The sequence below is a fragment of the Camponotus floridanus genome, unplaced genomic scaffold (genome assembly GCF_003227725.1).
Source record: "Camponotus floridanus strain SB8 unplaced genomic scaffold, Cflo_v7.5 scaffold21, whole genome shotgun sequence".
In the NCBI taxonomy this organism is placed as follows: Eukaryota; Metazoa; Arthropoda; class Insecta; order Hymenoptera; family Formicidae; genus Camponotus; species Camponotus floridanus.
Genome location: NW_020229337.1, coordinates 43,039 through 115,127, shown reverse-complemented (window position 1 = coordinate 115,127; position 72,089 = coordinate 43,039). Strand labels below are relative to the sequence as shown.

The 72,089-nt window shown below is 35.2% G+C and overlaps 1 protein-coding gene and 1 pseudogene across 1 annotated transcript; both read left to right on the top strand.

The window, feature by feature from the left end:
• Positions 1 to 503: 503 nt before the first annotated feature.
• On the top strand, positions 504 to 1,112 carry LOC105253077 (annotated as a pseudogene).
• A 17,304-nt stretch (positions 1,113 to 18,416) lies between these two features.
• On the top strand, positions 18,417 to 55,166 carry LOC105253078. The gene is made up of 5 exons (XM_011260871.3): positions 18,417 to 19,018; positions 25,600 to 26,186; positions 47,218 to 47,336; positions 51,209 to 51,302; positions 54,148 to 55,166. Exons 2-5 carry the CDS (start codon positions 25,959 to 25,961, stop codon positions 54,313 to 54,315), a joined length of 609 nt encoding a protein of 202 aa, XP_011259173.1. The 5' UTR covers positions 18,417 to 19,018; positions 25,600 to 25,958; the 3' UTR covers positions 54,316 to 55,166.
• The last annotated feature ends 16,923 nt before the right edge of the window (positions 55,167 to 72,089 follow it).

Sequence of the window (72,089 nt, the reverse complement as noted above, 5' to 3'; positions counted from 1 at the left end):
TAAATAAACAAAAAATTACAAAAGTAAAAGAAAATGAATTGTAAAAATAATAAAACACATATTATAATATTTCTCTTTAGATTTATCTTTAAAAGTTCGTCACAATTTTTCGTCACGATGAATTTTTTCGGCACATTTCTCGTCGTTAAAATCGAGAAAGTCACCCTCTTCCGAAACAATGAACAAAAATTTTAGATTGGAGGCGGAAATATGCTGGTGAATCGGGGATGATGTTGCAACGACAAAGGCCGTCGCGTCGGTTCGGTAATAAAGACGGCGAATTAAGGTTCCCGGCATGTAAATTGTCGTTGATATGATTTACCGGCAATTTGAATGAAAAGCGCGCACGGGCCATGATGTCGGTTAGCATAGATTTGAATAAATTGTGAGTTACTACGATGTCATTAAACTCGGCGAATCTTTTTGTAAGCTACTTGTTCGAGCGAATACTCCGTAGTTATTATCGAGCTATATTTTCCTCCCTTTCTTTTCGCCAAAACTTACCAGTCTCATCGAATTGGTATTTTTAACAACAAGCTTTTAAAATGTCATCCGTCAAGTTGTTAGAAGACAGAATTGCTAATTTAGAGAAACAAGTATATGGGCTTGGTAAAGCAGTTAGTAAATGATCCTGTACCACCAAACATTATCATCAAATATCTCCTTGATATCAACTCCTCACTATCTTCTTCATTGTCAAGTAGAGAAAAGCCAAATGCACTTATCAAGCGTCTGTCAGAATTAAATGGCTACTTAGAACCTGTTTCTAAGAGTTTTAATATACCTGCAAGTGCTAAAGCACACTTGTTAACAATGGAGCCAGAAATTATAGAAAATAATAAACTCTTAACCAAAGTGCAGGAGCTAATGCCTATAAAGTCAGAACGTATAAAAAATGCTTCTAAATTAAATAATACATACATTAATAAGATTTCATTGTCGTACCTCAAAGTTTACGAGAATTCTAAGGAATTAAGCGCTCATATATACATGATCTTTTATTTAATTATAATGCAGCCATAAGTAATATATCAGAATCATTAATTACTTTAAATGCTGCGGTTACAGCTGTTGAAATAGCAGCTAAATCAAAGAAACAGATAAATGATTGAAAAACAATTGTTTTGTCTAATTAATTGTATTATTGTTAATTTATATTGTGCAAGTCATGTTTAATTTCTATGTCATAGTGCGAATTCAGTTTTATCATTAATGTTTTAATTTATTTAGTAACATTTTATAGCCTGAAGAGAGCATTCACACAGTTTTCAGCCCAATCAATAATTAGCTAGAAAACAATATTCGTGGATTAGAAAAATGTGTGAGATGTTTGTTCATTATTTGGTTAGAAACAAAATAAAGATTACATTCCAAATAAACACGCAATATTTTATTATTATTATTATTATTCATACAAACTTTGATGCTTTATCGATGAATTCGTGAGAAGAACCGATAGACTCGATAAAATCTGTTATCGTATGAATTATGTGTAACGTGTGTTCTATTTATATCACATACGTATATGTTTATATTGCACGTAATCCGGAAAATAATAATAATCGACATATTGCAAATATCAAAAAATTTTATTTGTGATAAAATTATATCAGGAGCTTTTACTATTTTAATCATCTTTTCTTGGAACATTTATTTATTAATAAATTCTAAAATTTTTAATTTCTGTATTGTTTAATTTTTCATACGTAATATATTTCTATATATAATTATAATTATATATATTTCTCCATTTATATGTATATATTCTACATATAATTCTTAATATACTCAAGTTTTTAATTTTGCACAGCAACACTTTTTTTTTTAATGTCTCGGTTAGCAAGATAAATGTGGAGTAATCCGAGTTTCGCGGTCTAAAAAAGTATGATAAAATCACACATTCGCGGGCTTTTGGAAATCTAGTGCTGTTAATATCGCTAGAGAGTTAAATGCCATCACGGTTACATAGCGCGCGTTACTTCCGACGTAGGATTGGACTGGACAGACGGATGAAGGCTGAAGTTAGCCGTCATTCCGAGGTAGAATTGTGCGTGGATCAATAAATCGCGCGGACGAGAACGTTCGAATGGTGAATAAAGAGAGTCCTCGCGGTGGTCATTTCGACGGTTTCGACGGCCAAGACGATATCGGCGATGATTGGCGATTTGCGCAATGGCCTGTTTAAACTCGAAGCCCAGTTTAATCCTTCTTACGACTCGTTCCGTAAATCGATTAACTCGCGAGCGCCATTACGAGACTTGGGATTGGAATTCTTCTATGGTAATACCAATTATCGTTCGATAAGCTTTCTCTCTCTCTTCCGCGCGTGCGCGCGTAACAATCGGATTAAATTAAGGGTCTATCGTATCGATCGACGGAATATCGAAGCGAGAAATAAGGATTTTATTCGCGCCGGGATCTATCCATATAAATGTGTAGATAAATTAAAAAGAGACGATAAAAAACCAGAGATAAAAAAGAAATTATTTTCATTTCTATATAAAAGCTCGATATGATTAATAAAAATATGAGACACGATTGCAGAAAATTACTTTGGTTCACCAGCAGTGACAAAGGAGTTTGTTGTTGGGCAGAAATTAAATTGTATAAAAAAGAGCGCTGTGCAGGTCAAATATTTATATGGAGATAAAATTGCCTTCAAATTTTGATAACTGAGATTCACATTTCTCTGTAACGGTCATGTTTTGTTAATTTTATGCAAATGGCTTCTCGAATATCTGCGAGATGGCAATTTTCCCATAGTAATGGAGCGCTTTGAGGAGAAATACCGCTGTAATTTTCATACCCCTGTACGTTATACGATGGTTATGAAACGCTGCAAACAATTTCACCTGCGATTGTCCTGCAAAAATCTCAACAAGAGTACTCGTAATCATTTTACGGAGTTTAGAAATCAATTAACTGAGATCTCGGTATTTTTAAAACAATTCAGCGCCGCATAAAAAGTTCGCCTTAATAAGAGAAGTACATATTCGCGTTCTAAGAGATCTTTAGAAATATAGAACTTTGTGCGGTGTTTTTTAAACATCATATATCAATGCATCACTCGAAGTGAAAAAAATTTCTCCGAAAAATGCGAATTTTGGTGGCATTTTTTGTAATAGGATACAATGCGCGAAATCTTCTCTAAATTATCTCTTTCTCTCCCTTTTTCTCCCCTTTTTATTAAATGTATATATAAAAATATTGAAAGAAGGAAAGATTGGAATATATGAGATAATTATTTACAATTGATGAAAATAAATATATGCACATGTCACGAATATATATAACTCTGCGACAAATATGTGAAAGTTGTGTGTTATATTTACCCTACATCATCTTTCACGTGAACTCCCTTCTATTGCGGTTTCCGCTTGTATCCTCGACGGATTCCCGCGGAACAGTGTGTGCGAAATTGCATCACGTTGCATTATTACGCGGATTCGCTTTTGCAGTCAACAGTCCCCCTTCTCTTCTCGGCTTCGTTAGATTCAACTTCGCCGACGTACGGCGTGTCCCGACCCTCATCAGAAACGTTATGTACTCGTGTCTGTATTCGTTGTATTCCGATGGGAAGCTGTAACTCTTGCTTCGACGAATTTACAGTGACACATGACAATATACACAGCAATGTATAAACTATATACCTACATTTAACTCTTGACAGTATACGATAGAATCCTGCGAAAACGTTACTGTTTTAACAATAAAATTGATATACGAGCGATGATGAAGTGTCACAGTTAAGTGGACACAATGATGTAATATTTCTTATTCGGCAATTCTCCAATCGAGATGTATGAATAAAATTATTTTTACGAACAAAAACTAGAATCTCTTTCCATCTCTTTCACAGTAATATGTAGATTATCAAATTAAATTTTGAATTTTAATTTGAATTTCTGATATTCGTATCGCATTTAAATTTGATTTTGTGTTTATAGAAGATAAACGAATAAGTATACGAGACGGATAGATCGGGATTAATCCTAAGAGACGAGGAGCAACGAGAATAGGCCGTGGATCGACAAAATATTACAATCGATGCGAATAATAATAAGATGAGAAAGCGAGCGTATAGATGATGAGACGGGACGAGAAGATGGAGGAACACGAGCTTCATCCGCATCTCCACTTCATTTGCATGGGAAAGGGGTAGGATTTGGCAAGGTATCTCTCCCTCGCCTGACCCAATAATACGCAACTAGCCAACCAAATGGTCGGAATTCAATTACGCGAATGTAGTCGAACGCAACCGCTAACTCAAGCTCGGAGACAAGCGAAACGTAATAACCAAACAATAGAGATCCTATTGCACGCGGATCCTCAAGATTCTCTGGGAGATTGATAAATATATCTTTATTAGGCTCACACGTAATGTAAAAGATATTTTATAATTTTAATTAATAATATGGTTATTAATAAAAGTTATTAATAATATACTTATAAGATCATAGATTGCATGTGTATTATTTTAATCTTATATATTTAAAAATTAAGATTTTTATAATATCCTACTCTCTAGGAATATATATAATTATCCTTCATATTCTCTTCCTCTTCATAAGGATCTTTTTATAGTGCTAAAAAATAAGAATTGATTTTTTGAACCGTATTGTTTTTCGCGCAAGATTAACAAAATACAGAACAAAAAAACTTCGCGGATGAAGCTCAAATCCGGATTCTGGAGCTATTTCAATCGCAGCTATAGACAAGCCACGAACGAATGGAAGTACTCAATTAATCCGACGTAGGCATTGCGAACTGGCCTAGGCTATTATGGAGAAATGGAGGGAGGAAGGGAGTTAAATTGCTTTCGTACGCGGTGCGCTTATGTGGGAAATTGAAACAAAGTTCGAAATTGTGCGGCCCGTTATTATGGTGTCCGCTTAACTATTAACGCGCTCTGATGGACTAAGCGCTCGCGAAAAATCCGGATGTGAAGGGAAGAAAAATGGCAGAACAAGGATAGAGAGAAAGAGAGAGAAAGGAAAAAAAGAGAACAGAAAAATAGCAATGAGAGAGTACGCTTCAATTATCGCGCGGGAAAAAATCTATTTTTATCCTCTACAAAATCGAATATGGACCATCGCGTTACACCGTTGACTTCATATACAGACAGCGGCCGAGCTTGCGGGATTTTCGGAAAATCTGGAACACAGCCAACGGTGCAGCTTAACGTTGTCGTTGTGCCTACAACGGGGGAAGAACGGAATAATATTCCGCCGGGCATCCGCTATTGCGAGTTTTTCTATCTCGCTTTTCTCGGCGAAAAATTAACTACGATGACTGTTTGTTGAGGATTACCTCGTTATCTACGAATGTAATTCGTCCGCCAGAAAATTACAATATTACAGTTTAGATACATGTATGTATACAATATCATATTTTACATTTTTAACGATTAATTTTGGAAACAATTTATTAATTTTTGTGAAACAATTTATTATTCAAATTTAAAAAATATCAAAAACTTTATAAAGTATTAATAAATAAAATATTTTATATTAATCTCAAAATGATAAAAAACAGATTTTTGTTTTCTAAATTTTTTTTTTTCAAAAATTTTACTGCTCGAAATATTTGAAGAATGAAAAATCTTCACATTTATTCTTAAACAAATTCTTATTATTTTATCATATTTTATAAATCATCATGTATATTAGAGATGTGATCATATTTGTCACGTATTTGCTATCGACGAATATTTTCCATGGTGGTTCAATCGTATTTTGCTATCATAAGTCGTGAGTGATGTTTTCCTTGCGATATGAATGTTATTTCGTCAGCGAGAGCGCAAAAGTCGCGAAAAATTGAAAATATCTGGGAAACACGAGTTATATTATTCGGAAAAAATATCACAGAAAGAGTGGACCATGGTGATATTGGTGCAAGCACTATATCGAGTCGTCCTACTTTCGGACGAATCGCGGCAACGAATCCGATACGCGAGTTTCGGTCCGAGTGACGTTTACATTACAGCGGTGTTATCGGATTTCTCGCCGCCGATGTAATCGTCGCTGTAATCTCTGTCTCATACTCTCTTCGCATTTGCATATGGTTTAAGACATGTACATATACATGTGTATATTTATTTTACATCGCCATGCATCTTTTTCTATTTAATGAAATTTTTATTGAAATTTTTCATGAATCTGTGAAGATATTTATGACTGAGAATAAAATCTTATATATTCGTTAATTCACTTAATTGTTAATATATATCGATAATATATATTGATATTATAAAACAAAAAAATAGCAAACGGGTAACAAAATAAGGCAAAAATTTGAAATACTAAAATATGATTTTAATTTTTAAATTTTAGAAATAAATTTAATATGATTTTAATTTTTTAACTAAAAATGATTGAAAAATTATTTTCAAAATATAATATATCATTTTTTTAAAATAACGTAAAACATGATCTAAAATTCAAGTATCTATACTATTAATTTATTATCATACATCGAAAATGTAATAAGAACTTAATATTCTTATTTTTTTCATATCTTTTTTGTGATCTCCAAAGATTTTTATTTCAAATCTTTATCTTTGATTACCGAGAAATTTTATTTCTCTGGGATTAATTTATTAATTTATTTTTATAGAGATAATGCCTTTTAAAAATAAGTTTCTAAATAATTCGCATTTAGTTTTGTAATGTGAAAGAGAGCCGGTCCGCTGTAAAACAATGACGAGCCGTCGGCATTAAAGTTGTATTATTAATCGGAGGGGTGGATAAAAGTAAAGCCTTTTGGTGCGAATATGCACGCTTGCTCGGTCGGTCGTTCGTTTCATTATTGAATGCAAATAGGTTCGTTAGGGCCGGTCGTTTTTAAGTGCTCGTCGAGTCTCGACCCTCTGTCTAGTCGAGCCTCCAGAAACAATACTCTATTCCTACTCTCGAGAGAACGAAGAAAATTACTCTGCGGAAAGTTTAGCGTGTCGTATCGTGACAGCCAACTGTCGGAATCGGCCAAAACTCCTTAAATATATACAGGATGTCCTAAATCTAGCGAGTTACTTTCCACATCTCTTATATAACTTATTATATATCTCAGAAACCGTGCACGGATTTGAACAACATTGAATAATGAATTATTAAAAATACAAATCGATAAATAACATTATAAATTTAAATTGAAAAATACAAAAGATTTTAAAAAGCTATTACAAAATATTATTTTAAATTTAAATATTTAATATATAAATATATTTTTATCAAGTAAATATTTTAGAACAAGATATTACTTTTTTTAGAAAGATTTATTAAAGTTTGAAAATTTGGCTTTCGAATGTGGAAATTGCGGAAGTAAAATCGACGCGCATTATATTCTAGTGGTGTTAGAATTTAGAGATGTCGAATGCATCGTCCGCGTTATCCGAATTACGATTAGAAACGTGCTAGTCGCGTCCGAAACAATTGTCCCGTAACACCTCGATCGCACAAATGGGATCTCCATTGGCGTTTCTCGTCCTTTGCTATCTATACACGACACCAAAATGCTGCTGGTTGACCAATTGAACGTGGAAACACGAACGTGATCGGCGCAAACAGAAATCAAATATGCAAAATGCACACAACAAGAAATGATAAGGGAAAACTGAATATAAAAGTATTCAGTTTTCCCTAATCATATTTTGTTGTATGCATTTGTTATGTGTAAAGAATAAAATCTCGGAAACATCTTTTATATATACATATAATAGTTATTAATTGAATAAAAAATACGGGAAAATATTCTTTCAAAAAAATTTAAGAGACAAAATTATTGAACTTAAAAACAAAAATTAAGAATTAGAAAATATAACAAATATAAAAAATATAAAAATATCTAATAAAGTAAATAAAGTCAACAAATTATATATGATAGTATGTTTGTAAGTTTACCTAGAATCCGAAAAAGGCAAATTCGATATTGATAGTATAATAATCGACGCTCATCACTATGTAAGACATTATGTTGCAAACAATTATCATAAAATCAGCAGGAATAACTGGAATAACGAGCGTCTCCAAAAATTGCTGATGTCGCGACGAATTTTATAACCTAACGCTATTCACTGTCGTCGTGCAACTTGTCGCTCGTATGTATTGTAATTGATCGAGCGCGGCAACAGGTGATTTACGATGATAATTTGGTAAATATGACGACCATTCGTTGCGTCATTTGCCGATATCGTGATAAATACGTTGTATTACCGCCGCTAATAAATTTAGTTATAAATTCGACTATTTAGGCCAAAAATTTTCATTCGAGATTAAAAATGTAGTACCATATAAATCGAGTAAAAAAAATATAAAAAAAAATATAAAAAAAATATATCAATATTTTAAGTAGTTAGAGTTATATATATGCTAATATTGTAATCAAATTTATTTTAAAATTAAACGTAACGCGCATTTTAAATAGCAATATATGAAACAATGTTTAATTTAAAAAATATATATATATATTTTTTATTTCATATATTAATATTTAAAACGCGCGTTATGTTTAACGCCAAATATGAGAATGCAAGGAAGGATGGAAGATATTCTTTTTGAAAAGAATTTTCCTGACATTTGTCCCATTCATTAGCTTCATTCTCAAAGAACGCGACGTAAACGCAAGATAAACGGTATTTGAAATAGGTGACAATGGCGAGACGAGTTAGTAGGTTCATTTCAATTAGGAGTAAGAGCGACAATGGATAGACGGATAGTGACAGCTTTAACGATGGAACAATGGGGAGGCCGACTATTTGTCATTGACAACGGATCGGATTGTTGCGGGGTGAAATTCAATCGAGCATGGTGAATGTACAACGCTTACAATAGCGTATTTAGGGAGTTTGAGGTTTCTACTATTCAATCATTAAGCTATGCTAAACTCTCTATAATTGTACTAAAATTATTACACAAATAAAATATATAGTAAATCAGGAATAAAGAAAATAACGTGAAGAATCCATTGAAACATAGTTTCGTCTCTTTGACAAAACACAAAGATAGAAAATTATTATTTCTCCTATACATGTGTTGAATTTCAAATTAATAAATTTAATAAATCAATTTTTCTAAATAGCAAAAATAGAATTTGATATTTGCCTCACAGAGGGAAAATCACAGAATCTCCTATCTACTGTGGCAAGATACGTTACAGACCATTCAACGATCTCGTCGAACGCTGCACGGTATGCCGTTTCAAATAATCAAGGGAGAGCATATATCCGAGGCACCCTCCTTCCTGTACGTACTGCCGGACGATCGAGATGATAGCAATTTGCACTGTTCGACCGTGCAAGGACCCGGATCGCGTCGGAAGGCCCACATGAATGGGAGTGGGCGATGGACGTGCCCGAGGTGCTTGTATGCGTGCCGAAGGGAGAATGGATCCCCCTCTCTCTCCCTCCTTTCTAATGTCCCTTACACCGGCGGCATAGTATCCGCTGTTAATGGCTACGAAAGCATGATTCGTAGTGTGGTTCCGTGTTTACGAGGTTCGTTGGTTACAAGAGGCTCGAAAGTTCGCTGGGATGGGGAAGAGATATGCATGTCTGTCCGTCAAAAACGAAAAATCACCCGGAATAAAGAAAAACCTGGCAGAAATGCATAGTTTTAACTATGATGATTTATACAGATTTAATGTATACGTGTATTATTATTAATAACTGCTAGTGCGTGAAAAAAAAACTTTTTTAGTTGAGAAAAATCAACGAGATGAAGTTGAATTTATATTATATTATATATTATATATATATATATATATATATATGTATATATATATATATAAATCATGGAGAATAAAAAAATATCTAATAAAAAGTATTAAAAGTGTTAATTATAAATATATATCAATTAAATATATTATTCAAATATATTATCAATTAAGTATATTTTATATATATATATATATATATATATATATAATATATTTTACTCGAGAGAGAGAGAGAGAGAGAGAAACAGTATATATATAAATCTAATTAGCTAAAAAATATTCTCGCTATAATGCAAGTATAAATTTCAATGCGCTATATATCAAGAAGTCTTAAGAAAGTTCAGGTCCCTTAATATAATCCGTAAAATAACATAATTACGCCAAGATTAATGATGGTTTCAGCAAGACATAGTTTGTGAAAGTTAATACCATCGGTGATTAGATAGATACATTATTATGAGACGGAATATTTAGTATCATCCGCGTGTTTGTTCATTCGAAATCGGAGCGAATTCTTCACATAAATACGTGAAAGCACTTTTGTCGTGAAATGTGTGTTTTACAGGACATATTTTTCCTTCCTCAGTAAAATCCGAGCGACGGCGATGCAGGAACGAAAACGTCGAGATAAACAAGCTTTTGCGTCGACATCGGTCTTGACGTATTGTACGAAAGCCATCTGGTTTCCCGGTTTCGACGGGTGATCTTTCAATGAAAGGAGGGTAAGAGCACCCCTTAAAGGAACTAACCCAAGCAAGCCTACTAGAGAAAATAATAGCTCGGTTGAGACGCAGACGTTTGCGATCATAAATAACGTATACTGTACACACAGTCAATGTGTAAATGGCTTATTTACAACTACGTATATGTATATATATATACGCGTAAATATAAACAGACGTCAGGAGAGAAAAGAAACTGCAGACGGAATAAGAGAAAAACGCGAGAGATTTTGCTGCTTTCGATAATCTGAACTCTTCTCATCCCGTTTCCTATCCTTCCTTCTTTCCTTTTGTCCTCTTTTTTAACTTCACTTCTGATGCACTTTCAATCATCTTCGATGCTGGAACTGACTATTTCGCACACTGCCACGAAATTCTCATGAAGTTACTTTCAATTTCACTAATCTCTTCTAATTAAATTCTGCTTAGTCACGAAAATCAAGATAATGAAATGAGATAAAAAATTAGTATAACTGTCATTTGAAAAGAACCAAAGAAGCTCTTTACAAATTATTTTGTCTTTAATATAGTTATACATTTTTAATCTTTTGTTTTTCAATGTTTCACAAACGCGATAAGACATTTAAATTGAACAAAGAACTATTCATAAAATGCTGCTGTATTTTTTTACATAAATACATACACGACACTATATTGTTCTAAAAATAATTACTACTATTACTTAAATTCAATTCTAATAGACTATTGTCTTGATGATAATGTAATTTATTCTGATATTATGGGGATTAATTAAATTCTATTATTGTAGAATTAAAGCAATTTAAAAACAGTTGGCAATTTTTTTTTGTTCGCGAAAAAATAGTTTCTGAATTATTACGATAACAATCTTGATATTGTTACGTCCATCATCGTTCTCTGCATCGTTCTCATAGTTTTCCGCAGGAGACTGCAAATGGACGAATCATGTCGATAGCGATGCGTTAGCGATTTCGATATTGGTGTATCGAGAAAAATGTCAGATGTCTAGGGATAATCGGACGCGCGAAAATCGAGAGTGCGCGAGAAACGTACTTTCGTAAAGATATTTTGCGCGAAAACTGAAGGAGCGTCACGACTACGAGAAGACCGATGACGACTGTGGCCTCTGGACAAGGAGAACGCTAAACTCTACGTACCGTGGGAAATATCGTGAGAGCTACATGTTCCTAGCATTGAATTCGCATCGATCAAACGCGACAACTTTCCCTCTGTGGTCGTCGAAGATTGAGGTGGTTAAGATGACAGAGTCTCCTCTCTTCCCTCCTTTCCCCCGACTTTAATCCATAAAGCGTACGCTCTAATGGAAGTTCCAATTAAACTGATCAATGCGCCGAGCACACGTAGATAGAATGTCGGATCAATTTAAACTCATTATGCGAGAATTCGATTTTCTTTTCAAAGGATACAGATGTTTTTCAATTTTTCAATCACTAGTTACTTAATTTTCTTAAAATTAAAATATATGTTAAATAATAAAAAGTTAGAAATCGATAAAAATATAGAAAGATATATAATATTTAAGAAATATCCAAAAATGTTATTTTTTCTTTCTTTTATAAAAATGTATATTTTCTTTTTAAAACAAAATGTATAGATGACTTGTACAATAAAGTAATTTTTTTTCGTTTCGAAACTAATCTCGAAGTTCTAATCTTTACTACGAATTGCTCGAAGCTAGAAATTAAATAGTTCTTTGTTAACAGACTTCAATTGAACATGATTATCTAGTAAGATTCGTAAATTGATTGCACAAAATCGCTAAAAGAGAGAAAAAGCTCAATAAAACTTAAAATACTAGCAGGTTTCCAATTGTGCGCATTGATAAAAAGTCCGATGCTTTCGTCGTATATTTGTGTAACAAGCCATCGAAACTTTGCAACAGTACATTTTTTTAATCAGTATCCAAGTTAAAAGAAACGGAAGATTGAGAACTTGTTCACCGGGGTTTCGTTGGAAAATAATTAAGGAGAGAAAGAGGGAAGGAAGAGAGAGAGAAAGAGAGCAGTAACGACGAATTCGAGTGAGTTGGCTAAAGTGCACGAAATCACTTTCATAAATCAAAGGGAGCAATGTTGATCTCTCCATCGAGAAAGGCTTCACGAGTGTTGCAAACCATCTTGCTTTGAGAGCGTGATGCTCTTCGCAATTAACCTTCCTCAGTGGTTGCAGTATTTCGCGCGAATGCTTTGGCACACAAAGCTCATCGAGATATGTCTTTTGAAAAAATATAATTACCTCCCCTCTTAATTCTCATATAATTAAAATTCTCTCGCTTTTCCAAATAGTATTTTTTAAATTTCCTAAGTGAAAATATATCTTACGGTTGAATAGAATTTTAAAAAATAAAGAAAAATGTTCGTAAATGAAAATTGTAAATCGATGAATTTCTTCGTTAAAATTCGCATATATATGTATGCGATTATTGGAAGATTACTTTTATTCTTTTCCAATATCGTATATCTTTAAGCGAACGACTGACGTTTTAACTGGCACGTGAGAAATTTTTGTGCGACGTTGATATGCATCGTTTTTCTTTCCTAATGAAGGCACCTACATACATTGCAACTACGCATCCACTTAACGCAAGTGGCATCGCACATTATACATTCAGGGCATGATGCAACGTGTGTTGCACGAATCACTTTGATTCTTGTTTTCGCGCAGTCACGCGTGCCTGTTTTCACGTCGGGAATAACTGCGTTTATGAATCCCGTCTTTGCCTTTTTATCGCGATTATATTTTTTATCAGTAGTTTCTCTGTACAATTTTTTTACAAAAAAAATCAGTTTAAATATATAAGCTCATTTACTAATAAAAAAAATTCAATAGCAGGATAAACAGTATTCTTCTTATAAATTTTACTTCTTATAAATTTTACTTTACAATCTCATTTAATTTAATTTTTTTAAAGAGCATCACATCTAGTATAAAGAGTATCATCGAAATCTTGTACCTGTTAATTAACTACAGCTAATTAACTACAGTTACTTAAGTTTTTCATCACAACGAAAATGTTAAATAAAAATATAATCTGTATCAAAGAAATATTCTTATTTTATTAAGCTACGACTACAGACTCTCTCGCTTTGAAGGCTTCTTTTGAGAGCTTTGCTTTTAGGAGACAGTTCGTTCCCGAATGTACTGAGACGTAAACGAATCTTCTCATTCGCGAGCGGATTGAGACACAAGTATGCGACGTCGTTAATCGCGAGTATGCGACACATTCGTATGCAAACGTGGCTGTGCACGCGCGAGTCCGATGTCCCCGAGGATTCTAAAGTTAGAAACACATGCGACGAGAATACACTCGCTCGCAGGGCCGTCTAAACCCTTAGATCGCGAATGGTGTAATTCCGCTTACTTTATGCTAATTTCAACATGCATCCACGTTGTATAAGTATCACTTTAATAGAGATATACTTTCATTGAGCAAATTTCGTTCAGTAGAATAAGCAGTGAGAAAGATTATGTCCAGTTTCAAAACTACCTAGCAGATATGAGTCTTCGAAAAAGTACAAAGATTACCAGTATTGTATAAAAAAAGGAGAGAAAAAATTAATTATTAATTAAAATAAAGAATAAATTAATTATTAATTAATTATTTATTAAAATAAATATAGATATAAACTTTTTGATAGTTAATAATTACGTTTTATGAAAAATAGGATTATTTGAACAAAACAAATCTTCTTTTACCGAGAAGAATTTTTTGCGTGAAAAAAGTCAATTTGAAAACTCTTTTGAAAAAGTCGATGTCGAATGGCTCTAGGCCATTTAGTTTGAAATGGTTGAAGCCAACCCTGTGTATTCGCTCGGCCATTGTACCTCGCCAACTTGAAACGCGCTAATAACGTTAACGGAAAAAAATCTTGCGTACGACAGTGGAACCCTGCTCACAGGCAGCGCAAAAAGTCGGACGGTCTCTGTGTCTGGCGAATACAGATATAAGAAATTACCAGAAACAGATGTACTAAAAATGACATACGATGCATGCGGTATGCATAAACGCGCGAACTGAGTCGAGTGCTTAAAAACGACAAACATTGGGAATCTATTGCTCTCTGCCGCTATTTATTTCGTCAAATAATATTTACTTCGTCAAATAAATTATAACTTTTTCATAATATTGATACTCATATAGCAGTTTTGAGACAAGAGTTAAAGCAAGTTAATTAATCGTTTGGTTCTAATTATTGACTAAGCTGATTAAACTCATTAAAATGATTAAATACATATGAGTATGTAGGGACGATTGTCTCCTATTCTGCCTCTGTTATACATACACATATGTACATATTTACTCACGTATATTATATTATATTATATAAATTCTAATCCCTGCATGCATGCATTCGACATCCGGTTTCACTTCTGTAAAATTTACAACTTGCATGTTACGCAACCTTTCATCGATCCTTTAGATCGCCAATTAACATATGGCAAACACACGGCTTTTCCTTACGCAACTCGTCCCTTCGAGAATTTTTCCGATCATAAAACTTCCTCTTGGATCATGCATGCTGAATCCTAGTTTTCCAGAATTCGGTATCCCGCTTTCGTAGAGTTAATATCGTGTCTTCGGAGAGTTCTATCTCGCGCCTACATAAATAAATTCTGAGTTATTCAATTAACACGAGCGTCGATTATTTATCCTGAGATCACCTACAAGTATATATTTGTATATATGAGTCCGTTCCTATCAAAATAAAGCATGTATTTATTCCATTGACTTTACACAAATTCTTATATAAATTATTATTCTTTCTTTCTATGATAATTGTTTTTATAATAATAACAACACTTATGATTGCGAATAATCAGAGTAATTAATTATCAGAACTGAAAATCTAGATAATAAATAAATAAATAAATAAATAAATATATATATATATATATATATATATATATATATACGTCCAATATTGATTATTAACCTTGCATCATTCATTAAAATTATGAGGTGTTAGTAATTCCGATATAGCGTGTTACTCTTTTGTATTATAGATGTAATAATAGAAGCCATTGTAAATAATGTTTACACCAATAACTAACGATCAATATTACATTCTGCTCTATTTGCTTCTGCGCACTGGCTGTATTTCTACCTGATTATTATACGTATATGAAATCATATCAATATTAACTGATAAACAAATATCGCGTTGGTAGGATTATAATAAGCGTTTATTAACTCGTATCAGAGTTATTTATGTTTCTCTCCTTCAAAAAGAAAAGTAACTATAAATATATGAAAAGATCAAGTAGAGAATGATACATTTCTTTTCACTCTTAAAATAAGAACTGTATCAGAAATAACGCGCGTTAAAATTCAATTTATTGTAAAAAAAAACAAAGAAATTAGGTTCGATGATAAAAAGCTGATTTTCTGTAAAACCAGTTGTTGTCGAAAAATACATCGGAGTTCGATTCAACCGTTGCTGACTGAATCGGATAACAGATTGTGTGATGCCGAGAGATGTCATCTTTTCTCTAACACGATATATTCTTCGGTTTACTTTCTCAATCGAACGACACAAGTCGACGACGGTAACTTTTGAGCAACGACGATAGCGATCTCGCGATATTGCTGGAAATACAATTCAAGCACTTGATCTGGACACTCTAATCTCCTCTTTGTACCACGGCGGAAGAGGAAAGAAGGACGAGAATAAAAGCCAGCGAAGAGGACGAAAGGCCCGAGATCGCTTGCGTGTGTATATAATGTATGTGTATGTGTATATATGTTCAAGGATTTGCTACGAAACTCTATATCCGGTCTAGCTTCCTCTCTATCGACTCCCGACGTTATCTTTTCCAAGTTCACCCTAATCCGGTTCACGAACTCTCATAACTTCGTAGAGGGATGCGCACACGTGTCGGAATCGCGCGCGCAATTTTCTCACCATAACTCGAGAATGCAATGCTTACCTTGAAGAGAGATAAACGTATAAATTTTTTGCATTTGGCGCATTAAGCCGCGGGAGAATCTATCCTATTCTGCCGCAGCGTCCACTTGTCGCGGGAATCCTCGAGAATGTCGATAGCCGCTGCGCGGGACGATCAATTCTTAAAACAAATAGCTCCGATCGCCCTAGTTCGTGTCTCGCGGCCGCGCGGAAAAATGAGATACTCGCGCTTCAAGACTCGTCTCCTGAAATATTCATTCTTCCGGTTACCCCGGAACCCGCCTCGTGGCATCTCCACGCGGTTCACGTATCGCGTTTGCGTGCATAAAAAATGTGCGTGTCCAGGAGTCGAAACGATAGATTAAGTTGAAACGTATCAATGTTGTGAACAATAATTGTCGTCGGCCAAGATTTCTCGCGGTTAATCGTATCGGTTATATTTCGTAAACAATCGTTATTAAAAAAAAAAAGATGCAAATTTTTGTTTCATATATTTTATATTTGATTTCGCATTTTTCTTTATTTTCATCTATCAGGATTTATAATTGTCAAATGGAAAAAAAGAACATTTTTCCGATTTTTAAAAATTTTTTATCCTTCAGCTCTTTGTATAAAATTTTCGCAGGTTATAAAGTGATGACATCTTCCAATATGTTTGGCTGTTTCAAACGAGCATGGACGGGTTACGAGATCGCGACCGGGTGTAAAAATGGTCGAACGTGTTTTCCGACGTTCACAATGACTCGAAGTTAGATATCCATTTTAGCGTCGAGCATTCAGTAGCAAAATATAGGAGAAAACGCGACTGCAGAATGGCGATGATGAGCGAAAAAGATGAAATAAAGATGTACAAACGACAGATAGATATCAAAGAAGAAGACTCGTAAAGAGACGATGCTCGCAGACACGGAGTGTCCAATTCTCGTGCACGTTTTCCTTTCCAGAAAATAAGAGGAGTCGGAGAGAGAATTGTGGAAGCGAGAGAGGAATGGTGATATTCTGGATGCCGGAGATGTGCCACTGAGAAGATGTACACATACATATACACACATGCATAGAAATGCGTACTGTGTATACCAAAGAATGGAAGAAAAAGCAATAGCGAGACAGGACTATAGAGGGAAAAGGAAAGCGAGAAAGTCTGCTTTCTGTTCTGCGTATACCGTTTATTAATATACCTTCGAGTCGCGCGAATTATGGCTAAAAAACTTTGGCAATTGTCGTGATCCCTTGCAAAATTTCATCAATTGTCATTCGCACTGCAAATTATGATATAGCATTTATATGACATGACGTTATAACGATGAAATTTTAATTTAGAAATTCATCTCTTTTTATTTATCGACTTTTTGCATTACTAGTAATTTTTCTGATTATTCAATTCATTCATATTTGCGATCGTACATGAAAAATATGTTAAATCAAATATGGGAATTTTAAAAAAGATTTAATCATTAAAAAAGTTCAAAAAATTCTTCTAGTATGTATTTACATTTCCTCAAAAATTTACATTTTTCTTAAAATGCATCAAACGATCGAGTTGGAGAACATAAAATTAACATTAAAAGAAATACAATAAATTAATAAAATTAAAGCTGATATCAGAAATTACCAACTGAAATTAACAATCTCTTTCCAATTTACTTATATAATAATTAATTAAAACCTCATATAAAAAATTATATAATTATATAATCATGTTATAAAATTAATTAACAGTAAAATGATATACATCTCTATAAAGCAAAATGTATAATTATCCTGCTTTGTACGCAAAATAAATAAATATAATTATTTAATTAAAATTCTTATTTCCATTTATCTATGTATTATATAATTTTCCTCGCTTGTAATATTTTCCTTTCGCGGACAATCGCGAATCAATCGACACGACTCTTTTCCCAAGTACGCGATTCCTTTAACGGGCAAAAATGTTCCGACGAAGATTTTCGGATGCGAGATCGGCGCAACTCGGGCACACACGGGAACGCAGGCTCGAAGGGTCGCTCGGCGCCGGCGGCGCGTCGCGACGCTCGGCGTCGCTGCCTCCCTCAGTCAGTCCTGCGCTGTACGGGCAAGGACCACGAGGGAAGAGGAAGCGCCGCCGCCGCCGCCGCTTCTCGCCGTCGCGCGAGTCGAGGCGACGCGACGCGACGACGAGCGACCGTCCGTCCGTCGAAAGCTTTAGTCCGCGTCCGCACGTCGACCGAAACACGCGATCCCCGACACGTTACTCCCACCCGGTGCAGTGGTGCGCGGCTCCCTTTTCTTCCGGCTCCTGTCACTCAATCTCGTCCGCACGAAGGGACAACCTAGTCCTACCGCGTCGAATAATAGAGTCTCTCTTCGCTCTTATCCCGCCATCGTCCTCTTTTCACCCTCGTCTCGTTCCACTCGCGCCAGTTATCCGATAACCTCTTTGTTCATCCTCCCTCGTGAGATGCTTCGCGATCCTTTCTGAGATAGCTGGAGGAGAGGACGTCCCGAGCGCGCGGGAGGAGGATTAAGAACGCCGGAAATTCGGGATGTAATATCCGGCGACCCTAGTTACACGTACGGTGTGTGCGCGCTGGTCGGCTCTCCTGCCTTCCAAGTCGGAGCAGCTTCGGTATAAGTCAAAGTGAAGAAGGAGATCTCACTCTCAGGATTTTCGATCGATCGGGAATCTACTCAACGGAGGTGTGTTTTCGAAATTCTATATTTCATTTTATTATTTAAGAAATTAAATAGACTAAATACTATATTTCTGTACTTTGATTTAGAAATGTTTTAATTTTCCACAAACTAAAATGTATATTAATAATGAAAAGTTTCACTTAATCTGTTACAAATATTTTTATTATTATTTTTGAGAATAATTTCAAGAATGTCTTACTCTTTTCCCCATATTTTAAAATATCCTTCATATCCTTGACTTTTTTCATTTATTCAGAGATTAAAATTATTCTCGTTGCAATTAGATATGAAATATTATTTTAAAGAAGCGAAGATAAATAATGCCTTCTAAAGATTTTTATTTATATATGTCTCTCTTTTCTTATTTGTATCTTTATATCTTTTACAAAATACTCCTCATATCTGTATTTTTATTATATTCTATTCAATGCATATATATGAGAAGAAAAGAAGGTCATGGTATTATTTAGGATCACGAGTTCATACATCTCGTATTACGATGAATTATTTGAGGAAGATACTTTTGAATGAATTATTATCAATTCAAGAATTTTAAATTTAATAGAAAGACAGGGGTCTCTTCTTCTCATTCATGTTATAACTTAGTGCCGCAACAAGTTTAAATTCACCTCAGTCCTGTTGAAGATATCGCGGGAAGTTATCTCCGACAATGGCTACAAGACTATTCTCTCATTCTCTCCTTCTGTATTCGCAATTTCCACGCGCTGTAGACTCCCGTACGTCGGAGGAAGAATCTCCATCCACCCGCGTCGCGGCGCGGAGCCTTCTCTCAAACTTTTCCGTAATGAGATTTCTCGGGGAACGAAGAGGGATTACGGCGGAGAGAGACTTTTTGCTCGTGTTGTGCCCGCGCGCGTCGCCGCGGTCTCATACATCAAACTGTCGGTCGCGGATGTTGCAGGTGCATATGATACGTTCGGCTTGGTTAAGCGCCTTTATTTTTCGCGGCGAGACCGCGCATTGTCGCCTCGACTGCGCGAATAATTCCCATCGAATTCTCGCGTTTGCTCGAGAAAATTATACCAGTAGATTCATGTTATCATAATTCGATCGAAATTCTTCGATTTAATAATAAGTTAATTTATTAATAATCACAATCTAACGTCATTGATATCGATCGGTTTTTTTGAAGTCTCGTAATTTTTAAAAATATATGCTTGCTTCCGCTTGTTGAACTTCTCGGGGCGCTCGGGCGCACGTGCTCGACGTTTCACACGCGTGTCATACGTCATGTGTGCAATCGCCTCTCGTAAGTTTACATTAGCCTCCCGTCACGAAGCACGCCGCTCGCGTTGTTTATTTGTCGTGATAACTATTGCGGACGCTTTATAAAGTCCGGAAACGAGCGTACGGCGCGTACGATCGCAGTCGCGATGGCGGCTTGTTACAAAACTACACGTTCGCGAACTTACAAAAGGGAACGCGCGTATAAGCAACGGCGACAGATTTAACGAGCGCGTTCTCTATACCGTGTAAAATGCATGAAAAGGACCCGTAACAACGAGATATGTACCTGCAAATATTCCGATAAACTTTTTCGCGAATACTCGTAGAATGCGCGAACGTCATACTTCGTTTAAACTATTATATTTTCGCATTTTTGTTTCTCGCGCGACAGCATGTCATCGTCGCTTTAATCCCAAATTAAATACAGAAGAATTTGTTCTGTTAGTTCAGTGCGATTTATTGACCTGTCGAGCAATTAAAAATCCCGATGTTTTGTCATTTTCAAGGTTTACACGCTTTTAATTTAATTAAAATATAATTTTTCAAGCAACACACTTCTAATTGTCAATGATTTTGCCCGGAAAGCAGTGTTTCGCTTTCCGGACAACTACTCTAAACCACTGAACTATTCAGATTTCACACCTAATACCGCTATTTAGCACAGTTATATGCGATTTCAGAACAATGTTGGAATCTCGCTCGATAGATGCATGCCGATTGCCCTGAACTCCTGAATGGGAACTTGCTGACCACCAAATAAGTCTTAATAAGATTTATTAATAACTATTATAAGGACTATTATAAGACTATTTAAATGTCGACGGAGCTATTCATGTGCACTGCATGCTGGCTTCCGACTGATCTATTCTATGTAGTTTGTCATCTAAATAGAAAGCTATTATATTTTTCTTAAACTTTTATATATATTTTTGAAAGCAGTAGATTTTATAAAGAGCATCATACAACCCTCCTGTTACTCGATATAATACTTTAGTAAGAGTCCAAAATATCACGTATGCGTTCACCAATCACATCTGACAATAGCATTATTTATATGACACTGCCACGTGTGACAAATTGTCTCCGTAAATACTCGGAACATTCGTTACACGGTAATAATAATTCTACGGACTTTTTTGCGAGAACCGCATCGATTTGTGTGTTACATTCGTGAGTCGGTACCGAAGGGGTTAATCTACGTTTTTATGGGTTTTACGTCTCTCCGACGCGGTCGCTCCTCGTCCGCAAGTTTCGCGTCGCGATTTAATTAAACTTCGACCTGCCGTCGAAAAATCGATGCCGTCGCCGTTGATTTTACTAGCGGTTCCGCGAGTCTCGGAACGAAGCAATTCCGGCGAGACCGGTCGAGTCGATTTAGCTCGTTCGTGCAGAAATCCGCGCCCGAAACTAGTCAGCCAGTCCCGAAAAGTTGCGGACCGTAGGGAAAATTCGCAGAGTGACGGCAACGACAGTGGCAAGGAATTGCCTCGAACTTATTCAATCGAACTAGTTTACGATCGAGCACAGCGTTCCACCTAGCAGCGATCGATAATATAAGCATTCGAATAAATATCAAACCGTTGAAAAAATGCCACTTATAAACATTAAAAATTAACAATTTAAAAGGAGCAGCTAAAGAAGACTATACTATGTAGACATTATATATAATATATATATATATATATATATATATATATATATATATTTCTTTTTTTGTCGTATTCGTCATAAAATATATTTTTTAACACATGTTCTTTTTAATTAATAATAATTACTATTAATAATATATTATTATTAAAAATTATTAATAATTGGATATAACTTTTATACTCATAAAACATATATGTTTTATAAAAAAATATTATATATATATAGTATTTCAAATGTGTGATTTGCACTGCTAATTTCCTATGTTATATGATTTTCGTGTTTACCATGTTATGTTGGCATAACAAAGACTTGGGATTACGCTCTGCTTTAGTAAGTAATCTATGACCATTCGACCAGGAACGAAACGAGAGCAGGTTGAATTCTCGAGGGACAGCTCTAAGCCGGAAATGTCACAGTGAAAAATTGCTACATCAACGGACGAATGGGTCCTGAGAGAGAGAGAAACCAGTTAAAAAGCTACAAAGAAACGCACTCGCGTAGCACATTCGTCGAATTTCATTCTTCATAAACCTACTTTTCAAGCAAATTCTACGAAAATTGTCTTCCCCTCTCATAAAAGTGTACATTATATATTTACGCGACAAAAACATTTGTTTAATAGATTTAAATTTTATACGACGCGAGATGCAGATTACTATGAATATAAAATTTCGTTTTCATACACTCGGGAATCGTGAAGTGTTCATCACCTGGAGTTTCCCGCACTCCAACTGATACTGGTTAACAATTCAACGCTCCCTCGGATTCGAGAAATCCAGAGATTTTTTTTTTAACTTCGTCGATATTAATAACAATTTTTTCAAAGATATATCGTGATATTTTTCGTGATATCAATTCATAGAACACGTTAATTTTTCTAGTTTTGCAATAATTATCATCTTTCCTAACATATAATATAAATATAAAAAAAAATAATAATTAAATTAATCCTGAAATGTCAAACCGGATATTTTCTTTTAAGCTCGAACTCGTTTGTTATTATGCGAGTTTGACACATTGAGATATTGTATATCTCGTTTAGGACGAGTGTATCGAGTGACCTGCGGAAGGCAAATCTCGTTTCTACTCTCGCACGGTTTCTGCTTTATTAAATGGCACGAACATCATCTGGCGCAAACGTAAAGCAAACTTATCGCGCGTCTTCTCAGCACCTCGCTGACCCGTATTACGAGGTCATACAAGAATCTAATCCGAAACGAGGGAACTCCGGAAACACCCTGGGCGTCTCTGTAAAGAGCAATTGGCTTTGTCTTGGAGAACGCGAAAGGGGCGTCTTCGCTCCTTCGCAGAAAATATATATGTGTAAATCATGCTCTAATTAATCTTTGCGCAGCTAATGCGACTGCGTATTTTACAAGATGACTCGAAAATCGCTGTATTTTTCTTCACTAGATTTCTTTTGTCGACATCTATCCGTTTATAATTTTAATATAAGTCTTTCTTTCTCTCTATTTCTAAGTCAATCTTACGTGCTTAAAGATATCTTAGAAGCTTAAAAATATAAATGTAATAATCTCTAAATAATATGAAATAAAACAGTAGATAAAATTTCATCAAAATTTTGTATTAAAATAATATAAAAATATGATTTTAATGAAATTTCTGTCGATCTTTTACTGCAGAAACGGAAGGTAGAATTTCCTCTCTATTTTCTGTAAGTCGAATGATGTTTGTGCGGTATGCGACGCGTTTATTACCCAAGAGTAGGGGAGACACGGCGCAAATTTTCCATTCTTAAATTAGGTCGCGCATTCTGTGACTAACGCACAGCCGACGACGGCTCTCATGAATTGCAAATTTCTGTGTTGTTTTTCTCATTTTTATGGCTTCACCGTCCCATCCCCCTCTGCCATTTCTTCGTTGAGTCAGTTTGCGTTATGTCTTGTAAAGAAATAAAACATACGTCTTTATAAATAATCCCATTTTTATTGGTAATAACTTCATGATATATAATTGATTTATATATTATTGTATATACAACATACTATTACATTAAAATTTGTTTTAATTAGGTTTTTATTAACGTTATATTAATTTCTTATAGTTTAAAATAACGATTACGTTACGTTACGATACGTTATATTAATTTCTTATAGTTTAAAATAACGATTGATTAAAATTCTTGACAATTCATAACATCTATTTATCTAATATGTACAGGATGTATATGAAATGATGCACTAAACTTTAGGAATGTATTCTAGAAGTCAAAATAAAACTTTTTTTTCTTATGAACATCGGTCCTCAAATAAACCGCCCCCTGAGTTAAAATTCGAAAATGTGTGAAATTGGCCAAACACCCACGACGCAAATTTATTTATCTCTCAAGAGAAGGTAATAGGTAACGTCAAACCAAAGTCAAATAATAAGGCGATCCATAATACAGCCAATTTTCAATTTTTTCCCCAAACTTTAGGGGCCTGTAGCTCGGAGAGGAGTTCATTTGCGGATCCATGTTCATAGGAAAAAAAAATCTTATTTTGACATCTAGAATACGCTCCTAAAGTTTAGTGCATCATTTCAGATATACCTTGTATATACATATATTTGAAATAAATTAAATGTAGTTAAAGTATACTATTTAATTAGTGTTAATAATATTAATATTATTATTTTTATTATAAATATTCCTCGCAAAATATTACTATTTCTTTTAACTTTACAAATGTTTAAATAAAAAAAAATATATATATATATTCTTTTATTTATTTAATTAATGTGTTACGTTCGATCGTTAATCTTAAATATCGTCTTTTTCCAGTATCTATGTACCTCTTTTTATTTCTCTCTCTCTACGATCTCTCTCTTTCTCTAAATAAATTATATCTATTTATCTCTCAGGGCGTCCTTAGGGAATCTATAGCGGGAGAGAATTCATCCATCCATTTGCGGCGTCTATCCATCTATCTACCAATTTATCAACCTGCCGCTTTTTGCAACAGCCGTTAATTTAAGTCGCGAGATCGAACGGCAAATCTAACGGCCCTTGATTTACGAAGAGCAGCTTTTTTAGAGCAGTAATGGATCCGGTCGAAATTCGATGCGACGCGCATACGAATTTAATCAAACAGGCTTCTTAGAAAATCTTGAAAGCACAAACTATATTCGCAATAAAAGAAATAGTAGTTGCGCGTGAATATCCTGGAGAGATTCTCTTTTTTTCTCTCTCTCTTTCTGTTTGACGTACACGCTACATTTCTTAATGTTCACGGAAGGAGAACTCGGATTAAATTGATCCGTCTTAGAATTAATCCTCGCCATGAATGCACTCTCTTCTATTATAATAAAAATAAGAGAAATCGACAAAAGAGTTATTAAGATTATTAGTTTCAACTTTAAAGACAAATTTTTTAATAAAAAATAAAGTACATTATATAATATATAATATATAATATATAATATATAATATATAATATATAATATACAATATATAATACAATATATAATACAGTACAAACACAAAGATGTAAGATTCTCTTCAATCTTCATAATCGATAATCAATATCTCTCTACTGTTTATTTGCAATTTATTATAGTTACGTGTTCAAGATAAAACAAATACGCATGCTAGTATTTTGGAGACGAAAACAAACAAGTGTAGCTAAGAAACAAATCCGCTCAAATACCTAACAATCATCTTTATAATCGCTTGTTTCTTCTTTCAGATTTTCAGAGTGGCCAAAAGCACAAGAACTGTTGCCAAATTCGCGCCACGTGACAAGCATCACCACCACCATCACTTCGCGAAATTGTCTCGCTTGTAAAACGCTTTAAACATGCATTAACAAAACTGCAGGACAATCTCGCCGGAAGTTACCCGATTTTTAACAAGCTCTCCGAGCAAGGATCTCGCGAGTCTAGAGACGAAGTTTCGGCGGCGACAAGTTGGCGACAAAGAGACATCATGAAGAGACTTGCCTTCACTCGCGGGAGGAAGTGATCTTCGAGAAAACGAGAAAGCGAAGAGATATTCTCGACGTGTTGGGCCAGACGAGTCGGGCCGGCATCAGGCCCGATCGGTGTGATGGTCTCAGGGTGGTGCCCGTGCGTGCCATTAGGGCGTCGGCAATCGTCGACCCAGCAGCAGCAGCAACAGCAGCAGCAACAACAGCAGCAACCGCCGTCGTCATCCAGGGCGCCGTTCACCGTCAGCGGCGCGACCGACCGCGCGGATATGGTGCAGATGTTCTACTACGAGAACCACGGCAAGTGTTGCAAGAAACTGCTGAGATACAACGGATACCCGAATAAGGTCAGACAACTTGCCATCGCAACCTCATTCCGCAATATGCTTAATTGACTTTATCCGCGTCTCTCTAAAGATCCAAGGTAGACCTTTTGAGCAAGAAATTATTATTTTCCATAAATCTTAATGTAATATTCTTGAAAATATATAGTTACAGAAAATAATCGTTTTAAAATACGTTTCTTTTTTTAATTATTTTTTATTTAAACTTTTAATGTTTTTAATAATAATTCGCAATTTGTATCATTCATGTCACATTTTAATGTAACATTTAATCATGTAACATTTTAAATTCAACGTTCAGATTTGATATTTTAGAAATTCTTTTGAGAATATTGGCGAGTAGTTGCAAGGAAGATTTACTTTCTGCAAAAAGGATGCGTTAAAATATGAATAATAAAGCATAACCTTTTCGGCAAGAGCATTCATTTTTGATATTAAGTTGATGAGTGCCTTTTGCCAAGCTTCTAGAAGGACACTTAAATTATTCTCTCGAGTAAGTTCCTCGTGGAGAATTAAGTGTGTCCTAGTATCGTTCATGTCAGAGACTATATAGGCGAGTTTAGATCAATAAGGTTATCAAATTTCGCTTTCAATTGAACCTTATTATTAGTCATATTTCGAAAGGATACGAGTGAGCTATAAAAAGCCAAACAAAACACGTTCATCAGGAATATCATACCTTAAAAATGCTGTTTTTTATATTATCATCTACATAATATTCTAGCAACTTTTGTAGTTCCTTAAACAAAACTGTTTAACTAACAATAAAATAAATGCTGATTTATGCAAAATATATATGATACGCTAGAATCTTATGATCGATTCTTTATATTGTCTATCGTGAAAAGATAATTCATCTATATAAATCTAACGCATATTTCATGAAAATATAATATCTTTCATTGAACTGCTTGGTCTTTCCATTAACGGTTATCGACTTTTCCGTCAGCCTTTCTTAATTGAATGTGATTTTAATCACATTTGTAGAGAAGCAATCGTCCTCATCGTATTATACCAGAATCTCCTCGATAATGGACCTAACTAGATATAAATCTACCCACATATCCATTTATCTATCTAATGAAACTCTCCATCCATCTATCCGCTTATCCGTGTAATTAAATCGACTATCCGCAGTATCCATCGTTCGATTACATCGAATTTTCCCACTGAGAAATGCCTCTTAAACGCTTGATAGTTCTGTTCGAACTGACTTTTCCAACTTGATACGATGTTATAATCGTTAACAGTAACTTATGTTATCTCACTGACAATAACAATCAACATTAACATAATTATCTATAAGATATCTCAAGTCATATGATTCATGCAAAAAAAATAAAATTTATACAAAGAACACACATATTAAATTTTTTTACGAAAAGAAATATATGCAATCGGCGAGTGCGTAATCGTATAAATAAAATTGAATTCGTCGACTGTGGGCATAAATTGCAACTTATCTCGTTTCCCTTAACGGTCGATTTAAAAGCGTGCGACAAAACGCGGCGCGACGATAAAAGTTTCGCGAAACGAATGTGACCCAATGAACATTTCACGCTCTACGGTAAGTCCGGGGTCTCGGTGATTCAAAATGCATCGCGAAAGTGAGACAGGTAAGGGAAAGAGAGAGGGAAGATAGCCATTCCAAGTTCACCGCAGGGATGGGCGAAGTTTCCGAAAGCCCCTCGGGAAATAAATCGATTCGATATCTGAATAGCCATTATGCGGACGTGGTTTCGTGGAGTAAAGAGAGCACATCGAGGCGGATAGTGCGCGGGAGGGAGAGGGAGACGGAGAAAGAAGGCAGCGAACCTTGGCGGAGAGGCGGAGGAGGGCCTTATCCGAGAACTAGGCTAATGCTCCGAGTTGGAAAACTCTCGACTCTCTCGCGTATCGGCCAGAATTTTCTTTCAATAACCGAGTTATTATTCATCGCGGTCATTTATTACTCGAAGTCGCCTCGCTTGTGTCATCTTTCCGCTCTCGTATCTCGGTGTCATTTCTCCGCGAACTCCTCGGGGCTGCGCGTCTCTCTCTTTGTGTACAGCGCAGATAAATTTCCGTGAGTTCCTTCCTGTCTAGGAGCGGAAAAAAATGGCGAGCGATTTAAAGGGAATTTTAATGTATGCGACTCTCTATATCGATTGTGATCTGATCGATTACGGAAAGCAGGTCGCGCGACGCTTATCTCTCGTTGGAATTTTCAATTGTCTGATAGCGGAAAGAGCCGTAGGGCGCCAGCTTCTCCCGCTCGGACAGATTTCCTATTTTCCTGCTCGCTCGCTTCTTGCGAAATATGTTTCCGCCTCTGGTATATCTTGCGCATCAATCTTAGACATTACGCGGATGCTCGAGTCCGGAGAATCTATGAGTTATTCCGGAGTAGAAATATGAGCGCGGTAAGTTCCCATTTCGCGAAGATATTCTTCCCAAATTCCGAATGCCATACTTGAAAGACGAAGTATAAAAATGAATTCTGGAGATATCAATTTGCAGTTGCGCTTTATAATATTGCGATCATTCTCGATATCGATAATCGAACGAGGATGATTTATTGTTAGCATCAATCATTATTATACTGTTTTTTAGCTTAAATATTTCCTAAAGATTTAAAAGATTGAATGCTTTTGATAACGTGTGATTTATATCGTCCATGAAGTATCTGATTAAATAAGAACTATCTCTTGTAAGAATAACAGACTAAACGTTATACATACTTTCTAACTCACGCAAATATTATTTTATATCTCGATGATTGATTCGCCAACTTCCACGTCGCTACTCTCGGTCGTCACGCTATCGTAACATAAAAGCGATGTAATTCTAACAATAATCGTTGGAGCTAATAATAATTCCAGACTATATGATATAGGCATTAATGACCGACATCGTGTACTTTTCTTCATCAATATGTCATTGACGATAATGCCGCAGTTATTTTTATTCGCCCTTCGGTGTCTTGCGAGCTAAATGCTGGGCATAGGAAGCGCTTATGATCACGAGAAGAAAAATGTGTTAGGGATTCTCGTTTGAAAATTCATGAAAAGATGAAAAAAACAATTTTTAAACAATTAATAAGTTTTTATAAATATCCTTCTCTTCTGAAATAGTAAATAACAAGTTTGATAAAAATTAAGAAAAATATTACATATTCGCTATATATAAAAAACGTTAAATATATATATATATTAAAATTTAAATATATAAGTCTTACTTATTTTTATATAAAATTTTCAACGTTCCACTAGACATCACTTTTGACAAATCTGACACTAACAATTTTTTTTTAATTTTCAACAGCAAGACTTATATTACTTTGGGAAGATATTTTTAATATCTTTTTATATAAAGAAGATGAGAAAAATTTCTATCCGGCTATAATGACTTTCATATAACTTATCGGCGCAAGAACTTGAAGTATTAGAAAAACGATCTTTCGAAGAAGGGGAAATGATTCGCAAAGAAAGAAAGTGGCTTGTATGGATGCGCTCGTTGATTTTAATCCATCACGCTCACGATGTGCCGGTGATTAACGAGCGTGTCGCGTCGGTCTCCCTGGAATCTACGATTTAACGCGCGCTGACACGTGTTTCGTTAGCGGCCATGGCTAGCGGCTTCGCCGAGAAGGTTTCCTCGCGACGTCTATCGCACGTTGATTAATCACTTTTTCACGAATGATCAATGTACATTTCGCGGACAATAGGACGAAAGTCAAAACCTTTTCCCTCGCATTGTCTAACATTCGAAAAAACGGTAATTAACGACCCTTTTTCTGTGTCATGCTCTCCGTAATCATACTTTCTTCGGAAAAGGGTCGAATATCTTTAAGAATGTGTAGCTTTTTTTAGTTTAATATATTCATATATTCTATGAGAAAAACGAAAGAATGAAATAAATAACAAAAATCAAACATTAAGCATTGAAAATAGCATTGAATAGAGTTTTTCTATCTAATGATATTAATTTATATTTAGAACAGTAATCGAACTTTGTGAGAAAATTTCCTTTAAAAAATTAATAAATTTATGAGGTTAATCATTCGTGTAAATTCGTAGGAGAAGTTGAGTAATAAATTCGTATATTCTTTGTGATGTTTCTGTATAATAGAAAAATAATGCATTTTCCAGAGAGAGAGAGAGAAGATGCAAGAAATGAGTTCGTTCAGTTTATAACCCGACTGCGTCATCTATTTGTTCCCCTGTTAAAAGTTAATTAGCAAGACTGGCGAAACTGCCCTGGGGGATCCGGTGAGAAAAACAGCGGAGATCCAGGAACATGCATCTTTGCGCGAGAAATTTTCACGAAATTGAATGCATCGCTATTAAAAGCGCGCTTGCACTTATAAAATTATCCAAAAATACGAGTGCGATACCAAGGCAAATAAGAATATGTGGCTGATATTTAACGCAGCAAATCTCTCTCTCTCTCTCTCTCTCTTTAAATATTCGCACGTTTTTTCGCATACGCGTGCACACATGCGATCGGAAGAGATACTTTGTCACGTATTCACATTTGCAGTTATAATCATGTACTAGAAAGAAACGATGCGGTTACAATTTACTCTCGATGTCGTCGTATATCTTTTCGCAATGTCGTTCTCTCTTTCTCTCTCTATCTTTTCCTCCTTCTTCTTCTTTTTCCTCCTTCCCTCATCTCCGGATAATTCTCACGTTGCGGGAATAAACGCGAATCGCGCGCGACAAACGAGTTTTCCGCAGCCTTTGAGAGCCGACCGAGCGGTGACGAGTAATTCAAATTAGCGAGAGCGCAAAACCAGCGATTTTCAAGCAAAGTAGTCTCTTCGCGAGCGGCTATTCGCACGAATGGAGTAATTGCTTTTTAACAAGCATCCGGGCACGCTCATTATGATCAGTACGTCTTTTATCTTTCTGCGACGCGTGTATACACGATTACATGGATATAACAACGAGAAGACCGATATTCGATGACACCTCATTGACGGAAAAGAGAATTCTTTGACCGATAACAAAAAAATGATTGAGGAATTTTATATTAAATTTTAGAGACATTTTGAATAATATAGATCGAGAAATATAAGTTAAAATGCAGCCTCGTATGGCAAAATTTGTATATTGTAATTTATTAAATACATTTTTAAAATTATATTATATGAATATAACACATGAAAATTTAATTTATTAAATATATTATAATCTTAAGTATTTTTTAATCCAATAATTAATCATTTTATTACTTGCATCGCTATTAAAATAATTTCTATATATCTTTTAATAAGAACATAGCTTCAGGTGTTGAAACTTCTTAAGACTGCCGATATCGATAACGAACTACATAATGACGGTTTTCTTGAAAAACTTTTAAATTCTTTAGAATCTGGATTGCATTGTACAATCGCGAGTGAGGCGTCTGTATTAACGAGACTGCTTGTTTAAACTTGCGACTCGCGATTAGCGCGATCCGTGATAGACACGTCGGGCCTCCGCGAAATTTCGTTGGCGCGATGGTCACGTTTCCGCGGGCCGTTATTACGCGCTATCGATCGTTATCGCGCAACAATACCGCGAGGGAGAAAGCGCTGTACAACGCAGCGCGGAGAGAGCGCCGGAATTAAACTCGCCGTGACGAAATAAAATCGCGGGGTGGACGATGCGCGATTAGATGTCGGGGAAGAAGAGAGAGAAAAGGAGAGAGAGGCCAGGCAGCCACCACCGTTGCCTCCATTGGGGAGTCAGCCTGGGAACAAAAGAGGCGAAAGGACCGGCAAGGATGGAGAAAAAGGGACGAGACGCAGGGTGGTTTGGGGAGGACGGCCGAGTGAATACGTATATATACGGGGGAGAAAAACGCGAAGGGCGGCAGTAGCGAGAAAGAGAGAGAGAAGCGTAGAGAAAGGGGGGAGAGAGAGAGAGAAAGAGAGAAGTGGCGGAGGGGAAGGAAGAAGGGAGAGCAGGGAATCGCGGAAAAGAGGCAAGAGGGTGGATATTCCAGGCTGCACTCCCGTGGTAGCGATGCCAGCTCGTATCGCCATGGCAACCGACCCTGAAACACCCTCCGGTCGTCGCGGTACCATCGCATATCGGAGAGAGCTTCGCTTTCCGATGGCAGTAATAATGTATCCTCGCTCTCGCTGTACTCGCGCCCGTTGTTGATGTAGGTCGCAAAATGCGGTACGCGACTGCACGCCGCTGGAGAGATGCTGCGAGGCGGAGGGTGCGGAGCTTTTCGCTCTGTTCCTGGACCGTTTCGATATCTAACGCGCGCCCGCCTCTAGATAAAAACACGCGCGCGTTGTATCTTCGTATCTTTGCACGGCGAGACATGTTTTCTCGGCGCAGGATATCTACCGGGTATCCAAGTTCAAGTTACTTTTTTCGTTTGGATAGCTTGATCGATTTGCAATGTATGAATTCTCTTGTTTGATGTATAAATATAATTTTAAAAATTTGATTAAATATCGAATGTTTCGAGAAACAAGTAACGGGCAATCGTATTCCTTATTTCATCCGCAATGACTTGTCACGATTTTGATATAATTTTAATTATAATTTTAATTTAGAACTTAATTATACTGTATGTAAGATATTTAATATGAATAATGGCTGAAATATTGAAAATCGATATGAAAGCCACGCGTTTATCTTTTTCATTAAGGAGGAAACAGTTTTGAATAATCCATTTTTAGAATTTAATTTCCGAAATCGTCAGCTGATGTTTTGTGACATCCTGATAGATGCTTTTTCGTTTTGATAAATTAAAAATTAACGCGTTCGTTTTAATTTATTAAAATAATCAATTAAGGTAATTCTTGTAAACTTTGAAGTTTTAATCAGCTGATTTGATAAAAATTGCTCCCTCAAGTTCCGCTCGGAGCACATGCAGAAACACGTTACGTGATACTCGTCTAATGTAATTTTTGTGTTCGCGGCTGCCGGCAATCTTTACGCGTTCCACCATATGGAACATAGAATTCCGAAGAGAGAAGAGATACGACGGTTGCGCTACCATTAAGGTAATATGGACAAACTCACGCCAAGCGCGACGTTGTAATAATAACATAATGGCTCGTGACGATACGATCTCGTGTGAATTTACCGCGTGTTGCCTAAGTCCCGTAATCGCAGGATCCACCATTGTATTCGCGGGAGAATGACAATAAGCTTTCATGCTGATTGCTTACGCTTCGGAACGCGCGGTCTCCGTCGTATCGAATTATTGAAATTCTTCGTTTGTACTCCCTTCGCTATCTCTCTTCTCCACTTGCTCCGGAAAGTTTTGCATTATTTGGTATATGATTGTGAGGGAAGAGAACGCATTTCCATTAAATTCAAAGTTTACAAGAATCACCCTAATTTATTACTTTAATTATTAGGTATTAAATTGGACGTATTTAATTTTTTAATTTACTCAATTAAAACAGTCACAAAATGTCACAAAACATCGATTGACGATTCTGGAAATTGAATTCAATATTTCAATCATTATTTACAAATATTAAATATCTTAGTAATTAATTTCCAAATTAAAATTAAATCAAAAATCATACTGAAAAGTAATTATAGATGAAATAAAAAATACGATTGCCCGCCATTTAATTATCGAGACGTATGAAAATTAAATTAAATTAATATTTGTTTCTTTTTTTTAAATAAAATTTCATAAAAATTGACCGATAATACGTTTATATAGTATGTTTTATTTTTCTTATCAAAGAAATAATAAAATAGTGCATGCACCTTTTGCGTTTTCAACAGTAACGTCGCGCTCCGTCGTTCTATAACTCTCTTGGTATGCAACAATAACGTTTTATTGCGATTGATCGATCCCTCGAGGATGAATTTATCGCCGATAGCTATAGGTCGGAATTTACGCCCAATAATTGCGAATGGAGTCGCTGGCCTCGGAAGATTTGCAGCTTCCTGGTTATTTCGAGCGATCGAAAGAAAAATCTAAACTATAATGATATAATCAACTTATAAGAATTGCTTCGCAATTTCTTGAAAACTATTTAATGTAGATCTGTTTAATCGCGCGCGCGAGTTTCTCTTAATTTAAAATATAAAACGATTATTCGTTAGATTTCAATCTGAAGAATTTGCATTAGTTGTAATTTTAGAAGACCATCTACATAAAAAATTTCTGAAAATATTGTTCGCAAAATATATCGCGAAAAAATTAGTGTAACAAAATGAGATTAATGTAGTTGCTGGATTCACATTATATCGTTAATCTAGAGGCTTACGGGTCGCTCATTGTATGGGGATGGATTCACTGCACCTCATGTTGTTTTTCAATACGCCATGTAATCTCGTGTAATTTACTCGTTCTCACTTTGATATTATTACATATTACGTTATTATGAGCCGCTACTGGCGGACGTTAGCCTTAATCAGAACGCTCTATATGCCGCGATGCTTTTCTGACACGCTGCGGATTCCATTTCTCCACTCGAATTATGCAAAACGTACTGGGGGAAAGTAGACGAGCGCGCGTATGTACTCCATTTCGTCGCACGCGCGAGTAATCGTGCGATATTACCAGATATTACTATGCAACGAGGAAAGCCGGTGTGAGCAATTCGGAATAAGTTGGCACGTAGTAAGACATCGTAAAAACATCATCTTTATAGCTTCAGGGGCCGCAAAATCAGAATTATTTGGCGCGAGGGAAGGATGTATACAGTGGCGTAGTAAGGGAAAATGGCATCCGGGACGGTTCTTTCCTCCTTTCTTACTAGGTCACTAATAATAATTATCTAACGAATTAATTAATAAATTTAGCAATTTATAAATAAGTAATATTTTTATATTTTGAATTTTACATAAAAAATAAACAAGTTCAAAAGCTTTCTTAAAATAAACTAAAAATACATTTACATAATACTCAATTACGCCCCTGTTAAAACGGCGCCCGGGGCGGACCGCCCCCTCCGCCCTTCCTCCCTATTATTACGCCACTGGATGTATACATCCTCTATTTTGTAAAAATTAATCTAAATTTTAAAAAAATTAAATTAATCTAAATTAAAAAAAAATTAAATCTAAAAAAAATTAATCTAAATATATGTATACGATGGAGATATGAATAAATATGAATAAAATTTATTTCTCTTGTCTATGGAAAGATGTAATATTTCTCCCTTTACATTCTTTAAAGTTAAATTTCAATAATAAAAATATTTTATATTTTCCTTTGTCCGCTCAAACGCTTTGAATTAAAAGTTCAAATTTTATTATCTTTTCTGCCATTATTTTTTCAGACTTTTTAAACTAATTATTTCATGAAATTAAAAAAATAAATCAAAAGAATCTTTTATGGTATCCATAAAGTCTAAGTGTTTTGCTCGACATTGTACGGATAAGAAAAAAGAGAGAAAAAAGGATTTAAGAAACAAGAAGGAGAAAAGGAGAGGAAAACGCTTGGAAAAAAGTACCATCGTGCGTTCACCAATGTATCATAGTGAAAGTAGAGTCAGTGTTTTTAATCGGCGCCGCTTGTTTCTAACGAGCCTCCCTTGTTTAAGCTTCTTAACTGCGCTCAAACCCCTGTTCTTCCCTCGCTAGCGATGCAACGTAGATTCAAATAAGCTAAGCGGCTTCCTTTTAAACGTCAATATTGTGTATGCTGTTGAACCGTTTAATACATTAACAATTATTAAAAAATAAATTATTCCTCTTAGAGAGGGCTAAATTATAAATTTATACAGCAAGTTTTATTTTTTATACTTTATTTTTTATACTTTATTTTTTATTTTTTATTTTTATTTTTTATATTTTTTATACTTAGTATTATTTCTTTTTATCTTACGCATTTTCATATTCTTATATTTTATATTATTTTTATTTATATTATTATGCAATAAAGTGGATGTAAAATTGAAAATCAAAAGTTAACATTATGTAACAAGTATTTTCTCGTAGAAGCTGTTGTGCAAATGGCGATTTATCTTCCTTTGTTTTCCATCACCTTTCGCCCGATCATCCTTTCGATCATCCTCACGTTTTATCCTCAGGTTTCTAGTTTGAAGAGGGGTCGCGACGTTTCCACGTCGACCATTGTGTCCTTTAATTTACGAGGCGCCATCGAGTTTGCCTCGTATGCAGAAAGCTAGCACGTGAAGGCGTCACATGACAGCCTGCGCGAATTAGGCTGACAATTTATGTCTGTTATTTTACGAAGGCTCGTTTGAAAAGTGCGGAGTAAATCCTCCCAGAAAATCTAACTATCATGCAAATATCGATCTTTTCACAAACGTTTATCGTTGAAACTCCAAGAAACTCTATAGTTATGTAGAAGTCAGATTTTAGCAAATTTATGCGACTCAATCGATTTTCGACTTTTGCTTTCTTTTACGAATTCTGAGGTAATAACAAGCAATAATTATTCTTATTTTCTCCGATTCTAAGAGCGCAAAGATTGCCATCCGACATGGTCAATTCAGTTCGAGACGGAGATCCGGTAAAACTCGACTGCTACGGTTTTAATAGGTCATTAAACTCGACCAAGCCAAAGTGCGAATTTCACGTATAATGACTGGATGTAGCACACTACGTCCCGCGCTTAATTGCTCCGCGACGTGCTTTTTCGCCGATTAACGGACGTGCTCTGCCGCTTTCGCGAAAAAATTGCATCGCGTCGACAACGAAAAAAAAAGAAACAGAGAGAGAGAGAGAGAGAAAGAGAGAGAAACTCAAGAGAGCATCATTTTCATTTTGGAAAATTTCTCCCTGATTACACAATCCCCCAAATTCTTTTCAGATTTAGCATAAAAATAGTACGTTAAATCTCATTTATAATTACATACGAAAGTAACATGAATGCGAATGAATACTACAAACGATCTAATTTCTGAGAATAATAAAAGACCGTATTAATATCGTGGCGATCCAATTAACGGAGATTCCTACAAAGCATTTCATTAATGGAACGCTATTGTCGATTCCATATAGCGCGCGCGTTAGCCATATCTCCGTATCCGTGATAAGCAACCAGCGAGAGAGTAAATTCGTCCAGTGCAACGACCGGAAGGCGGTAATTTCTCAAGACGTAAATGAGAAACTTTGCGAGGAGGTTGGTGGAAGAGGAAAAGGGAGACGAGGCGGGATGGCGACAACGGGATTGATTGAAATCGACGCCGTAGAAATCTTCGGATTTCTGTCAGGAAGCTACTCTCGATTGAATGAGAAAAAGAGAGGGAGAATTGCTCGGCAAAGTAGCTTGCTGGGGTGTCTATAGTTCGAAGAGTACATTAAATCGAGGGAGACCGATTTGGAGAGCCGATAAAGTGTATTCCGCCGAGATGTGGGAGACGTTTCACTTGTCATTTGGATAAGCTAACGACTGGAAGTTAATTTAGTATCAGCAATTTCATCGGAAAAGCGCATTCGATATTTATATTTTTTAAATTCCTTATTCAAAAAGATTTACATATCGTTACGTTGTCAGAGTGTTTTTGTCGACACTATCGAAATTGCGAATTTCATTAAAATCAAGGCTTTATTTTCTGTAGGATGAATTAATGATATTTTTCTCAAACACTTGTACCTGTCGGATAATCTAATTAGATGTCCGCTAAGACGGGTGTAAGATACGAGGTCGGGATCGACGTAGCACGATTTCTGGGATTTCCGCGGAAAGCCGGATTTAATCTTGATATATATTTATCGGCCGGAACCGCGCGCCGTTTGCCCGTACCGTGTCGTTCCGTTGGCCTTTTTCTCGAACCGGGGCTAACCTGGAAAATTCCCTTGGCACTTTGTCTTCGAGGCGCGAGTCACCTGCCCGCACAAGGAACAAAACGAAGCGACCGATAAAACCCGGAAAAGCGCGTTGGATAACGTCGAAGCAACGTAATCCGCACTAAGACCGCCATAAGAAACACGGAAACTGTAAAAAGCTCCTTTTTCTATATGTGGATCCATTTATAATTCTTTATTTTGAACTATTTTATTACCAATTAGCAATTGATAACTTAACGTTATTTTCCATAATATTATTAATTATTTTATTAATACAGGATTTATAAAATTGAAGACCTTCATGAAAACATTTGAAAACTTCTTGGATAAAAGAGATAAATATTTGTACAAAGAAGATATTATACTTTCCTTCGTGTATATTAAAATTTTTCCTGTAAAATTTAATAATTGTATTTTATATTATATAAGACCAACAGAAGAAAATTCTCTCTTCAATATATATCTTTTAATAACTTGCCATGCCTGACATGATTTTAATATCGCTCACAAGTTCCCAAGACCCATCGACAATGGATACACGTGAACTTGCACGTAATGTACTAGAGTTTCTATTGTTGCTTCGCACTTTGGCTAATTCCTTGTCCAAACTCGAATCACCGAATACTAACCGAATACGTGCATGTTCCGAGGGCATCTCGCTACATCTCGATACAGGTGGTGAAGCTTAGGTGGCACGGGTGGCGTAATATCATATTCTCCTTTGTCGGGGGAGCGCATCGACGTTATTTGCATGCATTCGACGACGCCGTCGGTTGCCCTGGCACGTCCTCGTTGAAACTTGCCGGAGTCGTCGTGATCTCGCTAAATGACGCGACGATCCTCGCATGTCTCTACCGCGACACGATCGCAGAGACACCGGTAATTCGAACCGCCGACCGCACACATCTTCAACTGCAAACTCGACTTGACATTGGTAATCATGGCAGTGTAACGTCTCCCTCTATCTCCCTGTCTCGGTTATCTTGCGGATTATTCTGCTCTCCGGAGACTGTGTTCCTTCGACAAATGGACCTCTGAGCCGTTCGCAGCGCGTTGGTCCTGCATATGATATCGACGTGCGCGACTGAGCGAGGCCGATGGAAGGTGTCAAAGGACTCGATGGCGTGACGTTATTCTCCTCGGGGTTGAAGCTAATATTGACACGCGCTTGGAGAGCTTTGTGTTTATTACAATTAGAGAGTAATAGAGCTTCTAAAAGATGTAATATAACCTCCTATCTAATTTTTTAAACCTATATAATTTTGTAAACTTTTGGATCTGTGGTTTCAAATTATTTAAAACGTAAATTAATATCATATATATTATATAATATGTCTATATCTATTATATTATACGTTACATTTTTTTACATTTTACGTTACAAAAAATCTTATAATTCAATTTTTCAAGTTTTTCAAATTTTTAATTCACGCATTAAAGTGCGCTTTTAATCGACGCTTTCAACTTGCATGCTTGCATCGCATGCTTCATTCGATCTCGGTCGTTTGTAACGTCCAGAAGGGAAACGTGCGCCTCGAATTGCGAAGCGGGCGAATCACAGCAAGTGCGATATCGAGTGTCGTACGGATGCTTGGACATTGTACGAGCAATATATCGATGCGAGGTTTCACCGAATCCTGGCATCCGCAGTCGTGATTCGAGATCGTCGACCGCATTCACGTGAAGGTTTCATGAGCGCCAAGAGTTTCTCACGGTTCGCTTCGCCGTCGTACGATTCGTTAATCCCTTTTCTAGTTTAATCCTAGTTTAAATACAGATATTTTATCCTTTTAATATTATTACGTAAAATTCTAATGTCATTCTTAGAAATTGTTCTTAATTATCTTAATCTTTTTCTATAAACTACTCAATTATTTTTTTTAAACGTATAACTTTTAGAATTTTAACACGAAAATACTTTCCACTAATTTCGTTAAAGTGGATCGACATTTATTTATTTAATTAGTAATAGTAATAGTAGATAAAAATAGTAATAGTAGATAAAAATGCATTAAGTCACAAGATAAATTTTAACCTAATCTAAATTCACAATCCTTTGCAAACCTATTTTTACTTTTATCACAGTAATGGTTCTTTGAATATTTAGCAAGGGATACAAAAATGCAAATTAAATAGCAACTCTTACTATCCTCTGAACATTGTCGATAATGATTCTGAGTGGTCCTATAATAATTGAAATGAATAAATAATATCGTGCGTACGGCATACGTAATAACTTGCTAATACACGTCGCTGAATTTCGACGAGATCGCGGAAATAGGTTGAACAAATTTGGCGACGAGCACGTCGATGCGTATATGGCGATGTAACGAACCGAATAATTGCGTTAATACGTTAATCGTGCCCCCTAATTAATGGGACTCGATGCAAAAGCGACATGTCGTTCGCAAAATATACACTATTCTCCACCACGGATTAAAACAATTCGAATCACTGTGAAATTATAAGGTTTCAGCAACGAAACGATTTTCTCTGATAATACGAGAAAATAAATAACACATCGTTAAAGTGACATGATTGAAAGATAATATAACAAAGCTATTTTTCTGCAACTGTTGTAAACAGAGATTTTTCATAATGATTTATTTCAATATTATATTTAACCATTTTTGCAATATAAAGAGAGAAGGAGAGAGAGAGACAAAAATGTTCAATACGCTCACGATACAAAATTCAGAAAATCGCTTAAATAAAAAATAATAAATATACATTTTTGCATGACTGATTTCTCCCGATGGATTTAGCAAATCTCATCATTAAGCGCCGGTCATTTAGACGATTTGATGCGGATGTACGAGAGTAGTAGCGCGTCCCACGATCGCAATTCGCAATCAACTAATCCCGAGCAGAATTTAGGTGCCTGCGCAATTCGCTCGAATTTAGGTTACGGAGAAAGCTGTCCGATACTTCATTCTGACAAGCAGATGGACCGAATCGACGCGACGCGGCGCACTGCGTCACACTATATATCGAGCAACGATGCCATCCCGTCGAATCGCTCCTCGAAGGACAATAACGTTTATCATCAGCCTATCGATTTTACGTCCGCAGTCCATTACCTCGGTATTGGACACGATCACTAGGTGTTCACTCTCTCGAACTACAATCAATGAAAACTTCTTGCCCTGCGTATTATTCGCATTATGTTCTTATAGCTGTTTAACAATTAAATCAGATAACTTAAAGGACCGCGTAATTAATTGAACAATAGATTAGATAATTTCTCTCTTTTTCCTGCCAATTTAAGAATATAATATATTTTTTTCTAATAAAAATATCTCTCTCTTTCTCTCTTTCCCTTTGCTTCTGTTTCGAATTATTTATCCTGATTTGAGAAACACTGATGTAAAGAAGTGCCCGCCATGGAGCTATTGTCGCGAGCGAAGGGATGGCACGGAGCGAAGCACGGCAGGGACAGGATTATGGAGGAGCAATGGACCGAACTACCCGATTATCGGGTGAACCGGCATCCCCTATTCGCGCAACCAATACGGTGTCACGAATAGTGAAACGCGGCTATCGTTCACCGGCGATACCCTCGCCTCACTTGCGAAACTGCTGCCACGCTCCAACGATCGTGCCGCCGAACCGGATTTTCCGAAATTAAGGCGAGCGTGACACGATGGCAGCGAACCGTGCACGATAAAGCTGCCGTAGTTGCGCGATACCTTTGACACTTGACAGCTCTCGCCCCACCCCAGTACAAATTGATATGAGGTCAATAATATCTAGGAATATCAGGTCGATACTATCTATCATCGGGGGGGGGGGGGGGAAACAAAACTATTTAACCTTTATATTAAGTACTTGAGAAATATCATGTTGATACCGATATTAATATTATATTAATAAATAAATAAATATATATATATATATATATATATATATATATATATATAATTATAGCACATATAATTAGTATACTTTAATCTAAAATCATTTCTAATTATAATTAATTTATTATTTATTATCGTATTGTATCTGCAAATTTTATACTTTAGCATTATTTTCTCTCATTTTTTTTTATAATACATATATACCAAAAGTTCGAAGCTTTATATTTTTGTAATGTTTCAATTTATGACTTAACAGTAAAATTGAAAAATTCTCCATCGCCTTTCAATGAATTCTTGCATAGAATACTAAATAGAATAAAATTCTGAATAGAATACTGTACTTTATTACAATTACTGATTATTAATTTATTGCTTTCTTTTTACCCATCTAATTTAGTCGCTAATAAAACGTCGATAATGGCATTCTAGGTATGACCTAATTACGTAAAATATTTCTTCAATTAGCTGTACATTCTTTCAAATTTCTTCAGAGTCGTTTTACAAATCACGTAGAAAATTGATCGTAATCTTAACGAGCGTTCATACAATTTTATCGATATAATTAAACCTGTCTCATGACACGCGCAAATAGAGAACAGGAAAATAGATAGACGAATACGATTGATTGCAGTTGCTTTCGAGAGAAGGTAAATTACTGAGGAGAGAACACTCGAGATGAAAAGAGAGAGAAAGAGAGGAAGAGGAAGCCGTGGTGATGATCGCAGCCGCGCGTGAGATCTACTTATCCAATCTGACTTATTCAACGTCATTCAGGCTGATATAAACGCGAATCGCGCGCATAATAAATCGACGCATTTGTCGATAGCTCCGGTTTCGTTTACCGACAAAAACGACAACGAGAATCATTAGAACAAGATTAATGAAACGATTCGCGAACGCAACAATGATCTAACTCATTTTTTCGGTACCTCGACAAAATTAATCCTAGAGAGAATTGAGAAAATTAAATTTGTAAATCTTAATTTTCTTTGAATTTTAATTAATCAAAGGTATCAAAGGACTGTGCGCAAAATAATTTTGATAATATCTGAATGTAGGTGCGGATAAATAAATGTAATATCAGGCAGGAATCGATCAGTTTTATTTTCATACCCAGCGATTAATAATTAATTCCCTTTTAATGATTCTGCCAAATTTATTCCTTGCATAATTTCATGTGTTAAATTTAATTATCACGCTACAGTTGGCTTTTCAATAAAAAACGATGCGATGCGATGCGCAGACGACAGGGAAAAAAATTTCTATTTTCGCGACGAAACTATAACCACGATGGGCAATTTAAATCGTTAATGGACACCTCCGGGCAGTTCGGTGTTTAAACGCCGATAAATTTGCATGTTTAACGAAAGGAAAGGGCAGCCATTATACAAGTTCGTGATCGTTTTCTGATTATTTCCGAACCGCAAAAATTGATTAAATTTATTTAACGGTTCTTCTTTATGAAAAAAAAATAAAAATTATACGATCGTAACATGTATTCCCACGTGATATCCTACGCGCAGAGCATAATTATTCTTTTCTAAATCCAAATTAATGAACTTTGCTTATGTTTAATGTATCTTCATTATCGAGTTGAAGCTCTTATTTATTTTTGTTTACCATTTTATTTACTAACTCGTGCGAAAAAGATAAATCTTCTGAACAGCCTTGGCAGTTTTAAGAGCCAAATATGTTGCTGGAATTACGAAAAATACGGGCGAGAATTGCACAGGCACAGGACGCGCGGGAAAAAAGGGAGTCCGAAAGAAAAATAGACGGGAGAAAAGAACGCGGAAACTTCCGCCGAAATTCTGCCCTGCGTCCCCTCGGCTGTTTATATTTCGTCCTTACACTCTCGCAACCCTTAGCAGCCGTGGCCGCTTCTCTTTGCTTCACTTCGTATGGTCTCGTTCGCTTTTATTTTATTTTATCCGGACTTCGTTCTTACGACCCGACCGCGCTCGAGCGAATTGAAAGCGGAAATTGCGAGACTCGTGCACGATCCCTGCTTATTAAAAGCGAAATGCGGATATTGGCGCGTCAGACTCGCTTCAATATTCTTCATGGCAATACGCATAATTGCTGGGTTTCAGATATTCTCAAAGTCAAAGTCGGAACTGAGCTGGGCTTTAATCAGTTTTCACTCGATATCTCGGTATATGACTCAACAGCAATTCGAGATTTCAAAATCTATATTGATTTAATGTTTTTTTCATAGTTTAAAAACTTTGGATTATACTATTTAACTACTTTAAAAAGTTCTTCTCGAGAAATGAATTATGAGTTGTTTATTTCGAAAGCAGATTAAAAGTCAATTTTGAAGCGCTTTGTTAGCCATCCTCATTTGCATTTTAATAATGACTATCGGCGGAAAGAATTATAATTAAAATAATGAGATAATTATATTCAGCATAAATAGAATTAAATAATTATATATAAAATAGTGGAATTACACAACAGGCCATGTAACTCGTTGCAAAACAAAAAACTGTGTTTTAATTAGATCAGAGAGAGAGATATAACCATCATAGTATGCCGCCAAGCGTACGCTATAATATACTGCGGCATAAAATACTAAATAACGGCGATTTCAGCGATCGAACTGCAAAAGCGGATCTCGCTACTCCGTAATGCAACTCGATGATTCGTGAAACATTATTAAAGGCCAGTAAACTCGGCCACGGTGCACGTTCGATTGGTCGTCGCGGTAACGAGTCGACAGACAGAAAGAGAGAAACAACAGCGAAGCCGACACCGCTAAAACACGAACGTAATCATGCGAGTCCGATCGGAGAGCGAGCGAATAATCGCGCTAGTCGCGAAGGTCCATATAGCGAATTGTGTTTCCAGCTTTATACATACTTTATAACCGCAGGGATGCATTTTCCGCGTTAAAAAGCTGTGTTCGATTTTGACGTGCGGTTGTTAATACACGTGCAATCCTACGGGAAAATTAATTAACGCAAAAAACTTCGGAAAAAAAATGGTTGGCTCGGTAACATGAAATATTCTGTATTTTTTTAAATGCGTATTACTTTTTATTTAAGTCAAAGTAACAGTGAAAATACGTGCTTTCAAGCTGGCAATTACACTGGAGAAAACAAAGTTTCACGAGTTAATCTAGAAAATGTGAAGAACGAGTTACATGTACTCGAATAACACGTATTCTAGATCAACAAAACAGGAAACTTGGCATTTTAATCTGTTAAAAGCTATTCTATAATGTATCGTAAGAATTACATAGACATCCGTTTAAATTACTGTTTAAATTCAATTAACTTAAACATAAGCTCTGTGCATACTACTTTCGAAATTAAACTGAAAGAAAGTAATTTAATAGATTAAAATATAATTTAATAAATTTAATTACTTTTTCTCTCTTCAAAGACTGCTGCTCGAAAGGTAAACATTCATTCTTGCATAATATCGTTTATAGATCGGCGGATTCGAAAATGTAATATAGTTCGAAAAACTGGATTATATCACGCATTGACTTTGACTCTATTATTGGAAACGAGGGTGGAAATAAAAAGGACAAAAATAAACGAACGCACATTAATCGCGAATTTGTTGCGTCATTCCTTATTCGTACTGGAACGAAGAATGGAAGAACGAGATGGAGGTTCATCTGAATCTCGATATTCCCGTTTACGTGGCTGGAATGCAATTCCGCGGAATCTGATAAAATCGTACTTCTCTATCTCTCTCTAACTCTCTCCTTTCTCTCTCTCTCTTTCTTTCTCTCTCTCTCTTCTCTCCTTCGAAGAGTAAATTGTCCCTGCCGACTGTTCCGTTGTTCCGGAACGACGAATCAAGAAGTTTTGGCAACGAGCTATCTCGCGGTAACGGAAAGGAAGAGAGAGAGAGGGGGGGAGGGAGGAATGAAGGAGTTGATTGTAGAGAGAAGTTCTTCCAACTCCTTTCGATTTCGCTATATGTTCTTCTCACATCTTATTACCCTCTCCCTTAAAAGGGGGAAGAAAACGCATTCTTGCTGATAGATGGCAATTTGTGACATATCGTAATTTTGATGGAAATGTACGGTTAATGCGGAATATCTGAGATGCCAGCGAAACCGTTGCCAAGGGAACTTCGCAGACACCGGCAAATAATAATGAAGAAGCGAAACGGTTTGTGTTGATAAAGCGAAATATTTGCCTCGGTACGTGATTCTGTTGGATTTATGGCGAGATAGCGAAATTCGCGTGGCTTTCCACGATATATATTTGTTATTTCAGAAGAATTTCCTAGGAAGCTCTTATTAAACTTAAGATAGCAAACGATGAGAAAATAATATGTAATATATATAGTTTTTATCTTCGAATAAAGAAAAAAAGTAAAAGAGAGAATGTAAAAGAAAAATAATAAAATGTATTGAAGAAATTTAAAAAATTGATTTCTATTATCGAAAAATGATAATTTAACAAATAGATCCACATAAACACAATATGTCAGAAATACTTTTTTAAGCTCTTAATTTTCTTAGACTCAAATATTTGTCGTACAATTAACAAAATTGAAAGATATATAATACTAACAATATATTAAATCGATATAAATCTGGATAAGAAAAATTTCTCGCAACTTACTCGTTGCATTTTTGACAAACTGCCGAGAGAAGAAGAACAACAAGCTTACACGTTTCCCGTGAGATATGTGTACCGATTAAAGAGCGATTTATCCACGTTTGCGATATAGAAAATCCTCAGAATGACGGATGCTTACATCACGTATAAGAGATCCGTAGGAATAAGAGAAGAAGAAAGACATACTTGCTTCTTCGTCACGCTCGCGTGAGGAGAAACAGCGCTTTCTCAGTGCCGTTTCAATATTTCGGTCACATAGCTGAGGAGGAGAGGTTTGGGAAAGCCGCGCGAAGGACGGAAACCAGATCACGGGGGTGAGACGCGAGCGGTGGAAAAAGATAGTTCTTTTTTTCGCGAAGGATACGTTCGATAAGAAGACGTCCTCCTTCCTCCACCAAGACTCTCACTCCAACAAATCTTTCCGAGAAACCTCGAACTCGACGAAGGCGCTACGAAAAAGTCTCGACGAAGCCTTTTCCCGATCCCGTCTACTTTACTTGAGAGCGAGCTCACTCTATCGACATTCCGCGTTTTATTATCTTACATCGAGAGAAAAATATGCTCGGAAAAAACAAAAAACTATATTCGATCGAAATAAAATCAACAAATCACGATAATTAATATTTTTAAGATAATTTAAACATTATAATAATCATAGTAATTATATCAAAATTCTAAAAAAAATATGTAGCTTGTTTAATTATATTTAACTTGTGGTATTGTTTATGTAATTTAACTTGTTATTTTAGAGAATTATTTTATAGAAAATTCTTTTTTTTTAAATAAAATTTTTTGTGTAAATATTTAAAATGAATTTTTGAAAAATAAGAAAATGAAATATTCAAAGATCGACTTACCCTTTATGTTGCAGGTCCTTCTGTTCCCTGAAGAAGGTTGGGCGAGAAGCGCGAGTAGTTCCTACTGGACCCTGACGCCATTCTGGTGGAGTCGGAGTCGATGCAAGGTCGTTGAAGTCGCTGGGACAAGAAGGTAATAATGAGCTGTTAAAAAACTTATGTTTCATATTGTAAAATTAAATATTAATCGCGCCAAAAAGGAGACACAAAGATAACAATATATCTTCCTTAAATATTTTCTGATTTATTTCATAATTTTGCACAATATTGTCGCAATCTAGTTACTATTTCTTATCGGTTCATTTTATATCCGGTAATTATCATGCGATATCCGCGTTTACGGCATCCTGAATTCTGGCGGGCTAGAATGCGCATCGCGTTATCCTTCTGAGATAACGAGCTCGAGAACAGAGCGTATACGTAAAGTGGATAAAGGCGAATAGCGAACGGAGACGGAATACCATATAACGAGGTAGGATAGGATCTTCCTCTTCCCCCGCTTCATACCACTTTGGGAAACTGGGGCTCGTCTAACTTTCCGGCGTCCATAGATTTCGGCGCCGTTAAGAACCATGATAAATTTCGAGACGAGTCGACAAGCAGGCTTCGGACTGCGCGATAAAATCACGCGCTTTACGATGCTCGAGAATTGTATCTTCGATACAATTGCCCTACATTTTCTCCTCGCGAAAAAATCGCGTAAATATCTCTCTGCTCTAGTGTTTATTTTAATAGTAATTAAACTTCTCTCAAGAAAAGAGAATATTTAAATATCTCGATTTTATATTATTAATTATAAAATATATAATGTGCCACCATTATTAATAATGATAATTTTTACTTCAATCTCTTAAAAAAAATTCACATTTTATATATTAAATTTGTTCTTAATTTTATTTATTAAATTTTTATTATTCCAAGGAATAATAAAGATAATGCGGAAAATATTTCTTTGAAAAGTTAAATAAAAATTACCTGTAGATATTAAAAAAGGAATTTCATATAATTTTCTTGAAGTTTTTGATGATCCTTTTTTAAGGATATATATAATATCTAATAAAAGTTACATAGATATTAAAAAAGGAATTTCATATAATTTTCTTGAAATTTTTGATCATCCTTTTTTAAGGATATATATAATATCTAGAATATCTAGAGATATCGAAAGCTCTATAACTGTAATACAAGTCATTAATGCATGGTCAGAGTTGGCTTCGGGGCATCCTTAGCACAGCACATCGAGCATATACGTCTTCGTAAGATCGAACGGAGTTTGCGAAGGCCAAACTTGCCTAAATATCCCTCGGCTACTGCGGAGTATCTGTATTTCCGTCTTCTCACCAAAGTGAAGTCGAGTTACTGGAGAGACTGCGATCTCAGCAAACACGCGATGTACAAAGGCAGTATCAAATCAATTTCCACGCCCAGATTTGTAGATTTGTATATTCTACGTTATTCTCTCTTTCTCTCTCTTTTTTGTGTATATGTGTGTATATGATGAAAATGTTCGGTTTATTCGCGAAGAACGATGTTCTATTTCGATCTCCAAAAAGTTACTTAGTCATCATTATAAATTTTTTCTTAGAACTCCAAGATATCGAAGTCGTTTATATCGAAGTCGATCAATATTGCAAAGATTATTCGGATTTTCAATTGCTTGGTCAACAAAAATCTTTATGGTTAAAGCATCAAGATATCTATGTCTAAGTCGATCCGAATTCCGAAGATCGCTACTTTATTCCAAACTCCAATCGCTACTTGGTCAACAAAAGTTTGCCAAACTCAATGTTGGAACAGCGGGCTTAGTTACACTGGGGATCGATCCGACCCCTGAAGATCGCTATTTTATACGGATCCTCGTCGTTGCTTGGTCAACAAAAGCTTTTACGACAGGTTGAAATGCGACGATAGTACGACGTACCAGCCCATTGGTCGAGAAAATCTCGCCCATTTATCTTCATCGGGAACTTCGATCCACGATGCAATCGATTGTAACCAAATCCAAACCGATCGAGAAATACTCGATAGATATGTTGCGATGAGCGTTATCAATTTGTCGATAATAAGCCAATGCATGCTCCAGAAATAAACAATATCTCGAGAGTATAGAGCTACAATGCAGACTAATTATCTACGCAATTAATGTCACTAATTGGTATTCGCGATATTATTAATTGACATTTAATCTCACTTTTATTTAATAAACTAATAAATATACATATTAAAGTGTTTTTATATTACAATATATCTAATTTCTCTTTTAATTAGTGGATATTTCAATGTGGCTGTTAGTTTAGTATTTCAATTATGTATACATCTCAAAAGTACTTAATATTGAAGATTATCAATATCGCGCATTGTAATAGCTGAGAGATCAAAGATCGAGAAATGTGGTCGCAAGGGTACGTAATCGATTAACTAGTATATACCCGCATAGTCACATAAAGCACGCGACGTTTATGTGCTTTCCTTCGGTAGATCGCATTTTCCTTTGCCTTTTCCTTTCCTTTCGAGCAGAAGGAAGTCAAAGCAATTCGGCGTGGATTTTGAGCCGAGTGTCGGATTCGCAGCCGTTCACTTCAATAGGGACCGTTTAAACTTTTAATGATCGTCGCCGGTCCTCGAGCGGCATCTTTGTCGGAATAAGCCCCTTGAGTCGACCGTGCGGATGTTGGTGAGCTACCTTTCCCCTTTCCTCACCCTCCCTACTTTTTATTTTTCTTTTTCTTTCTTTGTAGAAAGAAGATCGTCTCTCTCTTCTCGGACACTTATAAAGTCTTTACCAACAGCTTTCATTTCGAAGTTTATTATTTTTATTTTTGTAACTTGATTCGCGAATGCGTATAATGTTTAATTTATATATTATGTGCAAAAAAAATTTTTTTAATGAAAAAAGTGGGACGCACTTTCGCATATATAAGTAGATTTCCTCGAAAATGAGAAAAAAGCAAAACTTTCGAATATACATGTCGAATGAAAGTTATAGAATATTATTTTTAACAAAGATTTTTGAAAAAACATATAATTTATTTTGTATAAAAAACATAATACATGAGAATTTATAAGAATATTATTTCAAAAAAATTTTTTTAATAAGATAATTAAAATTATAAAAAACTTGTGCATGTCTCTCAGTAAAACTTGGCGGAAATTTATTGTAAAATAAATGATATATAATATGAATATTTTATATACCATCTCTTTTTCTCTCTATCATTAAAGAGGCACCCCAACATCTTTCGTCACCAGTCGAGCAGAATTCTCCCTATTCTCTTCCTCCGCAATTTCCCCCTCGTTCATCGCTTCGATGAAGATCGTAGTCTAAAGACACGTAGCTAACGACGATCGTCAATTAACTTAACAATGCGCATTCGAGATGGCCCCTCAAAAGTCTCAAATCGGCATTTAAGGTTCAATTACATCAAAAGTCTCTGCCATCCGAAAATAATTGTGATCCCGCACGCACTTTGACAGAAAAGCAATAATTTTTTCAATTATTAGTAGTATAAAATTATAAAGATTTTTTCCAAAAGGAGAGACGAAAAAATGAGGATAGGATAGAAAAATGTCAAATAGCTTTCCTTTCTCATTATAAAAAGCGAGATAATATAAACAGTTTTCGCAAACTTTTACAAGAGGATAGCAACCGGTAAGATCGCTTCCTTACGAGCGCTTTTTGTACGCATACACAATGCCTCGCCATCCTTATTCGAGATGGAGAATAAGAATATCGAGGGTGTGTGCTCGAGGGTCGATTTTCTCCTCGAGGGTTACATCGAAAACGGTAAAACGAAAAGCGGACGAGCTAAGATGACGAATTGATAGCTCTTCGTTTATACTCGGCGTGTCAAAATCGATTGTACTTTTTTCGACATTTTCCTTCATTCCATGTATAAGTATATAGAATGTCCTGGATTTCTCCTATCTGGATTCTTTAGCAATTTAAATTCGAAACTTTCATCGCACTATTATAATATTTTAATCCGTAATGTAATTATGTTTCAGGTATAGTACTCAAGCAAAGATGGTAGACACGGGCACAGGCACGCTTTACATTATCGGCTCGTTCAAGAGGATGACGACTGATCCCGATTTTAAGGTACAAAATTATATACTTATACATGTATACATATAATTAAATTTATTAAATTAATTCTTTAACCATAAGTTTATCTTCTTTGTTCATTTTCGATTTTTTATCTTTGATCTGCTTTTTTATTTTTGATCAAAAGATAATCCGTAAATGAAAAAAAGATATTAAAATTTCTAAATAAATAAAACTTCAAGAATGCGACATCTTGTAATATTGTACTATTAATGTGAAGAATTAATAAATGAAGATGAGATTCTTTTGAAAATTTGAGCATAATTTGTTCATTAGGTCCTATTAATTATTCATGAGGGCGAGCTTGTTGCAAGCAGAGAAATATCTTCAAATTACACACTAGGGCTCCTAAGTATTCGGGTAAATTATTATCCGGGTATCCGAGATCGATTACACTTCAGATCTCAAATTCGGGTTATCCGGATCCGCGAATCTTATGAGATACACGAATATTTGAAGCGTCGGATCCAGATTCGCGTTTTCGCGGAACTGAATCTAAAATTGCGGCGAGATCGGTCAACGTAGCGTAGTAAGCCTAGATTTCTCTCGAAAATTTGACAATCAGTAAATCAATATATTTTATTTGATAATTTTATTTAATATTTTATTTGATTTTTTAAGCCCTATTACACACTATGCTATTTTCCTACGCTTTATTTTAATCTTATTTTGATTTAAAATTGAGAAACTACGCGCAGTAATAATATATCCTTAAATATATTATAAAAGGATAAATAAATAATATAAAAAAAATTTTCTTCCATTAAGAATTCAATCTTTCAGTTTTATCAGTTTGATTTTATTCTTGAATTCAATTCTATCCTCTTTTAATATATTTTTATTTTTACATTTATATATGAATTAGAGATATATAATTCCTAATACAAAAAATAAATTTTAATTCTCTTTCATAAATTTTTCGTGTATTTTATTTCACAATACTTATTAAGTCTCGGAAGAACAATACTCGCATGATCCTTTTAAGAGAAGCAACGGATATTTTATCGGAAGCTCGCAGTCTCCACCCCGGTTAATCTGGAGATTGTCGGATTACGAGGAACTTTGTCTTCGTAATATTTTTGCTTGTACATGCGACACATTCACAATATCAAATTTTCGAGCAACGTATCCGTATAAATTTCACAGTGAATGCACGCATGCATTATTTTTCGATGCTTCTATCACCAGTATGGAAACGAAGCGCGAGAATAATTAAATAAATATATAACAATGCCGAGAGAGAGAGGAAACTTTATATCATAATGCATGCGCGTTTCCGCAGTTACGAAAACAGGTCGCGCGTTTTCTGCAAGCAAATTAAACAAATTAAAGAATTGCTCCCCTTTTGCTGCGGATGTCCATCTCGGTGGCGTGCGAATTAACAAGATCGCTTGACGTTTATAAAAAAAATATATATACACCTCGATGGTTGTCAGAGCGCGCGCAACCGCGTGATACTGCGATATTTTTTGACAATAAATTTCATATTCGTCAAAAACATGTAAAATAACAGTTATCGAATTTATCACCGGGAATTATTATGTCACGTTAACATCCACTGTCATAATCTCATCTGTCGGTAACATACGTTAAAAACGATTCTACTGCACTGCCATCGTTAATCTTTTTATTGGAAAATACGTCGCGTCTACTTCATCGTTACAATTACTACGCAAATTGACTCTCTACGCGTTGAAAAAAAAAATTAATTTATAGCTTTTAACTTTTTCAATTTCCGTTTTCTGAAGAGCCAGATACGGGAATCTGGGATAGAGCCTCGGAGGATAACTGTCGGCCGACAAAAGGCGTCGAGGTGTCTTATACGTGTGTTCGTACTCGCACGCCTCGGGGATGCGTTTTCGCGACATTTATTGAGCCGGCGGAAGAAAAGTCACGTCGCGAACAGACTTTTTCTGCGAGAGGGAGATCCGGATCCGCCGTATGTACATACGTACCAAATGTTAAAGTGGATGCCACTGTGCGCGCCAACAACGGGGGAGTCGTATAGAATATCCGCGGGATTTTACGACCGTACTAAAACCCGAAAGCTGTAGCAACTCCTGTACATGTGTCGAATGCACCAGCATACCGGAAATGTGTATCAGTAGGTTGCTTGCCCGAGCCGCCGATCAGACAATAACGCGTATCCGCGACTATGACTGTCGCGCGTGCATTTTGATGAAGAGATTCAGAGCTTGCATACAAAAAGAAAAAAAAAAACAACATCGACTGATGCCGTGTTAGAAATCGTGTTTTTGTCTCTGTATTTTATCGGAGTTTGTCGGATTGTGTCATAAATATTATTTCTAGGAACAGCACAAGAGCACAAGCTACAGAATATTTTTGAATGTAAATTACCAAAGGAGTTCCGGGACGTTTTAATTAACACGGATATGTTTTATGGCTATTTTTTTTCCACCACTCGTTAACTTTTAATTACAAATAGTCCGGCTAAGAGATCCAGGTGAATGTTTTTAGCCGCGCTTTTCTGAGCGCAAAAGAAAATAAGTATAAATTCGTGTTTCAGAGAGTCAGAGAAATAAAGTATCACAAATAAATACAAAAAATAAAATATATAAAAATATATATAACGAAAAATATTCCCCTTTTTATTAATATTTTCGTGTTATGTTACTATTAATAGAATATTTCTATTATAATTAAGTTTTTATATATATGCATTATATTATCACGTTTTTATATAATTTTTAAATGTTGAACCATGTGGAATGTAATATGAAAATTTGTAACGCAAAATTCTCTCTCTTCCTTTTCTCGAATTTTGTGCGCGAGAGCAACGCAATGATATCATATCGATCTGCTCGCCGCCCTGTTACAGCTGTACCTGACGTCGAACGTCTCGTCGAGCGACTTCAACATGGGTTACAGTATGACAGGCACGCTGGAGCGCGGCTGCAAGAAGACTAACTCTTTCCAGATGACCCACTTTGCGGTGATACGGCGACGGGACTACGAGAAAGCGTACGAGGACCCGAATCCCACCTAGTGTCCGTCCACACCCACGCTCTCCGAGTGTGGGGATTGCGAGCATTACACATAGTTGGGAAGCAAGGGGCCGTCGGGAAGAGAAAGGGACAGATGCACTTCCGCAGGGAAGCGCTACATCCACCGCTCCATGGATGCTGACAAGAAGTCGCTCTTCGGCGCGAGATCGATCGCGAATTCTCGGAAATCCCGAAACTCCTAGCAGGTCGGTAAACGGCCTCCACGATATGACGAATCGCGATCAAAGATCGCGAGTCATTTGTGATCGAGAACTTTCAGCAGAAATATTTGTGTAAATATTAGATCGCTAAATTGCCTGTGTTAAATTTTTCCTTTATTATATGCTTCTAAAGGAAACGTAATAGAAAATAAGACGCAAGCAAAAACTGCAGATAGAAAGGTAAAAAAATAAGAAGAAGAAGAGAATAAAAAGAGCAAGAAGAGAAAAGCAAACACTGCAATTGGAACGTCATCTGTATTTCTCTTGTAAGACATCATAAGGATAGAAGATAATCAAAATCAAGTGTGAAGGGGAAAGCTTTAATTCGCGCAAAATCAACATTAGCTCGTGGTAATACGAGATTACAGAGATGAAAAGCGGAAGAGAAATATCAAGATAAAGTAAATTATGAGAAAAGAAGGATATCAAGAGCTTTAATTCTCACAAAATAAATATATTTCTCTTACACAAGATTTTGTCTACAATATATACGTTGCTATCTTTAAAGAATTAGTTTACTGGGAGTTTTATTAAAGGGAATTCTATTAACCCTTTAAGTGTTTCATTTTGAGAACGTGCACTTGTGTGCTTAATTATTTTTAAGCTGCAAAGAGTATACTCGACAAAAACAGAGTGTGCATTTGCTGCAAAATTGAAATAAATTATAATAAAACGACAAATTTTTTGTTTTTTTTAAATCATATTTTTATTATAAATATTTATTTTAAAATTGTATTATTTCAGTGTGTTATTTCATAAAAAATTACTTTTTTCTCAAGTGAATTTTTTCTTTGTATGTTTTCTTTTTTGTCCAAAGTTTTGTCTAAAATGTGTTAAAATTACGAATATGTTTTTTGTTTTATCTAAATTTTACTTTAATAGCAAATACTAATTTTGTTTGTTTGATGACGAGTATACTCAAAAGGGTTAAAGGTTCACTTTTTGTAGAAAAAATCATGCATAAGAGAAATATATATTCTGCTTGCACGTACGATTAATTTTCATTTGTTTACTAAAGCCTATATGTCAAGATTTAATTAGCGGTCTAATGGATTACACTAGTATCTCTGTTATCTCAAATTCTCAAAGGCACGTCATTTTCGCACGTCAACGAGTTCGAGATTAAACGAGACCTGACAGCGACTTGGAACTGAAACAGCGGCATACTTTGAAAAGGTAAGAGGAAAAATGAAGATCGGATTGTTATTGTCAGAGAAACGAAATACCAAAGCTGAGCATGTGACGGCCCTGCGCGACAGAGCCAAACGTCCAAAAATAGTCCTTAATTTAGATCGAATTAATTAGCTCTTAATGAAAATCGACGAACGTATGAGTATACCTATAAGCGAAGAAGAGAATACAAAGGGCGACGTTGATCGGGAAGATACGGGAACCGTTTTACCAAAGTACTAGCATGTAAGTCACTTGCAACTTTCTGCCACGCGATAACTCGAGATTGCGGAAATGCAATCTCTTTCAATCCCAACAAGGTACACTGCTTCTCATCGATCGACGCATCGATGGCCGCCGCCGCCGCCGCTTCGTCAAGATTAATAAGTGATTAGCGATTAAGGCTTTTTCTCGGTGAATTCATGACGACTAAGCTGCCTAGCGTAGAATTATATGTGCCAACACAAAGCCATCGTTGACGAGCACTGTACCTGACAATTGCTACGAGTCAGAGCGCAAGAATGCGCGATATCGAAAGCCCCAAGCCGGACGCGAAACGGTATTTCCTGCCCCGTTTCATGGTTACATGTATATAGAATCGAAAAGATGTTTAAAATCTACAGAATCGAGAAAGTAAGACATGAAAAGAGAAGAGATTCAAACGTCTCTTTTTTTGTGCAACATATAACGTTACCAATTGATAGCTTTTTGACAAATTGTTCAATTTTTATAATTTAATTTCATTACAATATGAATTCTCACATAAATAAAAAATGGACGAATAATCGAAGCATATTATTAACAATATATTGCTTTCGCCTTCTCTTTGATATTTAATATATAAAAATTATATATTATCTAAAATATGTAAAATATCATAATATATAAAAATTTACTTTGTTTTTTAAATTGAAGATATACAGATTAATTATTTCGAAAAAAGATTAAGATTTCATTTGATTTATGTCTTTAATTATCAATCTTTATTCTCGATCGCATCTCTGCCCATGGACAGTTATTGCATTTCGAGTTTGATGGTTTGCCGGGGTGGAAAATTTCATATGCCGGGGCCCGTGTCAGAACGCCGGTTATAAATATCGTTTCCCGGTCCAGGCTTTATAAGCAGTATATAGCTATATAGCGTGTAGCCGGCTTACAAGGTATTTCAAAGCTTGTTACGCGCACCTTTCTTTGAGCCATCGCCGACGGACGTCGCTCAAGGAAGGAAGAAAGCCCCGTGAAAGAATGAGAGCTTCGCTGCACTGACGCCGGATACAAAGCGAGAGATCTCTCTTATCTTACGTTACCTTACATACGGGATCATCGTGAATCGGTGCTGTAACGCATAACACGATACTTATTTTTGCTAAAGAGTAGAAAGTCGCTCACACCGGTCGCACGATGCATCCCGATGAAATCTAAGTCGGTGCTCGCCGATCGTTCGTTCGGGAACAAAAAATGACTATCTGCGAGTCAAAAGAAGAACAGCTAGCATTGATAAAATGTGAAAAATTCAAAATTTTCGCAACGAGTCTTTCTATATTATATTTAAAACGAATTTATACGAGATTAATTTGTTTTAGCGAATAAAGTTACGATTTTATGTCGCGTTTAAATAATGTGTTTGAATGATGAGATTATTGTTGCTTAGCTTTTTTCGTGAATATTCGGCAATATTGTCAATGTTATTGATATTATACATCACACGATTCGAATCTCTTTTACAATACATAAAAGTTATAACGGCAGAAATATTTCAAATAACGGTGGGCACATTTCAAAGGTATATTATTGAATATAAGCATTTATTCAGGTAGTATTTATTCATGTAGGAATAAAAATTAATTTTACTTTAAACGAAAAATATATATTTAAAATATTTATATCTTTATTTGTAAAATTATTTAAATGTTTAATATATAATTTTAATTCACATATAAATGATTATTTTATATATTAGTTATTTATAATTCACAGAACAGCTCACGAAAATATATATTGGGTTGCCCGAAAAGTAATTGCCGATTTTTTTATTACAGACAGTCTCTTTTTCATTACATATGATCGTGGATTGTTGATTTCGGTATTTTCAACTTCTCTCCAATCTCTCGCTCAGTTACATGACGATCCAATTCGATTATGGCTTTGATTTGCTCATCATCAGCATTCATTGGCCGACCTGAACGTTGCTCATCTTTGAGCGAAAAATCTCCAGAACGAAACTTATCAAACCAATTTCGGCACTGTCTTTCTTTTAAGGTTTCCTCACCATACACATCACGTAACTTTTTAGCAGCCTGCGCTGCGTTTTTTCCTTTACGGAAATAAAAAAGCAAAATATTACGAAAATGCTCGTTTTTGGACTCCATACTAAAACTAACGCCAAACTAACAATTTTCAACAAAAACACGTCCAATTTGCTTCTAAAGTAAACTAAAAGTGACAGTTGACAAACGTCAGAAGAAAACAAAACACAACATTGACATAAGACATTCACAAATACCATCAAAGCCATCTGTGCGTGAAATCGGCAATTACTTTTCGGGCAACCCAATATATATATATATATTTTTTTTTATTTTAAATATTCCCTTTTTTTGTTCATTTCTGCATACGTTATTGGAAGCAATGAACGACGAACGAGCGGTTAAAAAGTTTATTATAATGAACTGTATAACTTCCTTTATAGTCCTCGAAAAAATCTAGTACCTTCCGCTTTTGCTCAAAAAATTATCTAATGCCAAATAAATACTACAATACGTGCAATAGAGCGTAAAATAGTTAAATCGTTTGCTGCATTTTAATATTAGAATATATATTGTGTTTTCTCGTTTAAGATCGTATCAAAATAAAGTAAAATGCATTTTCGAGCGTTAAACATAATTATAGAGAATGTTATTCTAGATTATTTACCTCCAAAGAATGCAATTTATATAAATAATTTTTAATATAAAAAATTCGCCCAATTAATCTTTTCAGTATCAAATTTAATATAATGAAAATTTCTTTTTATTTCTTTTTAATTTTATCTTTTCAATTTACTTAAAATTTCTTAATAAATTTTAAAAGGAAAATTCTGATATTACATCCTCAACATCAAGATAAAAATACGAATAATTTAATAATATTATTGAAATACATAAAGAAAAATAATATTTAAAGAATGATTTTTTAGGATTTAATAAATTGCTATTAATCTTTAAAAATGTTTTGCATAGTTTTTAGTTAGTTAGAGACGCTTAATTTTTTCAATATATGACGAATAATGGAAAGTTAAGTGCAATATGGTGCAAGTATACTGAAAGATTTGTTGTGATTCGTTTTAATTTTTTTGTTTTAATATTGCCGATATATCGATGCTTTTCTCATATTAATATAATTAAAGGCAATCGAATCCAATGGGATTTTTCGGGCCTCTCATTCGAGTGGAATTACTTGTAACAGGGTTTAATGTTATTTCGCAATTCAAAATGTTGGGAAGAAGTTTGCACTTCTGTCAATTTTTACACGCGATATTAAAATTAACGATCTGATAAAAATTTTAATTGCTGCAAGAAAGAATAATTTTATAAGTTGGCGTTGCTTATGATATAGTAAACTCTCGTTAACCTGGATTCTCCTTTACTTTATATCCTTTTCTACCACAAACTACTATTAGTTTTGAGTTCCTCCGAATTCGCTCTAACGAGAGTTTATTATTCTCGTGCTTATACTACTGTATATGTATGTAGAGATTATGTTTGTTATTACGTTACCCTCATTACTTGGATTGCGAAAGTCAAACAGAAAATCGATAAAATAAATGTAGCGCTGCATGTACATATGGTATATGATGTGTATAAGAAAACCCGTATATATATATATATATACACACTCACATACACGTACACACATACAATAACAAGCTTTATAAGTAGATGAAATTTTGCAGGATCCTCATTGATGTTGTAGAACGTTAGATTAGCACTCGTCAGATGCTTTTTAGCTGATCTAGTCTTTAGATTTAGCACGGACCGCCCGTTATAGTTAGATTGTTTTCGATAGCGGCAGATTATACCAAAGGAATTATCGAGAACACTCGCAAGTCTGTAAAGTAAAATATAGATTTTACGAGCTCTTGTAAACATCGTCGATGAGCCGTTTTACTTTCATAGCATCCTTGCTCCGAAAGACATTTCTCTAGGAAAATACAGCGTTTCGTTCGATCCATCTTTCATCTTACTTGGCGAGAAACCTCGCTTCCGTTCTGCGGCGCCGCATATTCTAAATTCAACAAAGGAATTTCCGGCGTCGAACGAGTAAGTAAACTCAGACGAGACGACGACATCTCCATAGCTTCCTGGCTCTTAAGATTCATGACCGTCAGTTTATGACCATTCTTAGTCGACTTCGACAAGTAACTGATCTATGAACGAAAAACTTGTTAAGATCCCCAGACAAACGTCGCAGATATTTAATATTCTTCTATACTATCTGTGTCGTTTACGACCACAACACATTGACAATTTTCATTGGTTTTTAAAATACTCGTAAGACAGGACGAATAAAAAATTTCTGACTGTTGCAGCAAAGCGCAATAAGATGTTATCGATATTATAATATCAAGAAATGTATCAGATGATTATAGATTCTATATTAATTATATAGTAAAATTTGGAATGAATTTATTTTCAATAAAAATGTCAAAATGTGAATAATATATATTTACAATATATTTAATATATATATTTGCAATTTATATTTTTCCAATCACAAAATATTAAATCTTATTTTATTGAATGATAAGTCACAATTGAATGATTATCAAATTATCAATTAATTAAATTTTTTAATACTATTATTTTTACAAATTATAGAAAAATGTCCAATTAATTTTTCTCGTTATTCATAATAAGACAGGACGGTCTGTATAATTATTATTTTGGCATCGTCGATATGGCACGATGTGTATTATTCAGTTCGTGTTCCTTGCGAAAGTTCTCGATTTCTCCTTCGGCGAAATAATATTATTGTCTCGCCTAAAACATTAGTGGTCGTGTTTTCACTTTTCGGGGTAGTTTTCTATAGCCTTCTAGGATGATTTAAGTAAACACATACGTCCGATATCACGGTCCCTCCTAACTACTTAGCCGTAGCTAGACCCACTGATGCACGCTTCCTTCGAGTCTAAAGAGGAATCACCTATCTTCGTCTTCGAGCTGCACAACGGGTCTCTAGTCTTATCATGTCACGCTATCTATAATTGCATTCGAATCGTCTAAATATATTTAAATGCATTAATTTAACTATTAGACACATAGACATATTTTTAAATAGATATATTTGAGATATATATATAAACATATATATAAATATTTTCTCAAGAATATTTAAGATATTAAGATATAGAATACTTAAACCAAAGTATAAGATATTCTTTGAAAGATTTGTTTTTATTAAGGAATTTAATATAATTTTACGGATATCAAATTCCACACATTACATTTTAAATATTAAATAAAGTATTTACAAGATTTTTTTTGATATATGATATTAATATATTTTGATTTTTGACGCTTATATAAATTTATTAAAACTCTTGTATGCTTTGGAAAAATCTATAAAATCTATATTTTCATTTTAATATATATTATAAATATATATTATCATATAATAAATCAATCAAAATTATAATCAAAGATATAGCGTATTCTCTTCTTCAAAATTTATTTTGTCAAGAAAGTGAAACCTCTTAAAATCAATCTTGACGATTCGAATGCAGAATAGGAAACGTGCCGTGCCCTATCTTCGAGATGTAGCGAAAGTATAAACGTAGAGATCGCTAAGTATTGTAGTGAAAAGTCAATGGTCGCCGTTTTTGTCGTGTCTCATCGCCGCGCGTCGCGACGCCGTCGACGCTCCGCTTCTCGTTCCTCTCCGAGAATCGATTTCGATATGTATTTCTCGTCCACCTCTTTCTCTGTATCCCTTTCCCGATCTTCCCCGTTAGAACGTCAGTCGAATCTTTACCGCTCACGTAAACGTCGATCGGCAAATTTTATTTTTTCTAGGCGGCAAAGATCCTCGACTCGCGATCTCGCGGCCTCTGAAAGCGCACCATGGAAGCGTCGCGACGGATCGATGATGATTTTCGTTGGGATGCGACAGTCGGATACGTTAATATCAATAGATGATGAGATTCAAATTAGTGGTCGATGAAAAAATGAAATGTTTCAAAACAAAAATATATTTAATTCAAGATTTGATATTACTAATATATCTAAAAAGTAATCTATAAAAGAGACTTTAGACTCTGAGAGTTTTCTACTATAAACATTTCAATTTGCGGGTTTTAATGTTGTGAATGTTATGTTTTAAATACAGTAAACTCGCAGTAACGATAATTAAGCCAAGATAATTTTAACTCAAAATGAAAACTGCCATAATTCGTTGACTTAGGAAGCGCGTGCATGAAAATGGCTTCATCATTTATTGTGTATCCGAATATCATACTAAAGTCACTTTAAAATAATGATCCATATGTATATAATATCCCAATATTATTTATGATTTTTTAATTTTTATCGTGTGCTCTTATCGAGAATATGATCTTTACACTAAATTAATAATATACAAAATTAAGCAATTACATCAATAAACATGAATAAATGTGCGCATTTATTCATTTAACAAATATTTACAATTAGTCAGGACATCATGTAAATGATATATGGTAATAAATCACAAAGAGATGCATATCTTAAATTTGATTTCGTTAAATTTACACTCCTGTGAATGATCGAGCGACTGTTGCATCCATGTTTTGTCGTGTAATCAATATGTAGTCACATAGTAAATAGAGAGAATTAAAAAGAATGTATCCTTGTAACTATTAAATGGATTATGATACTATATCTTAAAAGAAAATGAAAAATGGAGGAAAAATACGAACGAAAACATTCGTATTCAAAGCAATGGCTGTGATTCTCATTAATTAATCAATAAAAATCGGTTCATATTATATTCGACATTATATATATAAAATATATATATAGATATTATATATTATATATACATATATAGGTTACGGCGATATATTTAGTGATAAAAGACATGATATTTTGCACTGTTGCGTTTCGCGTCTTTTTTCTTGTTTTTTTTTTTGGCTAATCGAAATTTATGGTCGCGCGCCTCTTCGCGACGGCGGTGGCGGCTTTATTTTTTTATCTGGTGCTAAATTCTAGAGAGTACCAGCGCATGCGATTTCGTTGATCGAGACATCGATCGATCTCTAAGCGTCGGATATTGAAGCCGGTAGAATTTCAACGGCGTAGACACGCAAAAATGATCTATAAAACGCTAGTTTGAAATACGAGGTAATATTTTACGCGTGATTCATGAAAGAGCGGAATAAAAACCCGATACAAATGGTGGACAAACTTCTGAAACATAGTTTTTTTCCGCGAATATAATAGTTTGTCTGCACAATTGTATAAAAATTGTAATTATCATTCATGGAATTATTAGTGGCATAATTTTATAGAATTAATTTTTATAATGTATTATATTCTGTTTTTAAAATTAGAAAATTAAAATCATCGTAACATAAAAGCTAGAGCTTTCACATTCCTTAGATGAAAAATTTTATTTTTATCTTAAATATGTATATATCACGTTGTTAAAATATCATCGTCTATTTCAAACTTTGTTCTGGATATTTTTTTGCAAACTACAAAAAATACGAAACGTTTTCTCGTGTTTACAGCGCGCGAAATTGAACCTGGCAAAATTATATTGGTTTTAATCCTGGTATCGAGGATTCTCTGTGGTTACTAGTATAACCGACGTTCGCATGTCGGCGAACGATTGCTCACTGCTTTCGCGTTTGATTGAGAATCAAATCTCGGAATCAAAGCCGTTAGCGCAATAGCTCCTAAGGTCTCTCTCTCTGCGAAGCCCACCGTCAATGCGTAACGCACACACGATTCGTTTAACAACGTACGTCTAATTAATCGATTAGACCGTAGGCTTAACGAGCGATAACGTCGCGCGAGATTTTAGGTACGCGAGATGAAAGGGCGTTCAACAGTGGCTCTTTTGGCTAACGAATGGACACACTGATTGAGCTACAAATAGTACCAGCCGAATAAAGGGGCTTTATAACAGATGGTACTGAAGTAAAATGCGATAAAAGTGTAAATTAAAAAAAAAAAGAATTTTTCTTCAATATATAATCATATAATTATCATCTATCGCTTTAATTTAAATAATTTTTAATATGAAGTTTATTATCTGCAAAAACTAATTAAAAGTTACATTATATAATATAAAAATTGCTATCAATTTACAAATCTGTATTATCTGTGTAATTCTTATTCATATGCGATAGATATTTAATATGAATACTTTTCCGAATAAATGTTTCAATGTTATATGAATAGTTTTCTGCATAATATTAAATTTAAATTTAATGTAATGTAATTTAATGTAATTGAATGTGAATATTTAATATATATTATTTCGAATCTCTCCAAGTAATTTGGATTTCATATAATGTGCTAATATTCAATATTAATTGCATTATTTTCGCACTCTTGCATTTAAGATACATGCAATACCGGTTGTAAAGTCTTTTCATTCGCACAAATATATTATATGTAATCGATATCAAAATAAGCTAACGGTAGAAAATGTTCAAAAAATTAAGGCTGTACATTTTCTATGAATTGCGTGAAGAAAATATATAATTGCACATTATATTTGATTTTAGCCACTGTTGTCAACGCCATTAATCGCATGATACCACGCGTTTGAGAAGATGATCGAAATTCCTTTGACTCTTCTCTGCGCACCTGCATTTGTAAAATGAGCGACAGAGATAATCAGTTAACTACGATTTCTTCGTTCCTCTGCTTGAAAGCGACGAATAAAATGCAGCAAAATCAAGCAAGATTGTGTTTTCATCATGTCTCTTTATATGGAAGAAATAATGCCAACGAAATTTGTGATGATATTCTCTTCTCAAATTCTTGATTAGAGGTCTAGTTTGCTCTGTGTGACCGCGTAAATTTTCATTATTACCATTTAGTAATAACGATAATAATAAAGTCTCAATGAAAACGAAATTATACAATTATAGAATAATTTATTTCGCAAACATATAGAATAACGGAACGAAGAAAACGCGAGTGTTGAATGTATTTTCACTACAGTCCTGTCTACAGTCAATTCATTTTGTATCTATACCTAATCTATGTATCTATCGTCATAATTTATGCCGAATAAATGTTACATTTACGCATATTGGGGTGACTTTTCATTTCCTCTTCATGTCCTTTTCAAGAGGCAAAAATGTATGATGAAAAAACGGAAGTGTAACTCAAACGATATGGAGATAATTAGGACAGCGTGGCGAATTATGTAGACAGTGAGAAATGGAAATTACGAACTGAGAAGTTCGATGAAATTCGTTTAAGTTTAATTGACTACTGTTTCAAAACACTCACGAATAATGAAGGATAACTTCCCAGTTCCGATGGCAAGTTTGCCGGCACGATAAGTAACTCTCCGTTGGAGAACTTTGCAAATGTAACCAACTTTATCTGTCAGAATTCACGAATCCTCCAGATCTCAGCGAATTAACACTTTGACCTATCTTTTCCTTCGATAAAATAAATCTACTGGTCTTATAAATCATGTTTCATTATTCTAAATAATATAAGTTATAATTAAAAAGTATATTAAAAGTATATATAATGTAATTTTATCCCATCAGTGAGCATATTAAATACAAACAACGTTGAAAATAAACATTTTGAATGTAAAATATAAATTTATTATTTATTTCAAAATTCATTTTCATAAAATTTCGATTTCGGCGAATTAATTTTTAAATTTCAATCACGAACAAAATGTACGAAACAAGAAATTAATTTTTAAATTTCAAATTTTAAAGAGATTCTGTGTTATTGTATAGAAATCTTTTTTTTATCTTAAATATTATATTTAATAAATATAAGTTAATATAATGATGGATTAAATATTTAATTATTAATCTAAGGATTAAATATTTAAAAAATGCATTAATATTTGAAAAAGCACATTAAGTAATTTTAGAAGAATTAGAAAAAAATAATATAGCAAAAAAAAATGAGAAGTTAATCAATTATGAATTAACTTACATGGGGGTTATAAAATGATATAGGTATCCATCATTTATGAACGGATGAGCTGTCGTAGCGATGATGCGAAACTGCTTCCAGTGCTGAAAAGTTTCGTAAGTATTTCTCAAGCGTTTCGCTAACGGGTAACACATTTTCGATAGTAACGTCTCGCATCGGAGTTACTAAACTCGCCGAACTTCTCGATCGGTCGCGGTGCAGTTGGCGCCCGACAACGACGTAAAATTCTGCAGAAGTTACCAAGAGTGTGAGAAAATTTGCCGAGAAGAGAGAAACTTATGATAGGGGACAGAGAACTAGCTTTATCCGGCAAAAGTCCAATATTAACTTAACGAAAAGAGACACGTGACGTTGCTGTTAGAGCCCTTATTTTAACATCGCTTTCTCTCTTTTTTTAAAGCAGATTGAAATTAATTCAGGCGTCAGATTTGTTTCGTGATTGACAAATATACAAAAAATTATTTAAATATAAAAACGTGAGGATGCATAAAAAATAAAAAAATCAATCAATCGCGTTACGTTAGAACGCATGCATCAAACTACGTCATTTATTCCTGACAATATTAATAAATATGTGATTTAATAAATATTTTTAATAAATATATAATTTTATAATGACTAGTTGGAAAAATATCGATTTTATCTTATAAATCAATTTGACGTGCGTTAATCATAGCGATCTACTATACATACGACGTTGCCTCGAAATGACAAAATTGATGAATGAGTGGCGTTTAAAAAACGCGTATAAAATATATGGGAAAGAACGGATTCCGGTCACGCGCGTTGCGCGCTTCTAATCGTTCGGACGTTTCCGTAGCGGTGACGAAAAGCAAATTGGATTATAGATTAAATGTACGTACGGCGCCGTATACGTCGTAAATCAGCAATTCAGCACGCAATACCAAAAACATAAATCCGTCCGGGAACTATCGAGGTGGGGATGGCAAGAGTGGATGCGAAATCTACATAACGGCCCCTGAATTTCATCCGGGAGGAACTTTGCATACGAGATCGTTGCGCGCTTTTCGCGAATCCATCGCGATAATGGGAAACGTTCTGCGTTCGTTTCGAAAAAAAGTCGAGCGCGTCTAATGTCACAGCCGCGACCATTCTTTCGGATTTACGTAGACGAATAGCAGTGGTTACGGCTCACGGCGGCGATAATGGATTACGATTCCGGGCACAATGTTGGCGAGAAAATCGGAAAAGACGTAGAAGGATGTCTGTTTCGAAAAGTATAATGTTATATCGGCTTTACGTTGCGTTCATCCGAATGAGAGATATTAATACAAGTTACACTCTAGCAAAATATTAAAAATAATATACACAAGTAATATACATATGATTCTGTTTACAGTTGCCGAAGGATTTAACTAAAAAGTGTATTAAATAATCAATTTTATATTTATCAATTAATGACATATACTGATAAAATTGAGAAACTTTCTTCATATATTTTCTTCATACATTTTATATAAACTGAAAAATTATTAAATCATATTTTTTAATATATATTTAGACCTTTGTGCCTAATGATATCGTGATTCTAGGGATGTCGGAAACGAAAATCGTGGTCGATTCAGCGAGGCAGATTTGCGGAGGAATTTCCTACCGCGTCGCCTGGTATACGACACCGATAAGATCGTCGTTAAATCCGTAATGGGATCTTAACGTGGGTCCTATCGGCGTGAATTATAATTATTACGATGCAATCGTCCCGAGATAAGCCACAATTTAAGACACGAGAAACAGTATACGTTTTGTGCTGAAGTAAACGTCATATAAATTCTATCCGCGGCGAGAAAAAGATCTAAAATCGACAGAATCTTAAGCCATGTCGTAATTAATTATTCTTTGGACGTCCTTTCTCTTAAATGAATCTATAATTATGTCTAATGTAACATTTATATGTTTAAGTATCGCAAAATATGTTTGATTCGAATTTCGTTTGAGAGAAAGTCGACTATAAATTGCAAGAATCCATAGACGATAAGCTGCAGGAATAAGCCGAGAGGAGAGAGAAGTACGGTATATTTACTACTGATATCTGCACATCTTGCGCCACAGGACGAACGGAAGGGGCGATTACTTTGCGCAAATCTCTTCAGTATAGGCAGTAGTAGCAGGAGGAAAATGTTCTCCGGACGGGGGGTGGAAAAGAGCGAGGGACGGGTTGTATAGCATCCAACTCGGTAATTGAACTGTCCAAGTACGAGATGGAAGCGCAACACGGTTGCACGATAGGCATCAGTTAGTGAGATATTACGAAATTGCCCGCAGTATTGCAATACTTATCGGCACGAACGAGCGGCGGCATGTCGCTCTCTCGCGTAAAGTCGCCCCGTGCCCGATAAATCACGTTCAATCTCTTTTGTGCCGGGGCTCATACGCGAATGGAGAGTCTCTTTCGATCAGGAGGGTGGAATCTCCGTTTTGCAATTTAGATCGGCGACACGGTGCGCGAACCTTATTTCGCCTGTACACGGGTCGTCAGACAAGAGCGAGCGGGTGGGCGTGGGACGCGGGGTAGTATTCAATACCGACGTGTTTTTAGGCCGTTTTTTCAGAAGAGTTCATATACGGGATGACTTCGAGCAATATTCATTGTTTTAGAAAAAAAGTACCGAATCGACAGAAATATATCATACATCGCACGTTCTTTATTCTTGCTCCGGTTGACAGTAGTAATGTAAAATAATTAAGTATATCGTGAATAAATAGTTTACAAATATATGATATAATGCTCCGATTTTAAATTTTTAAATATTTTTAATCAATTATACACATATGTAAATTATATAATTATTAAGTTTTCATCACTTTCATACAAAGCGTTAAATTTTTATTATATTGTTAAAACTTATTTCAATTTCTGAAGTAAAAGTGTAAATGTAGCGACTGAGTTTCATAAATTTAATTTAGTTTCTCCCCGATTTTATCTTTGTAGTACGGTGTCAATTCCCTGTATCTTTTCGAATAATTGTTTTTTTAATAATCTGATAAAGGCGAAGCGCTTCATGCCAACATAATTTCCTACGAATATTATCCTTTATGCACGAAACACGAAGCAAAAGGGCGTTTAAACGACTCCGATCTCATTAAATGAGCATCATAATTATCGATCGTAGCGCCGGTTATCTAATTAACACGAACGTCGTCGCCATCTCCGAAATCTCGCCACTTTGTATGCGGTCGGCCGAGCCGCAAGCACCACGGTTCTACATCGTCAGCTCGAAATAATTCAATTTCAATGACTAATTTAATTGTCTCTCTCGGATGATATCACGCCGCGCCACGCGTCGAATTCTAAACGTGCGCGAGTTCGCGCGACAAGGGGACGGCGACGCATAATCTAACGCCATTAAACGTCATCTCGCGCCATCATGTTCACACGTCAAAGTTCTTAGAACCTCAGCATTTGATTTTGGAATCTTTCGAAAAAATTATCTCTAACTCTCGTAAGATATCGCTTGCCACTGGGAGATCAAACGTTCAATCTTTTATCAATATTTAATAATATCAATATATTTAAAAATATTTATCATTTTAGATATTTTTTTATTTTCGATGAAAATATTAGTATCTGAAAATGTAAGCATTCGATTCTCTTTTTATTCCTATCCATATTATTGAAAATAAAGCGTAAATAATTAAATACGATTATGTATACATGTGCAAAAAATATCGTCAAAGTAATCTTTATAATCGTCGGTGATATTGCGTAATCCGTCTAGTCGTTTCGTTTCTTTTCTAAGTATCTTTTCTTTTAGTTCAAAACGACGTGAAACGAAAATCTGTCTTCTACTGTAAATCCGGGAAATAGCATCAAATGCATCTATACACATGAAAGAGTAGCGCGTGGTCACGAAAAGAGCAAAGAGAAATGGAATAGCGACGGTGCAAAGCATAATGAAGTTCACTGTATATCCTGGAAAAATCTCGCAAAAGGAATCCAGTACCATTTCCATCCTGCTGAATGTATATCATATCGCAAATGTGAAAAGCAAATGCAAGTAAATGTAAAGAAAAAAAAACAGGTTTTTTTTTCAAGAAAAATCGTCCGTTTGTATACTATATCATATGCGTTATCTTCATTTATCATTTATTTTTATTAATATTTTTTAATGATATTTCACAATTTTTATAAAAAAAAATAGTAGTAAAAAATATTCTTAAATAAATGAAGTTGCTTTAATCGGATGTTGAGAGGGCAAAAGTTATCTCACAGTCGATTTCCATTGAACACTCGCTATTATGCGTGTGCCAATTGTAACGGGCGTTTAATTTAACGACATTCTTGCCGCGGAACTTTCGCATCGGAAGTTACGACCGGAAATAAACGGTACGATGGTGTAACCGGTGGCTGGGCGAATCCCTTCGCCTAGCGATTCCGCAAATTTCCGCGAACTTGCATTTACTTTCGCATTTACTGTCGAAGTTGCAGAAATTCACCCAAAATGCTTATCGATATAAAATAAATTGACAATAAACATATCCTTTCATGGGTGAAAAGAACACAATATGATTCATTAAATCTATTTGGAAAATCTTGAATACATTCTCATTGATAAAAAAAACACGAAAAATGAAATTCTTTTCCCTCAAGAAAAAAATGTACAAAAATTAATTTCTTGAAGATCGCATTCTTCTCATCAATATAATAATCGATAGAATCAATATAAATTTCTATTTAAATAATAATGTTTCTTCTTTCTTTGAATATTATTATAATCATATATTCACTTTCAGTTTTGCTATATATTTTCAATGAAAAAAAATGTTTTCTTAAAAACTTTCTATAAAAGTTTAACATAACATTCTTGACTGTTGATTATAAACGATGCCAATAAAAAAAATTACCAATATCCAATCTCAAATACATATCAAACTTGAACTAAATTTTCTTTAGAATGTTGCGATTTCACCGAATGACAATAATACATGTGAACAACAAGAAGAACAACAAGAATTTAATAACCGAACATTTTGTGTTTTTGGGTATGACACATTGTTCAAAAGTTTTCGGTTAAAAACAATAGGTCCAGCGCATGCGTTAGTTCAGGGCACGATAAAGTGCTCAAAGATCATTAACTAAGAAGTGCGAATTGGATATCCCGGACGGGTCGAGAAGTTAGCAAACTCTTCGTGCGTTGCTGCCTCCTTTCGCTGAGATTAAACGATTCCTGGCCTGGTGAAATAGAGAGTGGGCGGATAGGTTGAAGGGGGTTCACGTGACGCTTTAACTGGTTTCAGCTTATCTCCGAGTTTCGTCGTATTTAGGGAAAACACGGACGTGGGCCCGCAGGATCGTTAAGGAAAGTTAGACTGTTGTGAGTAGAAGGCACAATGCCGAGCGCGTCTTTGAAGTAACAATGGTAAATGCAGTTTGCTGACAGTTCACCGTCTGCCTTCTCGCGGAGTCTCTTCCCCGTCCATCTGTCCCCCTATCTTTCCTCACTTTGTCCATTTCACCTCTCGATTTTTCCATTGCTATCCTTCTTTCGCGAATACTCTCATTATCCATTTACAATTTCGTGACTTTATTGCTATTTTCAGTAGCGAATTTAAAAGATCCTCGAATAAAAGAAATAAACAGAATGGATTAGAAGAGCATCGCAATCAATTTTTGTTCACATACATATGTATGTTCTTGCTCCATAAAGTTATAATTCGTGCTCTTGTTCTTTAAATTTATAATTCGAGTATAATTTAAATTTTAACTACTTAATTCGAGTATTTTGTTGCTCAATTTACTGCTCTTCGGAGGCTGTGAAGATATCTCGGTCCGCCATTGTTATCGCGCTGTTCGTATTCTACGCATCGTGCCGCTGTATTATCGGCCTGACTTAGTTGCGGCCTGAGTGGAAGAACTTCTCCGTGTCGAAGTTTCCTCACCGGTACACCAATTTCGCTCACGACGCAATTTTGCCTGTGTGTTGCGTCTAGAAACGCACGGTTCTGGGGGACGCCGTTAATTATGAAGTCGATAACTCGTATATCTGGAGCAACCGTGTTAGAAATTTCGGGTGAAACGCGCACAGAATCGATTATGCCGGATAATCGACGCTAAATGCACCAACATTGTTGCCATTCTCTCGCATAAGAAAGCTATTTTCTCGTTTAATGCAATTTTATACGAAGAAATAATGCGGTAGTTTAACTTACAAATTCAACAATTGATTAATAATTACCAACACTTATCCATATTTTACGATAAAAAAA

Coding starts and splice junctions, on each gene's coding strand:
- LOC105253078 (XM_011260871.3), top strand. CDS start 25,959: ATGGTCTCAGGGTGGTGCCCGTGCGTGCCATTAGGGCGTCGGCAATCG. Junction 26,187..47,217: donor ACAACGGATACCCGAATAAG/GTCAGACAACTT, acceptor TTTATGTTGCAG/GTCCTTCTGTTCCCTGAAGA. Junction 51,303..54,147: donor CGACTGATCCCGATTTTAAG/GTACAAAATTAT, acceptor GCCCTGTTACAG/CTGTACCTGACGTCGAACGT.